The 72,089-nt window shown below is 35.2% G+C and overlaps 1 protein-coding gene across 1 annotated transcript; it reads right to left on the bottom strand.

The window, feature by feature from the left end:
* Positions 1-27,691: 27,691 nt before the first annotated feature.
* Positions 27,692-58,091, bottom strand: LOC136375178 (inositol 1,4,5-trisphosphate receptor-interacting protein-like 1). Its single transcript, XM_066340546.1, is given in 2 exon segments — positions 27,692-28,745; positions 58,001-58,091. Coding segments are annotated over 2 exon segments (1,125 nt in total). The 3' UTR covers positions 27,692-27,711.
* Positions 58,092-72,089: the final 13,998 nt, after the last annotated feature.

The raw sequence follows: 72,089 nt of genomic DNA, 5'->3' as shown, positions 1-72,089 counted from the left end.
ACAAGATGACAGTAAGAAGAATTATTTTATTTTCAGTTTAAAAAATTCAATTAATATATTTTCAGTAGCTTCCTGAGAGAGATCATAGCAATCTAGTTATTCTAATTTTTTTTTTCTACACAGTTGTTTTCTCTATCTGAAACGTTTTAATTGGATATACATTTAACAGCTACTGTATTCCAATATGAAGTGTCGACAACTACTGCAGAAGCAGGATCATATCTTGGGGTAAAAATTCCTGAATGTTACACGACTAAATAAAATATGATATCCTATAGCTACATCATTACAAGATCCAGACTTGTATCCTTTTTTTAACCATGGTGAGTTTCAATTTTTTTGTTTTCCATGAGTTGTTACTGCTGCCTTTCTCTTAAAGCTTAATAAAGAGACATAAATTACTTGAGATTATTATTTTCTTTACAAGTCCACAATAGAATAATCTATGAGAAGAAAAAAAAAAAAAAAATCTAATAAAATCACACAATTCTACTTTGAGAGGATGATATTTTCAAAATGTTAAAAAAAATACAGAAGCTTTTTAGTTTTTTAAAAGCTAATCTTTTCCAAGCTCTGAAACATTTGTTCTGTTAAATAGTCAAACACTGAAGGAAAGTTAGCTCTTAGTCAAATAATCTTATGGCATTTTGGAGCCAACAAGGTAGACTTGCTTGGAAGTCATGGGTTAGAGAGTCAGTTTGATTGATCTGGCAGGGTTTCTGGATATATTTTTAAATTAATAAAAATTAAATGTCTCTGACTTACTGCATACTTGCAATGAAGTTTTCCTGTAGCAGCAGCTGCCCTTGTGTATGCCACTTACTCTGCTTTAATAGGCCTTTTTTATGTAGCTGACAGGTTGAGAAATGGGGGGTTTATTTCTGCTGTTTTATGTTTCTGTTTTCATTTGTGGTTTATATAATTCTGGAAGAAACAGCACAGTGCTTGAATTGCTTCTATAATATTAAGAAGCCATTCATTCTTACTTTCCAAGTTTCGGAAGGATGCCCATTAAAGAAAAATCAAAGTCAGTGGAAAAGGTCAGTCTTTCAAAATGTAAATGCAGGTGCAAACCTCATGCTGTTAGCCATCAGTCATATTGATTTCAAAAATTCAGTTCAGTTGCAGGGTTGTGCTTTAATAAATTTGACTTTGACAGACAGCTGAGATTGATTTAATGTAGTTATTCACCACATATAAGGCAGACTACAAGCATGTTTATTTCCACTTGATATAGCAGTTTTTTGATATGAGCTGATGTAATCATGTTGCCAACTCCAAGTCTTCTGCTTGTTGCCTTGGCAGCCAAAAAAAAAAAAAAAAGAAATTGATAAGACACCTAGGGTTTCTTCTTTCAATTATGAAATTTTACCAGCATAATCTCTAAGCTGGTAAGATGGAAAAACTAATTAATTTCACACTGTATTCTTAATAAATAAAGCTTACTGAGGGAGTGCAAGCTTGTGAAAAGGGAAACTTGCTATAAAACTCTTGACTAAAAAACACTAGGACGGAAAACCACCTGCCACATTTTAGACTGCAATAAAATAGGCTGAAATATATAATTAATATCTCAAAATTTCACCTATAACCTTGATATTTCTCAACTTTGTCCTTGCATCAAGTCATGATTCAGAAGATATACAAAGCATACAAAAGTTTCTTTAGGATAGACCACTTATATCCTCTTTGGCTTTGATAAAATTGGTTTGGTTGCAGAAACACCACATAACTGATAATTGTTAATTTTCCTTATTTTCTGCAGCACTTCTTTGAAATCCAAAATAACAAATTCACCCTGAAAAATGCACTACTATCAACATTAGAAAAAAAAAATAAGAATATGGTTATTAGAATTTAATAATTTAAAGTGTATTTATTTTCTACACATTTTTTCAGTTTGGACTTCTATACAATTACCTCAAGAGGATTTTCCCATTGTGTGTTATGGGAATTTAAATAACTTAACTTTAGTCTTTGAAGATTTGTTTCAACTAAATTTAGGGATCTTTTGTGTAGACACTTGGGTTTCAGTCAGTCGCTCGGAGGTTCCTTTTGTGGTAAGGACAGAAGAACGAACTCTGACAGCAGACTTAATCTGATTTATGCTAAACACTAACCATAAGATAAGATGACTCTCGGGTACTGTCAAAATATAAGGCAGCCCATTTTCACCCAGAGTTATCTTTCAGGTTGGCTTCATTCCCTGGTCTGATGAGAGTCCCTGAAGAGTTATCTCAGGTAAGTGTATATTAAGTGATGTCCCTTCCTTTTCTAGGTCTTCATAGCATCATAGAACCACAAAATCATAGAATGACCTGGGTTGGAAGTGACCTTAGAGATCACCTAGCTCCAATCTTGCTTCCCTGGGCAGTAATATTCAGCAGACCAGATTGCTCAAAGTCCAACCAATCTTGCCTTGAACACTTTTAGAGATGGCACACCAACAACTTACCCATTATAAAGAATTTAACTATTCTTTAGACAGTTCTAAATATCTTCATATGCTTCTTTGTGTTGGCAATTCTTAAATTCAGCCAGATTGTTCTAGTTGGCCATCAGACCAGAACCCTAGAAGGTTCTTCAAAAAGACAAATTATCTGCACCTTAGGATGCATGTTTGTAATGCTCAATACCAATACTTTTTCCTAGAAAACTCTAGAGCCATGCTCTTCTTCTCATCCAGTAGCAATTGGGGAAACACTAATCGAAAAATTTGATTGCAACTGATATCTAGATTATAATCCTAAAATTCCCTCTAACACTCTTCATAAAGCCAACTTTGTAACTAGAGCATATAATTCATAAACTCAATCAGCAGAAACCGAAGTATGTGTTAATTTTGGTTCATCAACTTTTCTCAGCTCTTAAACATAAACATACAACTCTTAACTGAATCCTACTATTATTAATGCTACTATATTTTTATAAGGTATAAATAGAATACAGAAAGATTTTATTTTAATGTAGATTTTTATAGGTTTAATAAAAACAAAAATACATTCAATTTCTCATCATTGGAATTGAATTCTCATAAGTGAAAAAACTTTATTTTCCTGGTTTTGATACATTATCCTTCAGACCTTTCATCTGTTTTCTCTTAACTGTCCATTATTCTGAACTATGCTACCTTCAGGATTCTTATCAGGAGAGATCTCTTAACATCTTGGTATCTTCTGCCAATGAAGAGTAACAATCTGTTCAGTGTCTGTAGTGGAAAGATATTCCAGCTAATAAACAGATAAGATTGCAAGAGAAATATACAACAGGAGGAAGCACTTAGAAAGTTTACATGGCAAGAATGCTCAAGAGAGAAGTAGAATCTTGTCCTTCTTTCTCCATCCTAATTTTGGGTAAATTTCTGGTGGCAAAACACATTCTCAAGTATTGCCTTTGCTTCCAAAGTGAAATAAAGATGACAATTTCAAGCTAATTTAAATTCATATTGTGTATTTTTTTACTTGTCATGGTTTAGCCCTGGCAGATGGCCCACTCACTTGCTTTTGGTGAAATGGGGAAGAAAATCAGAAGGGTTAAAACAAAAACCCTTGGGGATTAAGATAAAGGCAGGTTAATAGGTAAACTGAAAACCTGCCCAAACAATGCAAAACAAGGAACTCATTCACTGCTTCTCATCCACAGAGATGTTTGGCCATCTCCAGGAAAGTTGGGCTCTATCATACACAGCAGTTGCTTAGGAAGACAAATGCCATGAAGTGTGAACTCCATTTTCTTATTATTTCTCCATTTGCAATGATGAGCACAATGTTGTATGGTATGGAAAATCCTATTGGTCAGTTGAATAAATGGCTCCTGCTGTGTGTGTCCCCAGTCTACTCACTGACAGGGTATCATGAGAGGCAAGAATGAATCACAGAATCATAGAATGTTTTGGGTTGGAAGTAAACTTAAAGGTCATCTAGCTCCAACTTCCCTACCAAGGGCAGGGTCACCTTCTATCAGACCTGGCTGCTTGGAGCTCCATCCAAGCTGGCTTTGAACTCTGCTAGGCGTGGGGTATCCAGGTAATCTGGCAACCCAGTTCCAGCACCTCACCATGCTCACATGCAGAATTTCTTTTTGATCTCTAATCTAAACCTGCCTTCTTTCAATTTAAAGCTGTCATACTTTGTTCTGTCACTGTGCACCCTTATAAGAAGTTGCTCTTCAACTGCCTAGTAGGCCTCCCTTAGGTATTGAAATAAGATCTTTAGGTATTTTTAAAAGGTCTCCCTGGACCTTTCTCCAGGCTGAAATATCTTAACACTATGCAAGAACTTTCCAGCAGTAGCTAAATCATCCCAATATTATTAAAGTTTTCATCACGAATTTGCAACACACAACTTCTCTGTGGAGAAGTTGAACTCACTGCCAGACATCAGTAGATTAGGTGTTGAGATTTTTTTTAAATAAATTGGGCCTTCTGGTAAAACAGCACATGTAAAGTTGTCTTAAATCAGACAGCACTGTGTTAAGGAGTAGGAGATATATTTCTAGTAGTCAGGCTATTCCATTAAAAAACCCAAGAAAAGAAAACACAGCAAAACAACCAAACCAAAACCAAAACCAAAGAAACCCTAAGTGTCTCAAAAAAACCCACAAACAAACACAAACAAAGCAGCAAAAAACAAACAGAAGAAATACAAAGAAAAGGGAGAAAACCCCATTATTTTCATTTCCAATCATAGAGACCTACTTCAGGCTTTTATGAATTTCTGGTATTTTGTTGATTTCAACAGACTTTGCATAGCTTATCTGCAGATAATTCTTGAAACAGTCTTCTAAAATCAAACATTAGTCTTTTGCAAACCTATTCACAGAACTATCCTCTGAAAGGTAAAAAAGAAAATGCCATCACAGAAGTCCTGAAAACAGAGGAGGGTTAAACTCTGACACTTTCATTAGAAGAAGATTAATCTTTTTCACTCCTATTTCGATATCTATATAGTTTTCAAAGCAAATAATGGTGGAATGAACATAAAGATGGAACAGAAATTTCACAGAAATAAACTGTTCCTGTCACGCTAACTCAACTGAAAAATATTTCTAGAAAAACAAAGTCCATAGTTTTATCTATGACATAATGAGATGTATCTATTTAGATATCCTCTAAAGGAAAAAAAAAACCAAATGAACCAGAGAACAAGAGAACAAAAAAACCTCACCAAAAGCAAAAATCATTTATCTAGCATATTACACAAACTGCTCTCACAGACACTCAAAGGCCCTCAGACACATAGTTTGGTTTTGTTATCCTTTTGCAAGACAGTCAAGTGCAATTTTTTCCTTTTTTCTTTGTTTTTGAACTTGTGTTCAACTTCCATCAGAAAATCAAAAAGCTTTGTGAAGTATTGTTATGATTCAGGTACAACTGGTGGATTTGACCCTTTTTCTTCACCCTCACACTTTAGCTGGAGGACAGGTTTGGTTGGCTCTAGTAAGAAACTATATTGATTAAAAAAAAGACTGTAAGATTAAATTGTGTAGTACAAAGGAGAACCCCTTAAAGTGTCTGAATGAAATCTAGTGAAATTGTTCTGGCACTAACTACAGTAATATGAAAGCAGAAGTATTTTTTAACAATGACCCTCTCTCTTTCTCTCTGTCTCTCCATATGTATATATATAGCTACAGATCATATGGAATTGCTTTAGTAATAATTTGATGCAGTGAAATACACATTTACATGTCCATTGTACATTATGAATCCTAACTGCCTTGTCCCAACAAAAGTGTCTATGATGAGAATACTTTTTACTTTCTTGAAGGGTGTATTATGAAAACAATTTTAGATGATCTGCTTAAGATGCCAGCTAACGAAGAGAAAAAATTCAGCTTTGGAAATTAATTTATCTTCTCCTTATCAAGGGAATTTAATTAATGAGATATCTGCAAGTTAATGGTCAGATAACTCTATTTGTTTTATCTAATTCAGATAAATCATACAGTCTTCTTGAATATTAGTGTTTTAGGAGAGCACGTTCCACATAGGATCATATGGAAATTTCTATCAAAAAGTGCACTTTGAAAACCGCACTTGCTTTAAAAAAGTTACAGTTTCTGATTTAGAGTGAATAATACAAAATCTGACCTTTAAACTTGGGGGGAGAATACTTAGGTATGTTTTGGATTAACTGGGATGAAAATCACATGTTCATGGTAGAGTTACTTCCCCTTAAATTAAGCAAGTCATAGAATTAAACAGATCTGTAGCTAACCAGAGAGATGCAGATAGAGAGAGACAGAGGAACAAGCTACAAAACTGCTTGTGTTTTTGGTGACATGGAGTAGGAAATTTTATTCCAGAGTAAACATACTACAACATAGAGTTAAAATACAGTAGTATTAATTATATATACAAGGCAATAGTGAAACCAAATCTGAAAATCTGTGTCTTGTCTTATTCCCACACATTCCAGAAAGTCTGAAATGCCTACAGAGAAATCCAGTAAAAGTAGTCAGTGGAAAAAAAATAGAAAAAAAATCTAAAAGGACATAAATTTTGACATTAAAGAATGATAGAGAAAAAGCAATATATTTCTCATTTGAAATACCAAGAATGGGCAAACATAAATTACATTAAATTAAAATTGGAGTAGATGTGCAGGACTTATTCAGGATCCTGGAACAGCTGGAAAAGTATTTAGTTTGACAAATTTAAGTTTGCAACTAGTCTTCTAATCTTTAGTGTGTTTAATACCACTCCTGCAGTCAAAGTGAAGCCATAAATGTGGAGTGTAAAATAGGCTTACGACAGGAATTTAACATTTTTTTTTCTCTTTTGTAATACAAAATATTGCATCAGAATTACTTATTGGTTAAGTTTAAAAAATAAATGTTCCATAGAATCTCTGAGATTTTCTTATGAAATCTCAGTTATTTTCTGTCAGCTTGCACTGGTGGTTGCAACATATTTTTTCTTTCTTTTCCAAATTACTCTAAAGATAAAACTATATTGGGGCACTAGAAGTCATGCAGAAGGTAGGAAAACATGCATATTAACCATCATAAAGCACAGGGAAGCAAAGGCAGTGCTTTGAATGAATGCATAGCAGTTTTACAAATCTAATTCGAATATGTATATTGATACAGTATTCTAGAGACTCAAAGCAGCTCCTAGACAGAGCACAATTACTTTAGGTTCAGTGGTAAAATGGAGTTTTATTTCATTAAATTTTAGTTTTATTAGCTTTTCAGGTCCTTCAGTTATCTAGTGAATTTCAACTCTTCTTTCATCTGATAAAAACTTATCTTTCAATGTCTAAAACATGTCCAATTGCAATCATATAAACACAAGTTCAAATAATCATTTTCACATTAACAGTTTGCCCATATTCTATAAACTTAAAATGATTTTTCAGAATTTTAAAAAAGCTTTCAGCTAAGAATACAGGTAAGTAATATTTTTCCAGTTAACGCCATAAAAATTTGGCAACATTCTAGAGCTATTAAGATCCTCAATTTTCTTTTATACTCCATGTAAAAATTCGTGAGTCATCTATTCTAATATTTTCAACAGACTTCTTGGTTGAGCCATTCCACTGAGATCACAAGAACTGCTTACAAAATAAGACCATTCAGTGTACCTCATGATGGCAAAATCCTTAAGTGCATGGGAACTGAATTTTATGAAATAAGTTACATATTGCTCAGCTTTCATTTGTTTTGAAGTATGTGGTAGTACAGCAGGAGAAATACGTAAAGGTTTTTCTTCAGTCATTATTGTAGTGATTTCAAATGAATTGATGTAAAGAACTGAACTCACTTATAAAAAATGAAGCTGTGCATTGCAAGTAATGTACATATTATTTTGCTATTGCTGAATTATTTCATTTCATAAACTAGAAGTTGATAACAGTTCATAAAAGAAATGTGTTTATTGTCTTAGCTCATGCCCACAGTGCTCTATGCTGCACTTGGGAAAGCTCTGTCACTGAAGAGTGGAAAGTGAAGAATGGTGGGTATGTAGATATTTTACATGCAAAGTGAGTAGCTAAAGGTAAGCCAGGCAGCTAATCAAACATCTTTAAAGCCTGCATTTTATCTGATTGAGTCAACATTCATAGAAAAGAGTTTGGCAGGTGAAAATTAGGGAGAATAGCTAGCTGTCCAAAGAAAATTGCTTTTTCAATTCCCTGTAAATTGTTGTGCTCTAGAACAGTATTAGAAGCAGACATTCAGGCTGAATATAAAAGAGGTTTGAGTCTTTAAAAAAGGGCAAGAAAGTGAGTGGGAAAAGAAGAGTCTTCATACACTATTATTGTATACCTTACTGATTCTCAAGAAAAACACTACAGAAATAAGACATATAATATATACTATTACACAAATTGTACAAGTTTGAGTAGTATAACATGTAGATCTTTTCTTTAGAATAAATTTCTCTTGTTGCATATTACTTCTATGCCTACTTGTATCCTTATTTGCACAATCCAGGTGGTCAAATTCACTGACAAACTTTACTCCACAAATGCATTTCTATGAGGTTTGTTGGATGATACATACCTGTCTATACTTTCTCTCTAGGTGCAGAAATCACCAAAGGTTCAGTAAGTAAATTGGGCTGTAAAGGTTTGTATTGACTGACTATCTAACTTCATCATATACCTAGACTGACAATACTCTGAAGAAAGGGCTTGAGAGACCTTTTGTGTTTTCTTTTTCTTTTCTTAGTTCTGGAACACCAGGTAAAGGTCAAAGACAAAATAAGAAATTGAACATAGAAACTGCTGTGCTCTAACTGTAATGAGTCAGTAGTTCAGAAGTCACTGATGTAGATAACTGAGTATTTGACAGCCTTCTGAATTTTTAGCTGAAATGACCATGTACCTATTTACAGCTTGGCAGTTCTGGGAGAATTTCTGTCAGAAAAGAAAGCTGTTACAATTGCTCTTCCGTCTACCAATATAATCATACCTCTGGAAACAGTTAAAAAGGTCTGGCTATACATTTTGTTTCATCAAAATTGAAATGACGGACAGGAAATATTATAAAATTTTAAGTAATTGTCTCCCATCTATAAAATATATATCAACTCTGTGCACTGACATAAATAAATTTGGACCTATCTCAATGAAGATGGTCATCGGATTAATAGAACTGAAGAAAAAATGGGGGCATTCAATGCTTTGGGTTTTTTTTGCCTTAGTCTTTAACTATACTGATAGACGAGAGTGGTTCCACTGTGAGCAAACAGCAGCTTTCCTTTTGTGGGTGCTGCAATTGAAAGGGAGAAGCTTTATGAGCTGAATTTTCACAATACCATAGGGCCCAGTGGGATTCATCCCACAGTGCTGGAGGGTGTGGAGCTAGTAGGTGTTATAGCTAAACACCTCCCAGTCATCTATCAAAGTTCCTGGGACTCTAGGTAAGTCCCTGCAAACTGGACAGTCATTGTTATTCCAATACACAAAAGAAGCATGAGGGAAGACCCAAGTAACTATAGACCTGTTATTTTAACTTTATTTTCTGGAAAAATTACGGAACGTATTGTACTGGGTGCTACTGGAAGTCATTTAAAGAATAATGCAATCATCAGACACAGTCAATGTGAGTTCCAAAGGGAAAGTCCTTTTTAAATAATTTGACACGCTTTTATGATAAAATCACACACCTATTAGATGGAAGGAAGACAGTGGATGTAGTTTCTCTGGATTTCAGACTTTTGATTCAGTTCCTTTCAGTATCCTTCTGGAGAAGTTATCCAACAGTGGGATGGGGAGGTTCACCAGGCACTGGGTGAAGACTGGAGGAAGGTCAGGGCTCAAGGCATTGTAGTAAATGGAGTCACACCTGGCTGATGTAGTGGAAGGTGTCCCTGCTCCTTGTGACAGGGGAGTTGGAATTAGATGATCTTTAAGAGTCCCTTTCTACACAAGACATTTTATGATCTCAATCTAAATTTTAAAATTAATTTTATTTTAGCTATTTTTATCTTATGCTCATTTAATGAGCATAGGTTTGGTTTGATTAGTTTGGGTTTGATTTTTTTTTCTATTTGTTTCATTTATTGCAATATTTTGATGTTTGCTTTGTCTCCTTTACATCTGATGTATTACCACACATTAGCTTTCTGCAGTCTTTTTTGTCTGCATTGTAATTCTTTCTTTTTGCAGTATGTCGGGGGTTGGGGTTCCCTTACTCTGCTTTCAGCAAAGAGGAAACAAATGCAATTTTTCCTTGTTTTTCTCTAACTGTCTCCTACCTATTTCAGGATCTTCTAGTTAATATAAAAGAAAGATGTGTCAGAACATATGCAAACTATATGATCAAATAAGATCAAATATCTTACTGTAGCACTTGGTTGAATATCATCTAATTGGAAGAGTTGCTCCACTGGAGTACAGTGTGAGAAAAATAAATAATAGATGCATCCATTTTGTCTTTTCAGGAAAACTCAGTGCAGTTCAGTAAGCATACAAGAGTCCCTGAACCTTTTGTACCTCAAAGACTGTCAAAGGATTTTACTCTACATCTAATACCAGAAATTCACTGTCATCCTGTTAATTCTGTACACTGAAGGGTGGTGAATGCAGTAAGATCTCTTCACAGATATCTCTGTCAAAGAATGCAAAATTAACCTCCATCTGCTCACAAAGCAGCATTCTGCTCAAGATAAAGGATATGGCAGCATATATAATAAGGTGAATGACACCTTGCACCGGTTGTGGAAGGGTGAATTCACCCTAGCTGAAAACAGCAAATAGGAAGAAAAAAAAAACAGTAAAAAAAAGCATTTAACCTTAAAAACAGATGAGAGCTTTATTTTCTTATTATATTTTAAAAGCACTACTGTTATAATACATTATAAGAGTATCAAGGCTGTTAGATCATCACTTACTACTAATTATTAAACATGGAATTTCAGAATTTTTGATTGATTTATGGTTTTCTAGAAATTCAAGAAACTAATTTCAGATGTAGTAAGATGTTTAGTTGATTAAACTATCAAATTAAAGCAGGAGTGAACTGAATTCAAGAAAGTTTTGATAGATTATTCTGACAAGCATGAGGGTAGCTAGAGCTAACACAGATAGCACACTGTATATATGTAAGTACATGTATAACATGTACACTCAGTTCAAGCTCCCAAACACCTCCCATCTTGTATCCTAAGGGTATTCAGATCAAAATTAGTAATAAAGTTAAGGCACCATGCAGAGGTCAAATAATTCTATATAATTTTGTGGAGAAAATACCCAGTAATTTTATGCTAATTTTAAGGTCAAATACCAGTAGATTTTTGAGGCTAGGTTTACTGTTATAATTAGATGATCATACATCAAAATATTTTAATGTCTTACATCATATTTCAAAATTTCTATGCACTCCAGAATGACTAGATATATTGTATCAATTAGGACACAGGATTTGAACTATGTTGTATTATTATTACATTTATGAATCCAAGATAAGTAACTGTTGATACATTTAAAGTTTAGAAAGATGTTGTAGACATTCTCAAGACTCATTTTATCTTGAATTTTCCACGTTTTCTCTTCCTACACTGAAAGAATTGTCCCTACCACAGGACAATAATACTTGTTCCTCCAGGCTTATTTTGAAGGGAAAAAAAATCCTGCAAAACAAAGCATAGCAAATAACTTTGTATTTTACTGAACTGTTGTGCATTTGTAGATACTTAGATTCAGGCCAATAAACTCCATTTCATTCATCTATCTGGACATTTATATCTTCACTTGCCTTATTTATAACTTTTTCATATTTTGTGTATTTTCTAACACCTGCAGACTGTTTTGACCTCCCCTCCACCATGCGATTAAATAGGAAAAATGATACATTTAGAAGAGTTTATAAAATAAATTTAGTCTTCTGAAAAGCATGAGATGCCAATTAATGAGCTAAGAATAACAATAATATATCCATGGTACAACCTGCTTCCTTTTTGCATATAGTACTTACCTATCTTTACAAGGAAAATAGGTTCTTTTTTCCTCCTAAAATCAACATTTTACTGTTAAAGAGAATAAAAACAAGGAAAAGTCATTTTTATTAGATTTGTACAGAACTTTGAAATCTACTAGCAGAAATAATGCCATTTTAATTAAGTCCAATGTCCTGTTTGCCTAGATTAGATGGCTTTTGAGAACTTTAGAGTGTACAAAGTATTAGATTGAGCAGTTTTTCCTGGGACTCTGAAAGAGCAGTTATTTTTGTGTTGGTTGAAACTCACTTTGGAGTTCACTACCACTTCATGGTAGTGGCCAAACTATTTGTGCTACATTTTAGATTCGAACTTTTCCTAACACAGAGTGAATTAAATAATATGGGCTTCCGTAACAGTTTTTATTTTGAGACTCTTATCCTGCATCTTTGTACATCTAGACAAGACATCAAGGAAAAAGAAAGGAAGAAAAGCAAAAGAAAAAAAAAATATACATGGGAAAGGGAAAAGAAGAAGAAAGGAGGGGAAAGGGAAATAAAGGGCTTGTAGAAGAGCAGCTGTGTTTAATAACTTGCAAAAGAGTAGTTGATTTAAATACACCCTGCAAAAATCCACTCTTGGAAAACAGAAAAATTTCATTGCAATTTTAATTTAGTCAAAACTTTGGCACACAAAATATTTTGGGATGTAAGACCGAGCTCTCAAGGAACACTGGGTTTAGTCCTGAGGTAGCATGATAGTTATACTTCTGTGTTCATAGTGTGAAATGAGAAAGGCATAAGGAAGAAGGCTTTGGTGAAGACCTGCTCACAAACAATTTGAATTATCTAGTAGCAGCATGAAATTTGACAGTAGCATTATACCTCAAAGATAACCCTGTCCACTGAATAAATGTTATTTTCTCAAACAATATAATGCATCATGCATAAAAAAGAAGTAGGGATGCAGAGAAGAAAAGTTTGTTAATTTGTACACAATTCTCTTAGGCATTTTCCTCCAATAGATGCAATTCTTTCCAAATCTGTACTATAGTGTACTTCAAGAGACAAAACCCTCAGGATATCTCAAATTAATTACTCCAGTTCATAAAAAGAGCTTCAGTTCCCAACTAAATATATGCCTCAAACCCATTAAAGAATAATAAATTTGCCTAGAGATCAACTTTGAGAGCAATAAAATATGATTAATATGGTTATTTGTTAATTTTGAAACAAACTAGTTCCTGACTAAAAAAGCAATAAATAAGTCTGTGTCTAAATCCATAACTGGGAATATGTTACACAGAAATAGATCACCAGATCATTTATATTAAGAGAAAGCCAGATTTATTTCAAGCTTAAGGGCTGTAGAGGAACAAAGCACATTAAAAATGTTGTGGTTACAGCTTTTCAAGTAATTTGCTAACAGGATTTCCCCATAAGGATTATATCCTGTTTTTTTTCTGCCTAGGGACACATCAGAGCTGTTCCTAACAGCATGTAGCCAACACGTAGAAGATGAGCTCATTAACTGCATCTCTGGAACATCTTGCATTGGCAAATCTCCTGCATTCTCCTCCTTGTCAAAGCCTTGCATTTTACTCAATTATGGGAATTCAGGAATATTTTTTTGTATCATTAGAAGGTACATAAAACAGGATGCCTCTGTTGATAAATGTGACTAAAAGATTGGAAAGTTAGTTTCTTATAAATTTGTATTATCTTGATCCTAGTTCTTCTATTATGGACTTTGTGGATGCCTGTAGTGGTTTTGCCTTTGACAGAGCTAATTTTCTTCTTAGTAGCTGATACAGTGCTGTATTTTTGGATTTAAGCTAAGAATAATTTTGATAGCATGTGGATAATGTTGAGGTCTTGGCTATTACTGAGCAGCGCTTACCCTAAAACAAAGACTTTTCAATTTCCTGTGTTCTGCCGGTGCAGAACTGTTGACAAACCCAGAGGACAGATGGCCTGAACTGACCAAATTGCTGTGAGAAGCAGAAGTATATTAAAAATGAAACTTTTCAAATATAGAATGAATTTTAGAACATAAAATAGATTAAAATATTTTTTCTGTAATGTAGCTTTCAAGTAATTAGCTGAAATGTAAGTTTCGTAGTTCAAATACATTATAATTCTTTAAAAGGTTTGTGTTTTTTGGTTGTTTGGTTGGTATTTTGTGACATAGATTATATATCAATATTTTGCTGCACGATCATCTTACTTGAGCTTTTCTTTGTTTTTCATTTAGTATCTTAAAAGTCTTCACACAGACAAGCCACAGTTATTTTAGTGAGTTCTACCTAGAATCATCAGCAGAAATATGGCATTTGGGTTTTTGTAGTTTTGTTTGGGTGTTTTAATTTTGTTTTTATACCTGGGCATTGAATTCCTGGTACAGGCAAGTTCTTTCCAATGTATAACTACACAATCACACCAATTGCATTGACCCATTGGATTAATTCAATTCTAAGCAATCAGGAGATAAATACTTCTTAAGTGAGATAACAGTGCAAGAAGGAGACATTTTCTTGGCACTTCTTTTTGATTAAATTAACCTGCTGTAAAGGAACACTCTTCAATCAAATGAAAAAGACACAGACTTAAATCCACACAGTTTATAACAAGTAGACTAATTGCGGGGTTTTCATATGGCCAGGAATGACAGGAAGAGAGTATTGAGCAAGAAAAAAGAATTTATGACCACAATTATGCATAGTTTAGAAGTCTTAGAAAGAGAAATCTTACAATGAACCAATACTCTGACATTATGCATTCATTTTAATTTTTAAAGCAATTACATTCATTTAATCTAAACTCAGTGACAGAAGTAGACTTTATATTTTAGCATAATTGAATACCAGATGGAAAATCACACAAATAAAACAAGGGAACAGTAAAAGAGAGAACTTCAGTCTGCTGGAACTGGCACTTCTTTCTTAAGAGATAAAGATTGTGTTCAGAAAAAAGCCCAAATCTATATTTTCTTTTTTGTTTGTTTTATTTTAAATATTTATCTGTTGTTCAGAAAGAGATTAATTGATCTCCTTATCTAATGAGAAACAATTTTTCATCTTTTTTTGTTTGCTTCTTCTCAAAGCAAGTAGTTTGCAGAGATGAACATCATATAAACCAATTAAAAGACACTATTTTTCGTAATTGTTGTGGTTTTCAGCCACAACAGAGTTCCTTTTTCTCAGTAGCCAGGGAGGTGTGGAGCCCGGAGCCCTTTGGGCATGCCTGGGTTTTTCTTCTATACCATCTGCTGGGGGAAGAAATAAGGCATTCTCACTTACAGGAATGAGGGGGCCATGGCTTTCGAAAGAAAAGTGTCGCCAAGTGTCAAGAGTTCATTCACCATTTTGTTCATTGTCTTATGGTTGTCCCATGTCAGTACAGGCTTGGTGATCAGTTCTTATATGTAAATCATCTTAATTTTGTATACTTCTGTTATTGATATAGTTGCTGTTACTGTTTGTTTTCTTATCTCATTGTTACCAGTAAATTGTTGGTATCTCAACCCATAATTTCTACCTTTTGATTCTCTCATGAGGGGATGGGACCAGAGGAGAGAGTGTTGTTCCTAAACTACAGCAATAATAGGTTTTTTTGTGGGTTTTCCCCATGGCTGTATCTGTGATATTTTTATCAGTTTTCTGGAGCACTCCTGAGGGCTGTCTCCCCAAATTCTTTTCCTCTCAGTGTTTAGTTACCACAGAGAATTTGGCTGTAGAATCAAGGGAGAGCCACGACTTCCTGCAATACTTGAGAGTAAAAGAAGAAAACTGACAAGATCCTCCACGTTCAGGAAGTGTAATATCGAGTTTTGGATCTAAAATGCTAGAAACTCTGAGCAGCAATCTGTTTGTTTTTTTCCAAAATGGATATTTGACAACATTAAAAAATTCTCTCAAAAATTCCAACTTAGTGTAGCACAAGTTAAGAAATTCTGCAGAACATATAATTCTGTCAGACCTTCGTTTGCATCAAGTCCTGCTCTCCTGTTACTGTATCAACTTCATTCCTTTGGTGATTGAAGCGTGTTTTATTATGCCCAAAAATATACTAATAGTAGTGCTGCATGGGTGGATTTATCTTTAAGAAATTCTTACTTGAATTAGTCAGTGGGCAAAATACAAATTTTTAAGACTTTACTCTCTAAAATTAATATGTAGTTGTACACAGAGTAGACACATCTCAGTAGTCTGATTTCAGAGGAAACTGTTGAGATTGTTACAAGGTTAAGTGCAACTTTCAGAAAACAGTCATCAAAGAAAACTAATAAAAACATTGCCGGGGTAAAGAAAGGGGAATCTTTATAAAATAAATATGCAAATTACTTTCAGAATGAATTTTCAGAATGTTATTGAATCTACCCCTGGGATTTTCTTAGAAATAAATGCCTCAGGTTCTCATATATACTGACTTGCTGGAATGTGCTGTAGGTAATTAGATATTGATTTTCGCTGTCAATGGATATACCACCTATTATCCATTTCCGTGCAATGTGAAATGCATAAAGTCTGAATTAATCTTGGAACTACATTTAAATGGTTACACTTTAATTACATATTCTGTGCCACAAAGAAAACTAATCCCATTAGAAATTGAAGAGTATAAGAAAATTTTAATAGCTAAGTGACTCAAACATTAAAAGCAGTTACTAAAATTTGCTCACTGCTGTTTTTCATATGTACATGTATCTGTATTTTTTTTTGATCTCATGTTTGGTCTCATTTGTTAGCAATCATCTGTGGAAAAGATGTCAATAGAAATAACTAAAATCAATCTGAGATTAGTTTTTACTTGAAAAGTTATTATGAGATCAATCTCCAGTTCCATCTACAGTAACTATTATTTTTAGAGTAGTTAATCATAGAATCACAGAATATGGTGAGTTGGAAGAGACCCAGGAGAATCATTGAGTCCCAGCACTGTACAGGAACATTCCCAAGAATCATACTATGTGCTTGACAGTATTGTCTAAACACTTGTTGAAGTTTGAAAGGCTAGTGCAATGACCACTTTCCTGGGGATCTTGTTCCAGTGTTTAAACACCCTCTGGGTTAAGACCCTTTTTTTAATACCCAACCTAAATCCACTCTGATACAATTTCAGACCATTCCCTAGGGTTAATGCAACCTTAAAAAACCTAAAATTATCTTCCTCTGTGCTTTACTTGAGGCTACTATGTTTCTTTGTCTTAGATAAAAAGAGAGAAAATATTTTTAAGTAAGTGAAAAAAGTAAAAGGGCAGAGCCAAACAGAGTTGTTAGAAGAAACAAAAAGCCCTCGACTGAGTTTCTATCTGCATGTTCCTGTGCAGAGGAAGAGCTGGGTATAGAGAGAAGGCTACAGCTTAAATGTTGTTTTTTTCTTCTTAAGATATATATCGTATGGAACATAAAACAAGAGATAATCAGCTTCCCTTTGAAGAAACAGAAGGTTTTATAATTATATGGTCTAAGAGGACCAGTATGTTCTAAAGTTCTTTCCTTGTGATTCCAGGTGTTTCCCTGCCTTGATGAATTAAGGATATTAATTTTTCTTTCTTAGCAAGTTAGAACTCTTCTACATATTTAAAACTCTATAGGCATAAGGTTTTTATATGGATGAACTCCTGTGTCAATGAATCTAGTACCTAATTTACATTACAAAAAGAAAAAAGTTATGTATCATAAAACCATTCTCTTTTTCTTATTTTTTGGTTGTATTTCAGGGTTTAAAGATTCTGCTTATATGAATTTAGAATATTAACATAACTGTGCTATTCCCTGAAAATTTTGTGGGTTAAGTTTTGCTAAAGTAGTTAATTGAGAAGTCATAATAGGGAGTAAATCTTCCTAATTATTTTAATGTCTCACCTAAATGTATGTTGATTAAATTATTTGAGCCATGAGTAACTCCTGAAAACAGGTACTTTCTCTATTATTCCCACAGGGCCTGTAGTGTCTCTGAGTTTTCTTCCTATCTTTCTGGAAGCAACAGCATCAAAAGTCCAGAGCTTCCAGGCAAGAAAACGGTGTGCAATGCCTTACTGTGCCAAAAGTAGGATCTCAATGAAAACAAGAAACCACCCCCAAAAAACAAACAAACAAACAAACAAAAACCCAAAAACAAACTAAAACCAAACCAAACTAAACCAAAACCAAAACAAACAAAAAAACCCCACCAAAACAAAACCAAACAAACAACAAAACAAAACACAAAAAAACTAAGAACCCACCTTTCCTAGCAAAAGGAAAACTAAAGAATAGAAAAAAACATAAATTTTGTGAAGTTTTAAATGTTAGTTTTTTGCACAGTTTTGGATTAAGTAATTTGCCTCTTGCTGTTTCCACCCATAGAAAAAAAGATATTGCAGTCTTCTAAGAACAATTTAGTTTTCTCCTCCTGACAGCTGATAAAGCCAAATTAAGGGGGTCTAAAGTTTATACAACTTGGCAGTATTCTTTAGACATTAACAGCAGATGGTGATATTTTCTCATTTCAAAAATTTCTCTTTTAGTGATGGTCATATTAAAATAACTATTCAGGCTTTAACAAGAATTATTTTGCCATCGAAATATTTTGTTTCTTCCTTCAAAGAAGATTAGAAAGATTAGAATCTCAATAGTTACTAAAATCAGTAACTTAAATAATTCCATTAGCCCTATCTCTGGAGGAAGTACATAAGATTGGATGTATCAAACAATGAGATCCTACTTGGTAGCAATCTTCCTACCACTAAAGCACAGCAGGAAAGACCTATTTTATTGTATGTGATGAAGATGGCAGACTCCCAGATGTCAAGCAAGTATTTTGTTACCAGCTCAATAGTAGCACAGCAAGTCCTGGTGACAAATTCACAATATTATGTTCACCCTTTCATTTTTCCTTAAGACTTGTCAGAACACTGCCAATAACTGAGAAAAGGAGAATTGGGTTGAGCTATTGAGACAAGAATATAATAGGATGTTGCCACAGTGTTTGCAACATTAAATATTTAAGTAAACACCTCACCCTAAGGTTAGGTGGGAAAAAAACAAAATCTAAGACAATCAATTATCAGCTGCTTGTCATCAGAAATTCACACACAGATTATCCATTGCTTCCTAAAAACTTGCATGGTTGTCACAGAGGTGCTCATGCATACAGTGAAAGTGTGTTACAGAATTGCACAGAATAAATGGTCAGCAGTGAATATAATGATAAATTGCAACTCCTGTATGAATTTTCATTCAACTGATGCATCTGGCAAGTGACAAGAATTATATCAAGCTGGCATGTGTATTTTAGGAATAAAAAATCAACAAAAGAGTAAAGCAAAAGAAAAAACTCTGTGCAAAATCCAAAAAGGCCATTGAAAACTATTAGGTAAATAAACACTACTAATGAACCTGATATTCTTCTATGACAATGAGATCATTCTTAGTGGATGGAGGGAAAATCTGTGCATGTTGTGTATCTGGACTCTGATGGTGCATGTTTTTGATTTTACATTGCTTGTTCCTGTTATATGTCTTTATTTCTAGAAAGTTTAATGTAAAATGGTTTGTTCTTTCTACCTCCCTCCTGTTCATCTCCCTTTGTTCATCCCCAAGTTGTTTGTCAGATATTTGTTAAGTGTCAGTCATTAGTTACATAGCCCTCTGGTCCTGTCAGTCACTCTGGGGCCTCTCCCTGCATCCAGAAAATTCCAAGTTAGGTGTCGAGTGATTGGGCAGGATCAAGGGGGTCCCCTCCCATTTGGTTATGATTTGATGTTGTACCTGTATGTTTTAGTTAAGAGCTTAAAAAAGCTCTGCAGGAGAATCTGGACAATCTGGATCAGCGGACTGAAGCCAATTGCAAGAGGTTCAATAAGGTGCAGTGCCAGGTCCTGCACTTGGGACACAACAACCCATGAAGAACTTACAGGCCGGGGGCAGAATGCCTAGAAAGCTGCTCATAGGAAAAGGATTTTTGGTGCTTGTTGGCAACTGGCTGAACATGATCCAGCGTACGTCCAGGTGGCCAAGAAGGCTAGCGGACTCCTGGCTTGTATTAGAAATCAGGCTTGTTTATCAGGCTTGTATCAGAAACAGTGTGGCCAGCAGGACCAAGGCAGTGATTGTCCTCTTGTATTCAGCACTGGTAAAACCATGTCTTGAGTGCTGTGTTCACTTCTGAACCATTATCTACAAAGAAGATATTTATGGGCTGAAGTGTATCCAAATAAGGACAACAGGTTTGTGCATCCACAGAGAAACTAAACAAGCTATTAAAAAGTATCAGAATTGAAGAAAGTGTCGTGGAGCAAATTTTCTTGGATATTTTAGAGATGTCAAGATGACTACATATGCATTTGGTCCAACTGTGTAATATATCATGTACTTAAAATCACTATGGTTGTAAAACCATTCATTTGAAGATTTTTTTATCAGATAATTTGTGTCTTTGAAGCAGAGTTTCCTGACTCAGTGGTATAAATAAATTAATTAATTAAAAATAAAAAAGGTCTTGAAAACTTAATACATTGCTAACTAGTATGTATAGTAGACTATATTTTTTTCTTTCTCATTTACATTGCAGATACTGTGATCTAAATGTTGATTTGCCTTCAGCATATTATTTTGCAGGAGATGGTATGTAATTGGCATTCAAATCATTCTCTTTATACTGCTAGTAGTAGGTTACTTCCAGAAGGGAAAATTGTCTTAAGATTCATTTTAAAAATCTAATATGTTTTCTTATATGTCACTGGCTCTTTTCTGACATAATTTAAATTTAAAAGGGTATAATAAATTCCACATCTAATCAATAACAAGATTGTGTTTAGAAAATAAATGATATTGTGTTAAAGTAAAAACAACATACTCCATCACAACAATTCGCATGTATTATCGATCATTTGAGTACACTTCATTTGGTATTCTATGAGATAGCTTTGAACAGAACAGAACAGAATGTCCTCTACACTCACATGATTTCTTTCTTCCTTTTTTAACCATTTAGTGTTATAGATATCTTCAATTTTGAAATCAGAACCATTTTTTCTTCTGTCATAATCAGATTATTAAATATATAAAAGCTTAAAATGCTGTTTAACATTATCTTGAACTGCAGTGCATAAATTATGAAATTTGAAAATGTGTGTTAAATGCATTTTCAAAGAACTGCAAGCCAACTACTTTGTTGGGTAGGTTTTGGAATAAAATTTAGACAACTGAAGAAGATGTTGAAAAAGCTGAGAACAGAAAAAATGCTGATCATATTTGTGCTGAATGACAAAGTGATGAAAGTTGCAGGTAGCACCATCAGGGAGGGTTTGGATCTCACAAGTCTGAAGACAGGTTAATAGTAACAGCCAGACCGCATACAGAAATGGAGAGGAGCACAGGAGAATCTTTTCAACGTTCTTTCAAGAAAGGCAGTGTCCAGGCAATTATATCAGTACCATTGTGCAAAGCTGAGACTGTCTGCACAGTAGTGTAAAATAGGTTATACCACCATTTGGAGGCACCTTTTCAGCTTGGAGAAATGGGCAAGGAGGCAGAAATCTCAGAAAGAGATTTCATCAAGAGGGATGTGTCAAGTCCTGCAGCTGAGAAGAAATAACTCTATGTGCCAATACATGTTGGGGTTTTATTAGCTGTAAAACCCCAACATGTATTGGGGCTTTACTAGCTGGGGTATTACTAGCTGTTGGGGCTTTACTAGCTGCTGCAAACAGCTCTACAGACCAGGACCTGCCAGTCTTGCTGCATACCAAGCTGAACATGAGCCAGGAGTGCATACTTGCAGATAAAAACAAACAAATAAACAAAAACCCAAAACCCAAACAAAACACAAAAACCAAACCAAACAACAACCCAAAAAAACCCCAAAACAAACAAACAAACAAACAAAATAAACCGCCACAAAGAAACCCACCAGGAGCAACAAACCAGCCTCCTGGATGACTTGAGGAAGCAACCACCAGACTTCCCCTCTACTCTACTCACATGAGAATTATCTGGAGTGCTGGGGAGCTGGGTCCAGGGCTAGAATCCCCATTACAAGATGAATGTGGAGACACAAAGATGGTCAGTAGATTGGGGCACCTCTTGTAGGAAGAGAGACTAAGAAAGCTAGGGCTGTTCCACTTGAAGAGGAGAGGCTATGTTGAAATGCCTTACATGAGGGCCTAAAGAAGATGATGTCAGACTCTGTTTAGTGGTGCTCAGTAACATGACAAGTCAGTGGACGTAAATGAAAACAGAAAATTACATTTAAACGTAAGAAAACAATTCTGCTGTGACGAGACTCAAACACTGGAACAAGCTGCATAAAGAGTGCAAGGTTCTCCATCCTTGGAGATGCTCACAACATGGTTGGATCAGCCCTGAGCAACTTGTTCTAGCTGACTAGGTGGGATTACAGGACCTCCAGAGGGGCCTTCTAAACATAACTATTCCATGGTCCTGTAAGTATATGAAATGACAAATTTCCATACAGATGTAACAAAACATGTGACAAATGGAGGAAATCAATACAGATTGGATGTTTATCTGGAAGATAGTAGAACAGAGAAAAGGAGGTTGGAGGGACAAGAGGTGCAGGTAGAGTGGTTTGTGCTCCTAGGCTGCCTGGAGTCACCATAAAAGCCTTGCCTGAGTCACCCTGGCTGGGTCTAGACAATAAACCTAACCCATCACCGGTGGTACCTCATAGGAGAGGGACTGGCTGAAAAAGAAGTGAAAGACTTTTATGAAAAAGAGACAAGGAGAAGATTTTTTTCTAACATGGAAGAACTGAGATATCCCAGCTGGTGGATGGGGTTCGCCGCTTGGGACCCAGAGAGCCACAGCCACCCCAAAGGATGTCTCGCTAGAAACAGCTCCTTGGGGAAGCAGGGTGCTCCTCAGCTGGACAGAGGGGCTTCTCAGCATCGGGCAGAGCAGTGATTTTTCAGCTCAGTGATTTCAGCTTTCAGTGATTTCAGCTCAGTGCTCTTAGCTCATGCCCTTGTGAGTTAGCCCCTCTTTTAGCCAGCCGTGGTGAGAGAGAGAGAGGTCTTGTATGGAATTTCCGCAAGTGGTACTTTATTGAGAGGGTACCAGTGAAAGGCTCCAGGGACGAGGAACCTCTCCCGACCAGAGGAAACCCAGGGGTTTTTATGGGACACCAGGGTGGGAGGAAAAGGGTACAGAACCAATCAATTGTAACAGATCTACATAAAATCCTGAGAGGGCTTGTGGGTCTCCAGACAGCAGACAGGTCGTCGTAGCTAGGAGGTTTGCCTTTGTCTTAGGGGCTCTGGGTGAAGTTGCGAAATTCTTCCTTGACTCCTCAGCTTGGCTCCCTCCAGGGCAAAGCAGCCGGGTCTCCGCCCACCTCCACACTGAGACACTTTTTTATTTCAAAGCCATGCAGGGTTGTATTTTAAGAAAGCTTTATTTTTGGCTTTTAACATTACCTGCAAAAGCTTATCCAAAAAAGAAAAATAGATCAGAGCAGTAGAAGAATCAATAGGTTGTGTGCCATCTCCCACTCTTTTTCTTGTGAGAGAAAATCTGCCTGTATCAAAAGTATGGTATGGAAGAGTGGTGGTAGCAGGAACTGGATATGAATAAAACACCCTACTGTGCTACCACAGGAAGGAAAGAATCTGTGTTGTTCTGTTTTGGTTTGTGGTTTTATGTTGGGGTTTTTGTGGGTTTTTTTGGTTTTGGGTTGTTTTGGGTTTTTTTGGTTAGTTTTTTGGGGGTTTTTGTGTGTGTGTGTGTGTGTGGTTTTGGTTTTGGTTTTCGGTTTTTTTTTGGTTTGAGGTTTTTGTTGTTGTTGCTTTTGGGGTTTGTTGTTTTTGTTTTGTTGTTTTTGTTTTTTTTTCTTTAATTTTTGTCTGTCTAAGAAACATCAAAGCTCAGATGAGTAGTTAATCCTTCCTGAAAATGTGTTAATTAGGACTTTACGCTTTTTCTGTTTCTTTAACAGTGCTCCAGTCACCACTGAGAATGTTGCACAGAACCCGTTAAAGAGCTTTTAGAAAAGAAAATTGATTCATACATGAAATCTGGACAGTCAGTAAGCCTTGCAGGGTCAGATTACCTAATTAAGAGTTGAAGAGCTTTTTGATCTCACTATGCTTTTATAAAGTGACAAAATCAAAAAACATCAATGTTTCCCAAGTGTTTGTGACTTTATGAACCTTGTAAAACTCCGTTACTTCAAGGACAGCCGGGCTTTGATGAATTGGTAGCTTAAGATTTAGCAAGATTCTGTTTATTGTGCTCATCCTTGAACTGTAATTATTGAGTCATGGGGTATATTAGGATGAACTCTTGGATTCTCTGGGTTGGTCGCACATTGTTTTGGTTTTTGAAACTTTCTATAAGCCTGAAGTCACAAAAAATTATTCAGCTAAACAGAAGACTATTGCTAAGAGACTGAATTATGTCCTCATTTATTCAGATTCAGTTTAGGTGACTGGAAGCTTTATTTAGAATATTCATTTGTGGAGCTGAGGTGCCTGTATTTGAAACAGCCTTTTGTGTCTGCCTGTGTCTACCTACACATTTTATTGAAGATAAATGAAAGGAATTAAAAGAGTGGCTCAAAGTGCTTATTGGTGTTGTCAGAAGTGGATTTTAAGCAAGCAGAAATGCTCTTGAAAATTAAGACACTAAAATAGATCAAAATGGGGAAAAGGCCACAGGAAAGCTAAGAAAATTCTATGCAAATTGACAGACCTAATTAAAACCATCATACTTCATTATAATTGTGCGAACGCAGATTACAGCTTCACTATCTATATAGGGATATTAGCTATGTAACTCAACTCTTTGCTATGTAGATAGAAACAACAGTTCTCTGGAAGAAACCTATCCATTCTGGAAAATATTAGCATTCAGGGATATCTTGGCAAAAAAGTTTTGAGTAACAAAAGTTTAATATATGCCAGTTGTACATATATATAGATATACACTCTTTATACATGCACTTACATGAAATAGTAAATTTACACATAATAATATAAGTAGTAATGAAACTTTTTATTTATTAGATAGTTTGAATGGGAAATTTTTATACTAGAAAGAATTTTTTTAGCTAAAGAGCAGAGAAAGAAATGAATTACAAGTTGCCTGCACTGTGATTTTCTTAGAAAACGGCCTTTTCTAGAAAGATACTTGTAGTTTCAAACTTTCAAAATCAGTAGTCACCTGGTCTCAGTAGTAGACCACCAATTCAGAAAGAGGATAAGCTTTAAATCTGCTTTTGGACATTGTCAAATTTCAATTTTATGAGAGAAAAGACTGTTTCTTGCTAAGTCGCTCGATATCAATGCCTTTGCTCTTTGCTTAGGTAAGTCACAATGTTGCTAGAGGACACGAAATCAAGGGCACGCATGCAGTCAATGGTCAGAGCAGGAAAAGAGAGCTTTATTATTTCAACCTCGATTTCTATAGATTTTGGACAATGACCAGGGACTGGACAAACAAGGTTGCCACCTCTCTGACCCCACTGGTCAAACTAGAAGTTAATCAATTGTCCCTCCTCTAGAGAGGAAAGAGAAAACAAGAAGGACAGTTGCCATAACAAGAAGGACAGTTGCCATAACATCACTTTTGTTTACATTAAGGACTGTGAGAACTCCACTACAAAAACACAAATATCAGAAGGCTGAAAAAGATCAGGGTGCCAGCACACTGACCTGGGGGCCTCCACTGAGCTGTGTACATGTTCAGCTATCAGTCAGAACCTGGGACTGGACGACGTGTTTTTAAGGGACATTGGAGTTGACATTTACTTTAGTAATTTAATTTAGGTCTTGTGTGTGGCTGATATGACCAGATCCCAGAGATCAATGAAGACCTGAATAATTTCTACTTTATAATCATTCTCCTGGAAAAGATCAAACTATTCATCTATCTGAGATTGTATATATCTAGGGCTTGTGAAAAATTCCAGTATGCTACAGCCACATATATTATAACAAGTACTTAGTAGATGCCAGTCACAGCAAAACTCAGTTTTACATAATTAGTCATATCAAGCTATTTTTTAACTTCTTTAGTACTTGGCAGAATTTTTCTCCTAGTAGTGCTTCATGTTCCTTAAATCCATCCACTAATTCTTATGACAGTCAAACGCCTCAGTGAGGGTTTGTAGAGCAACATGGAAAGTTTTGCACTTTATTAGCTTCAAAGAAAGAGTCACTATATAGAGCACCAGTGGATGCTTTTCCTCTTCGTTGCAGTATAAAGAATTTGGCTGTACCTGTTTGCTTTAATGGATACATCTGTTCCTTTTTGGCTTATAAATTTCAATGTCACCCTAATGTCGAATTCAAATGCAAGCCGGGTTTTAAAGTGATAGTGTATGACAAGTTTATGCAATTTAACAGCAGATTTCATTCTTTATAACTGCTTTTGAGAAAATTGTTTTTGTCATGGTGACATGCCATATACCTTTTAGCTCTTCTGTTTTTAACCCTGTTAAAACTTTACAATTTAAAAAAATGGTTTAATCTTTCAGTTCTGTAAAAATACTCCACTCAAGAGATCATTCTCCCATCATTTAGTACGACCCTTTGAAGATATTTGTGAGGACCACTATCCCCAGCAAGGATTACATTTTACTTTACTTATAAGTGCTAAGTAAAAGTTGATTACTTTGTGTCACATTCATCTAACTTACTTTGTCCCACATATTTAAGTTCTGCTAATTACCAACAAACATACCTAAAGCCTCTCACTTTGTCCCCACTCTGGCTCAGCCACTCAGAGTGACCCTGGTGTAGTGCTTAAGGCTGCCTTTGAGTGAACCTTCCAGATTCAAAAGAACTCCCATTGTTCTTTCTTTTGGATCTCTTTTCATCTGCCCTCTATTGGCAGTCTCCTAGATATCCATGTTGGAAGGTAGCCTTGATGATCATTGAGTCTGAGCTTTGATTCCTCACTGGTTGTCCTGCACTTGAACCTCTGAGTCAGTAAGGTTGAAAAAGACCCTGAAGATCACACAGTTCAACCGCAAACTTAACGCTGCCTGCTGCACCCATCAGCCAGGTCCCCAAATGCCACATCCATATGACATCATTACGTAAACAACTGTTTAGAATTACTTTTAATCATTGCATAATTATTACATACTTAGTCTCTTGATATTTTTATATTAGTATTTTTATTGTATTTTACTATTCAATATATTAATCGAAAAACTTTATCATTTAGAATTTGTATATACAAAACATATATAAAAAAGTAAAAAATATATATGTCTCTCCATGAAACAAAAAATCAACATTCTTACATAAACAAAATTTCAGGTCAGCTCCAACATGCTTGGTCCAATGCTGACCTAAAGGTCTCCCTTCTGGAGACAAGGAGAAAGTCCATCCGTGGAATGATCCCAGGCAAGCAGCCCTGGGTTTTCCTCTTGGGTTTTTTGCCGTCTTTCTTCTTTCCTTTTCTGTCTCACATTGCTCCTTCTTTCGTGCTCCAATTTTCAGCTCTTCTCAAAGGCCAGGAACAACTGCATGTTGCAGGTGGGGTTTGATGACTTTGCTCTTGCATGTATGGCATGCGCTCTCTTCATGTGCGCTTTCAGGAGTGGAAGAGTTCATACATAATTGGGGCTTTATGCAGATCTGGGTGCCTTCTTTTGGCAAATGATCTGACACGAGGAGGTAGAATAAATCCTCCCATGGCTCTCCACCTGCTGAGGCGGCAGGAGAGGCTGTGGGGGCCTTCACCAGAGCCTTTTCCCGTATCCTCTTCTCCTTAAAGCACCAAATTGGTCCTAGGAGGTGGGTCTCCACTGCCGGGTGCGAGCAGCCCGAGCACAGCTCTGTGCTCATAGCCATGGCTGCTCCCCTTCCTTCATTCAGTGTTGCCCGAGAAGGATTCTTTTGAACCACTTTCTCAGCACCTGGTACTCACTGATCGCCTGCCTGTGGGCAGCCGATTGCTGTGCCAGGTGATGGAAGAGGTTGTTTCTCTTATCCATTTGAACATCTCGGGGCAAACTGATGTCCCCAGGAAGCCTCCAGTTGCCTACGATGAAGTGGTTGAGGCGCTTTGCTTGCACACACAGGCGCAGGCTCTCGCTGATATCCACCAGTCGCAGCAGCAAATCTCTCCTGCGCCATGATGACACGGGCTCGATGTTGAGCAGGTGCATGACGATGGTCTTGGTGGCGTAGGTGGAAAAGCCAAAGCCCAGCTGCAGGTGGGTGAAGAACTGCAGGCACTTGAGGTGCAAACTGTCAGGGGGGGCCTGCCTGGCAATGTGCTCGAAGAACTCAGTCTCTGCCACAGCATAAGTCTCAGGCCAGGTTGTGCTTGGGGTGTAGGCCTCTCTAAGCTGGCTGCTCACAAAGATGTGTGAGTCATCTCTCTGCACCCCAAACAGCATCTCGATCCTGAAGCTTTCTGTGCCGTTGGTCACCTTGTTCTGGCAGGAGCATCTGGAGGGCAACAGCTTTAAATGCCAGCTGTGTGACTGAGTCAAAGCTGGCCAGACTGCTCTCACCAGTTGGTAGAACCAGCAGGCAGTTTTGTGCACGTCAAGGTAGGAGTCGGTGCACAGGGTGTCCAGGAGGCTGGGATCCTGATTGCTTCTTAGCTCCTCCTCGGGGTGGTGCAGGAAGCACAGCATCTTCTCCGCCTGCTGCTCCCTGGAGCAGGTGCACTCCAGCTGCACACGGACACAGAAGTTGCTCACGTGCCTCTCCCCTGCAGAGTCCAGCTCCAGGTGGAAGCTGTGGCCTCAGGGAGGAATCATGGGGATGAGCACAGAAGGAAGGAGGGAAAATAAAACCAAACAGGAGCAGCGGTGGGAAAAAATAACCAGCGGCAGGGGCAGCCGGAGAACAAAGCAAAGCAAAGTGAAGCGAAGCCAAGGCAAAGGCAGCCTAGCTAGCAAAAGAAGGAGCCGAAACAGGCAAGAAAGAGAAAAAAAAAAAACTGCAGGCACCCGCCCAAGAGGGAGGGGGCAGCTGTGAGACATAACAATGTATCCAAGATATGGGATGGATATATGGGATAGGAGGCAGGTCAACCCAGAACAGCTAATTTTTCTTGGCTTCACAAAATCCAAATTTTCATTTCAGTATTGCTGAGATTATAGAAACACTTGAAGAACACTTTTGTAAACTAAGATTGTACACCAAAAAGTTCTTATACATCAAAAAGTAACCTTCCCCTGCCCTCAAATTCTTACATTTAAGTTAAATTAGAAATAGCTAAAATGCCTTTTAGAAATGGACAACTATCATCTGAAAATGTTGAAATGGATTTCTTTTTTTTAATATTTTACTTTTTTTCCATTTGTTTTCAGGAAAAATAGTTTATTTAAATTGAATCTTATTATAATGACATTTGGAAGAATGAAACATTCAACTGAAATTTTTTACTGTTGTCTATATTAACATTGTAAAATACAAAGGTGTCAGGGGAAATCAGCATTTTTTATTTAAAAAAGGTTTAAGTGGGCAATAGTGAATACTACTTTCAGTAACATTCTGAAACTCAGAATAGCATAATAAAATATCAATGACCTTACTTTTTTGGACTTGGTCAGATATTTTACTCTGGTAAAGAAACTTGACACCTGTTCTAATCTTCCTTAATAAGGATCTCCAGCACAGGGATGGTCCTGTGCAGGGCAAGGAGGTGGACTTTGATGATTCTTGTGGTCCCTTCAAAGTCAGGATATTCTGTATTTTTTTTTATACTTCTGATATGGGATATAAGTGTGTTTATATCCCATATAAACACATTTATCAGCTATCCATAAGAAAGGATTAAGTGACAAAAAAAAATTTAAAGATGCTCATCTAAGTCACTCATTAAATGATACTAAACTGTGTTTTATACCTCTTGTATGTTTTTTAATTCTTCTAGTCCCTAGTTTAGATTTAACAAATTTTACTAAGGCCGTGTATTTCTTTTATGAATTTTTTACCTTTGAATTTACAATAAGCCCATTTGCATTTAAAGAAAACCTTTTTGGGGTTTTCTGTTGTTGTTTTTGTTTTGTTTTGTTCTGTTCTGTTCTCTTCTGTTCTTGTTGTTTATAAAACATTTTTTATTGACCAGTTTCTGGAATTTCAGTAATTTTTCTTCATACATGCAAATTTGAATAGAAACAGGGATAATAAATGGTTTAAGAAATTAAATGAAGTGCTTTTACATATAAATGCTAAAGCAGTTTGCAAAGCACAAAATGCTTATGGTATTCTATAGGGTACTATAGCTTTTATGCATAGGTTTGTGATCGTGTTTTAGAATTGTCTACCCAGATATTTCATGTTTATAGGGATAATACAAAACTGTGAAAGTTTTCTAAGAAGAGTAGGAGTGTTTTGGGTTTGTTTTGTTTTGTTTATTTGGGTTTTTTAAAATAACCAAATCATTCATTTGATATGTTAATTTTCAGAAGAGGTATTTTCCTTGTAAATCTGAAATTGCAAGGTGAGGATTTTTAAATTTTTTTCTTCTGCCCTGTGCCTGATAGGGATAAATAAAAACCGAAGCAATTAATATATTGCACTGTCATATAAAACTAGGGTAACTTGATATGGAGCTCATTATGCTAGGATGAGGGGATTCTATTTAGTTACTTTCCTAGTAAATTCAATGAGCTTCTTGCAGGTGTTTATTTTTAAGCTAACTGGGTCCAAGGTTTTCTGTAAATTAAAAATAGTTCTCTGTGGGGTAGGCTTTAGATTTTCAGCTTCTTCATCCGGTTCTGTTGCCTTTGTTTGTGCTGAAAGACACAATTAGAATTCCTGTGCAGTAGAATTCTTTTCAGTATTCCTGATAAAGGAAGATCCATCTATTTCAGTCACAAAAACATAAATAAATAACTAGACCCTCTATTTGCATGTGTTTGTAGAGATTCAATTTGACTTTTAGATACCTTGGTTGAGATGTTCAATATTAATAGGTACTCAATTCAAAGATTAAGCTCTGAGCTCTAGGGAACAGTGGGGGATGGGGGTGGGAGTGGGTGACTGGATAGCACTTAGTTGCCACCTGGGGTTGTACCAGACATTATGGAAAGTAATTTCTTGAAGCATTTTTCAAATGAAGTGTCAGATAAACTTACAGACCACCTAATATCCTGAATTTACTTGCTTTCCAATCCTGAAAAATACATTTATACCTATTCAAAAAAATGGTCTGTAGTTCATTACACTAGGATGGGTGCTTACAAATGCAGTAAAATGAAGAGGATCACAGTTTCAACTCTCAATAAACATTTCTCCCCTGCCACCACCAAACTGTTCATAAAAAAAGAAAGTCAACTTTCCTACTCATTCCCTGACTTTCACTGGAAATTGATGGCTAGCTAGTGCAAACCCAGTAAGCTTCTTTTCTCTGTTTCAGAAAGAAATTCCCTTCTGGGACTTATGATATTGAAAACGGCAACATGGGAGACTGCTTTCTACTTCTCACTGTAGAATCTCTAGTGACAATTAAAGCCACACAACAAACTGGCAATGTTCATTCTTTTGCAATCTTCAAATGGAGATATTTCAGCATATTTTTTGGTTTGCTTCCTTGTGAAAATATGTAGCTGTACCTACAGAGAAGAAATATAGTCTTTTGTTATTGAGGCCACATGCCTTATAGTTACTCAGTCATTGCATGGGCAGTCAATAGAGTTATTTCCTAATTCAGAGAGTGACTTAATAGTTTGCTGCTTTTTTTTTTTCTTCAAGGTGTGTATTGTACTGCAGGACATATTATAGCTTTTTGTAAGCCTTTCTATCATGAAAAGCAGTGTTAGATAACTTTATTATCTAACAATATTGTTAGATAAGATGTGGTTAAGGTTGTAATGAGAAATGATGCCACACTTGATTGAGAGACTCCTGATATTAAAAAAAAGGAGTGACTTTCTTTCTCCTTTCTCATCCCTAAAACAAACATTAAAAAATTCAGGAAAAATAATACATACTTTTTAGTAAGAAACATCATAGGATTTGAATGTTACTAGCTCAATTTCATGGGCTTGAATACCTTCGAAAATTAATTGATGAGTATACTTAAATGCAAAACTCATCACTAAGCCTGTCATTCCTGAAAGAAGCATCTACAGTGTATAAACTGGTACGAGGAGAGAGATTTTCCAATTCACCTTGGATATGTCCTCTTATGCTGATACTTACATGAATAGCCAACAGCACTTTTATGTGGATGATATATGACTTACATATAAAACTGTGCCAGCTATGTGTCTTCTACCTACTATAAATGAAATATTAGGCAAGTCTTCAAGATGTTGCATTTTTTTCATTTAAACTTTCATAAAACTATTTTACTGACAACTGAAAGTGCAGCCACTCTATAAATGCAAACTTGCATTTATCACAGATACAGAGGTTTTATCTGCTCAAGGTCATATTAAAAGATTACTCATCTTCTTTTATCATATTTCAGAGTGTATGAAAGCTTTATGATAAAATGGTAATGAAGAATTATATTTGTAACCAAAACAGCAGCGGTCATTATATAACAAAATTTTTATCCAGAATGGTACTGTTTTTTAGATGTGGTTATATATGTGAAGATGAGATACTGAAATTTCTCCCTACCTCCAAAATTTGATTTATTGCCAGAACTCAGCTTCTTTTCAACATGTTCTTAGTGTGAATAAAATACAGTTCAATACATCCCTACCATATCTCTCAAATAAAATACTAATTAATCTAAAATTTTGCAAAACTTATGTGTGTAAATTAAATTCTAACATTTCCTGAAACCTCTTCATAACTTTAGTTATCATTCATCTCCATGAGTTTAGGAAGTCATCTCAAAAATCCATTTTAGACCAATTTCTAAAACCATGGAAATCCACATCATCATGTGAGATTTTTGTATGCTAAAACCCCGAAACCTCTTTTGCAGTGTTAAGCTTGTCTCATTTGAAGCTCCATGGGGCAGACTAAAGTTATTTAAGTACAGAACGACAATATTAAGAAAACATTTTGGTCAAGTCATTAATGAGAAGAAGCATTATGCTTCTATGTATAGACTTTTGAGATATGAATAATGATTGGGGCACCATATGCTTCAGAACATGTTCACTTTCTGGTCAGTTGAATAATGTTGTCTATATCAGCAAAAATCAGTGAATGAAAAGATAAACTCATAACAAAAGGACTTCGCTAAGGGGAATTCTCTCAAGAAGTAAAAATGCTAGATATTTCACAAAGTGATGCACTGCATCAACTATTCTAACTGTAAATTGTTTTATGTGTAAGGACTGAGTAGCAGAAGGAAAACTTGAGACACGCAAACAAATTGGAAATAAAACTCTTGCTGCTGCTCACCTGGTTAAGATCATCATCTTAAGTAGAGAATAATATAGTTTACAGTTTTAGAGATACAACATATCTTCAGATTGCTCTGACATAATGTTGTTGAAATATTACTTCTAGTTGCCTCTAATGAAGTGAAGGTGTAAGATAGTTTCTTTGGATAAAAATAAGCAAACAAAGAATCAGTAATATTCATCTTGTTCATCTGATAATGCATTCTCCAAATACTCAGGAATTGCTTAGCCTCGGGCCATAATAATTTCATAGTAGAAATGAATATTTTCTAAGCAGAAAGGACAATTTCCTGCTTAAAAATAAGTCTGGGGTTCAGTTAAGGATCCTACTCTTTTCAAGTCATACTCTTAGGCTGGACTTTGGTTGTTTGGGGTTTTTTTTAATAGGTGTCTTTTTCATCCAGTCCTGATGAAGTGAGTTTTTCTTTTCCTCGTCTACTGTTTTGATTTCAGGAAAATAATAAATTAAGAAATGAAGCTTTTAATTCAAAATACATACATCGAAAAAAAGGTTATCTTGATTATTTTTACATCTACCTCACAGTGATTTTCCTTTCTTTTTACCTTTTAGTCTTAAACTTTAGGACTTTATGTTACCTGAACTTTTTCTACTTAATATCTTTTCAACATATATTAAAAGAGACCAGGAAGTAAATAGCAAGCCAGAAAATATGTTCCTGTCACAAATAGAGAAACTCATTGTGATTTAAAGGCTACCTAAATTTCAATTGGCAATTACAGAAAAAGGCTAACGTATCTGAACAATATGAAAGTAATCCCAGCAGCACAACAACATAAACAAGCATTTGATTTTTGCCTGATACGTGTTCTGGAAGTCAGGTAGCAATTAAAAAAATCTGAATTTTGAAAGGAAGTTACTACCACCAAAAAAATTCTGTTAAACTCTCTAGAACAGTGTCAGGTGCTGGAGGTGTGTGAGAAGGTCATTGATGCAGCTCTTTGTAACTTGAAAGGACAGGCACTCCCAGTGGGACAAATTCTCCAGCTTGACTAACATGGACTTTGTAAAAATCACATACAAACACAATTTTGAGCTGTTAGTGATAGTAACTGATAATATCTCAGGTGATTAAGCTGGAAAGCTCTAGTTATGTCCCTGATGGGGTTTCTTTTACATATTTTTGACTATATTCAAATGATTTCTAGTATTGAAACTTCTACTTGTTTTGATACAAGGCCAAAAATTGTAAACTTCACATTGTTCTTTCTTTTTTCGTTTTTAATTAAAAAATCAGCATTAATTTATATTTGAAAATATTTTTTTTTCCATTTAGATTTATTTCTTTTGCTAGAAGTGTTTAATAATTACTCTTTTATTATCCAAGGCATGACATCTTTTGACATGTGTAAGATTTTGCAATGAATAGTAGTGTACCTCTTCCTGAGAACATGCAGATCTCTTGTGGTCATCTGTATCCCTGTAATGGAGACTTTGAGAGAGAACTTTTTTTCCACTTTATCTTCCCCAAAATTTTAGCAAGGACATCACCAGTTTCATCTTCCAAGTCCTTTAACATCAGATGTTTATCTTGAGATAGCCTTTGACTGTTCTCAAGCTCAGTCACATCTAATCATCAACTTTTATCATCAGGGGTTCAACACATCTGACACAGACTTTGATTTCCCAGGTGATGCTCAAGACACTACAAGATTTCAAATAAATAGAAAACAAGCTGCAACAGCATGTGAATGAGAAAGCTAGCTCCCTTGACAAAGACTCATGAATACCTCAGAGGACAGAAAGTGCAGGGTGTTATTACGTTTTTCTTAGAGAGTCTTAAGCATAATTTTTTTAATATAATGACAGTTTGGAAAAGAGTTTTTTCTCATTCTGCAATGGCATAGGGAAATATAAACTGAATTCTGCAGGGGTGCATAAGCCACTTGAAATGCACTGGGTTATAATGAAGAAGCTTCATTTTTAATTCATCAGATACCTTCATCCAACGAAATCTTTTAGCAAATTCAGTAAACATGCTGATTCATATTCAGTGCAGTAGTAATTCATATTTTAATATTAATTCACACTGTTTATAATTATCAATAATATTGGAATACATTTACCACAGATGCCCCTGAAAAGATAAGCTTGTTGTACTACTTTGCAGTAGTACTTGCAGAGTGCAGGTTTACCTTTGCAGGTTACCTTTGCAGGTTACCTTTCTGCAGAGTGCATCCTCCCACTTGGTTATATGTTTTCTGAGAGAAAAGGGAAAGGTGGATATGTTCCCAGAGTTTTGCTTTATGTAAAGATTGTTTTGAATGTTGTTCAGGGATTAGCATCTAAATTTTCCTTTGTAAGGTTTATTTGGCTTCATAATCTATCCTGTGTAAGTAAGGGCTGCATTCCCCATAAGAATTAACCATGTCTGCACTTGCAAACACATGCAAGTAGACAACTTGCATAGCAAAGTACAATAGGCACTTGTATCATTAATATCTCAGTGCAGAAATCCACACCAGAGCAATCTACTTTAAGTGGAAAATGAGTGACAGAAGTGTATTCTGAGCTTGAAACACTAGTGAAGAATTTTAATCCTTCAGGTTCTTAGGTAACCTAAATACACTAGGTTTTTCTAATGGCTCTTAATCCCACTTCCCCGCACAGTTATTAAAAACTTGTTTTACAAAACGTAAGAAAAATGCATTGAGCTAAAATTTAAACTCCATTTAAAGGTTTAAAAAAAAAAAAAAAAAAGGAACCATTAAGAAAATAAAATTGTTAACAAAATTCCCCAAACTGCTTAAATCTGTTTTTAAATTCCAAGACATAATGTTATTGATTAGATTCACAGAATAAGTTCAGACAAGGAATATTCCCTTATTCTTTGTGCTCCACTTAATCCTTAGTTTTTACCTGCAAAAGTCTTACTTGGACAAAGACTCTCATGCAGAAAACTTATATGGCTTTTTTATCTATGAAATCCTTTTAAACAGATATTCATATTATTTTCTTACCCACACAGTTAGATGATAATTTTTTGAGTTGAAGTGTGGATCTAAGCAGACTGTGAAGGAATGAAGAGTCCTAGAATATGGAAAAACTGATAAATTAAATGTTGATGGAATTAAGCAGAAAAATAATGTAAAAATAATTTACATAGGATATAATGTTCTTATTTGTATGCATCTGATAATGTTTTTAACCAGACAATTACTATTCATGAATTATATCCTGAAGTTATCAAAGAGCATTCTATGAAAATACATCAACTTGTCAAATAATGGTCAAGAAAAGACATACAGGGAATAAATTGGCAAAAATGTTAAAAACTAGCAGAACTATTTAAACAAGATATAGAAACTGTACTATGTGGCCTTAATTTGAATATGTTAATCATAGGCTCATCTGGGTCAGGTACAGAGAGGAGGAGTTCAACAATTAAAGACAGACCCACTGTAAGGGAATAGCTAAATTAAAAACATTCTCCAGTGCTCAGAGTGATAGAAGATATGATAAGCATAAGATCATGTATGTCATTAAGAAACAGAGCACTTACAATTGATCACTTTCTAAATGCGGAATACTTCAAAGACATTGACAGGTCGCAGATTCAAAATAGGAAGCCCCTCACAGAACATGGAGCTAAACCGTGAGTAGCATGAGGAAGTCATAACATGGTTCCAGAATCCGTATTCTTGGTGTTGAAAACTCTGCTAACTACACAATATAAAATATCAATCCAGCCAGGGATATTGCATGGAAATAACAAAAAAATATTGTTGGCTCAGGAGGCTCAAAGCAGGACCTTTCTGTGAACTTTTTAATATCCTCATTAAAAAAATAAAAATAAATTTGCTTTCTTCCCCCAGTATTCTTTCTTAGTCCTTAAATATTGGGCAATATTGTTAGAATGATATTGTTGAGCTGGGTTAATCTTGTTTTTCAACCCAGTGCATTCATTTCTACATCTCATGGAAACTAAAATCAAGATTACTTAATTTTATGTTTTGCATTTGACAGAAAAATATGAGCTGCACTTCTCCATCCTGCTTAACTTTATAAAAAGGTTTTCTTCAGAGGTTGCTTAAAAGAGAAATGTGAATAAAAGATAAATTATATATTTTTTTCTAATAGGACTTTCCTTCAAATTTTCTTCTATAAAATGTAGAAAGCAGTCTATGAAATGTGCTAGATATATAGGTTAAGCTTTGGTTTTGCCTGTCTGCATAGAGTACCTGGACAACTGCAGGTTGTCTGGGAAGTACAGAAGTGAGAAAAGTAACCTGGTCCGCAAAGTTTAGGGATTTCTTAGTCATGGAAGTATTGAGCTGTAGGAGGACAGAAGAGCTGTATACATTTCTTCCCTGTCCTGCAATTATTCTCTCTGTTCTATTGGAAAATGAGGGCATTTCCCTAGGTTTTTAAAATTTGACTATTTTTCACAGAAAAATGAAGAAATCTAAGTATTCATATCTGCTATAATCTATCAACATATTCGGTAGAGATTTCCTTAAATTAAAAGTAAACCTAGAGCTTTGAAAAATTTCAACCTGTTTTTCTAAGATTCATAAGCAATCAATTTAAAATTATTTTAGTTATATTTTAAAGTATTTGTTATACATTTAATTAAGACAATATTCTAAATATATGGTAGCATAAGTGGTATTTCTATGCAAGCCAAAGTTATGCATATCTTGAAATACTGAACTTTAGTTTGCTTTTTTTTTTTCTTTATTATCACATCTATTGTTCTAGTAACATATAGAGAAAGGTAATGTTTTTTTCAAGACTTTTCTCAAATACATTCATCAATAACTTAATCCACTTGATAACACAGAAAAGTTCATAAATTATGTACTTAATTTAGTCTTCCTAAGTAGCTAATGCTCTTGTAGGTCCAAAATAACCCCAAAGAGCCCAGGGCTCTGAGGGAACACTTGGGCCTTACTGTCCCTGTCCAGCACACCCAGAGCTTCTCCTGACCCCTGCTCATGGCCCGGGGCTCCATTTCAGGCCAGCCACCATCCCTTCCCTCAGCAATATTTCAAGAAATTTGGGCTCGCTCTCCAGTCCCATCTCCTCAGGCCCTGGATCATCAGTTGCTGTGCCTGGGACATCAATGCCCCTGTTACCAGGAGCCAGCTCTGCCTGCTGTTGGTTTCATTTTAAGGTATGGCATTAACAACTAAAATTAGCTCAGTGGATGAGAGTGTGGTCCTAGTAGTGCCGTGGTTGCTGGTTGGACTTTTTTTCCAATGACTAATTAGCCTGGTTTTATACAAGACTAAAATAAAGCGAGTATTTTCCTATGGTATTCTTTTAACTATGTCAGGAAAGGGAAAAGCTCAAAGTAATAAATTCTTTCAGAATTTTGGGTAATTTTCTGAATCAATGATTGAAATATCTTTTTTTTTTTTTTTTTAATATTGGTTTTTCAACTATGAAAGTCTCAGAGAATCAACATGATCACTTACAGTGAATCATTGCACACTTACTCATTCCCATTTTAAACAAATATAAGGTATTTTTCAACATTGTCCTATATCTAACTTGTCATATATACAATTTTTTTTAATTTACCTTAATTAATATTTACATATGTAGAGAGTAGAGGAACTAATCCAAGATTCATCAGAATTGTTTAGATGAGGACTAGCAGTAGTTTTGAAGGTATTTTTTCCAAAATTAGAATGCCCTTATGGGAAACTGTTTCTCAGTTTCCATAAGACTTTATCTAGGGGACTAAAATGGTTTAGAAAAAATGAGGTGGCATAAAGGTATCTGAAATCTGGTCTCTAATAGTCATAAACTAACAAAGTTTATTAGCTGACCAAAATGAATTTTACTTTTATGGGTTTTTTAGACTAACAAAAGTCTTTTAAGATACAATATCACCTTAACTAGAAGCCTAGTGACTGATTTTCTTAATGTTTTATTTTATTAGCTTGAAGTATTACTGATTGAATTGAAAATGATTTGGCCAAAATCTATTTAGAAACACGTAAATGTAGGGCTTAAATGGCACTTTATAATACCAAGAGAAATGCAAGCATTTATCAATCTGAAAGATAATGCTGAGTGTTACTGATTGCTGCTGTCAGAAGACAATCAACCTAATGGAACATTCTTGTTGAAATAACAAATTGCTCTATGCCTGAAATATTTACAAAGAATGGTTAAATTCTTACAGCTGAATCATAGTGTAGATATCACTGCTAAACCATGAAAATCTGCCGGTAAAAACTGTCATTCAGGTCCATCAAGTAAATAGAATGAATGTTACTTCTGAAAATTACTTCTTTCAAGCCTTTTGAAACCATATTTTAGGGGAGGATTTCTTACTCCTAATTAGTGCATAGAAAACAAAAATCATTATGCACGGCATCTATCAACTCATTCAGTGCCTGATGAATTATCAGCTCATTAACATTACAATAGCAAACAATTATGCTTCCATTTTCTGTGGGGAGTACCCGCAGTGTTCAGTCCCCAACATCCCGTTTCCACAGTGGCTATCCCTAGATCCCAACCTCCCCAGGTGGCGGCACCAGGGTCACATGGACCCCTGAGACTGCAGCTCCACTCCAGCTGTTCTATCACACACATTTACAAACAGAAACAACTGTCTCCAGGAGCTGTTCCAGACCTACAGTCTCTCCAGAAGCTGCGATTCAGGCTCACATTTCAGTAGCAGCTCCGCCCTACTGTTTCTGCTGTATCTGACTTGTGGAGCCTTTGTCTTCACACCATTTTTCTCCAGACTTCTAGTCTCCCCTATAGCTGGAATTCAGAGCTCTTGTGCCAGCTGCTACTGCTTGAAATTTGTTTATGAATGACACATGTACACACGCACACACGGAAAACTAAGGTAACCCAAGATAAAATACATACACTCCAGAGTCTCCTGGTATCAGTACCCAGCTCCTGGCTTATGCACTCAGCAAAGTGGCAGAGTGGATGCTCATCCCTCTCACACTGGCATGGCAAATGAGAAGCTCTTGTTCATATACCCTCCTGATGGACTTTGTTTAGAAGAGCAAGCAGAGGTTGCACTGGCTGGTGCAGACATGGCTGGGCACAAGGACTCACTGCCCCCTGCTCACATCTCTCGTATCTCACCAACCTCTTTATCCTCTTTTCCCTGTTTTCCCTTATCCCTCCTTTTACTGCATTTCTGTCTAGAATATCTCTAGGAACATGCCATTAGTTTAGCACAGTCCCCAGATACTTTTCCCCAACCTCACCTAATGTGCTCTGTACTTTGTTAGACAATAATCTAAAGCCTGAAAGAGACTTTGAGGAGAATTTTCTGGACTCCTCCAAGTAGATTTCACAGTTGGGCACAGGGCTGGTTGATCCCCCTTTGACAACTGCAGGAGTGGCTGTCGGGGTGATTGGTTTGTGCAAATCATATTATTGCAGCTCCTCTTCTGTCTTGTCTTTTCCATATCTTTGTGGTTATGGTGAACAGGCTTTAAGTATATAACACATGAGCAGCCTAAGAGAATACAGTTTTTAATCATAGCTTTAGTCCTGAGCGCCTCAAAATTACTTAAATCAATTTTTCTTATTTCAGCACCTGCCTGGGTTTCTGGGCCTCACCATGGGGCATGGGGTGCTTTCCCAGTCTGGCTGAGGAGTGTCTAGATGGATAGACCCTGGAGTTGCTGTAAAACACCAATTTCAGTCCTGACTGTGCCAGCATCTGCCTACCACTTCCCTAGCAAAGACCACAGACCAGTCTACCAGAACAGACTCTTATCCGCCTATTCTAAGCATATCATGTCAGCTAAATTTTCAGTGCTGTAGAAAACAGAGCTTTGCAGTAAGTGCCCAGGTTTCCTGTTGGATGGAATGGGACAAGGAGACACCTTTGATAGCATCAAGGGCAGGCTTTTCTGCCTGAGGTAGTTTCTAGTCGCTGAATGTAGTATTCTGCTGCACAAAAAAGAAGGTAATAAGAGGTTGTAGACTACTTCCTCATTGAAATATTTTTTTATGAATAAATACTGGTAGATGAAAAACTATTCTTTTCCTACATTTTAAAGACCTTGATCATAACTCTTTCCTTTGTGCATGGATTTGCTTGTTGCTTTTTTTTTTTTTAATATGGTGAGATTTTTTTGTTAAGTATTTAGTTTATTTTATATAAACGCTTTTCTGTTGTACATAATTTACAATGTTCTTAAAGCTTGGAAAAACATGACTTCTCTGAATAAATATATTTCCTAAAATTACATAATTGTCTCAAGCACTGTAGTGGGCCTAGCGGTCATTAAATCAGAAAAAAATGAAATAATATAATAAAAGAAATCCTGGGTATTAAATTTTAAATGTAAAGAACCAGCAATGAGTGTTTGCAGAAAGGCATGGAAAGTATGTTAGAAAGTAATTTTAGGTCCTAAATTGCACAGCATAGGTAATGATGAAAAAGAGCTTGAATCTGTAGAAACACTTCTACCATCTAATGATAAAAAAGTATTTTTGGTATTTACACCATGCCATTTCTGACAGGAAAATAAATTCTGTGTGATGATATTTCAAAATATCTGCTGGGGTTTTGCTCAGTCAAGAAATTTGATGTGATATTGTATAATTGGATTGTAAACATGGGTCTTGGCCCAGAGTGGGATATCAGTATCCTATTGTGTGATTATACTTCTAGGAAACATAAAGAAAAAGCAGCAAATAATATTTTCTGTAATATGATAGAAAAATATTTCAAGTGTAACATACAACAAATAAAATAACCAAAAGAAATTAGAGAAAAGCATCCTCTTCTGCTTTCCTTATTCAAATGTGCAGATTACCTCTGACATGCAAAATACTCTAATTCTTTGAAATGAGTGGAAGAAGAAGGAAGAAATAGAAAAGAAATATGAAAACACAAATTCTATGGGCAATAGCAGAAGTGTAAATGTGCTAACCTTCACTGAAATAAAAGCTGCAATAGAAGATATGTATAAATGGGATAAGGACAAAATGGACATGAGAGCTTTGCAAAATCAGTAAGTTTTACTTTCAGACATAAACAGGTTTCCATGAGGTTTAAACCTCATGGAAAATTGAACAGTTGATGCATTAAGGTCAATCTATGAGTTGGAAAATAGTAATTTTCATTTTCAAAATACTAAAACCCCAACATATATCATAAAAAAACCCCCAAAACCCCAACCCCCCAAAACAAACAAACAAACAACACTCCAAAAAACCAACCAAACAAAAAACCCCAGACAACAACAACAAAAAACCCCACCCTTTTCTGTCTTTTTCCTTCTCCCCAATTTTCCGCACATTTCCCCCCTTCTTTTAGATATTCTAAATGCAATATGAACCTATTTTAATAAAATACCAAATCTTCCTGATTTGATGTACTATTTAAGTCACAGCCTGCCCAGTCAAACTGTGTTAAAGAACACAGACAAGAGATTCACATCAGATTTCAACCACAGAATGAAGATAAATAACTCTGTGAATTTGAGAAGGAAAGTCCTTTGGGATGTGAAAAAGAAATGCACTGGTGATGAGCATAGCTATGGCTTGTGGTCAATATAAAAAAATGATGAAAAATCAATCTTCATGCTGGCTTTCTTAAAGACACATGATATAGGCTGTGCAATATCATACCAATTGAAAATTAAGAATTCTCTGGGAAGTGAGCTGTCTAAAGTTATTCTTTTCAGGCAAGACCAAAAATCATGATGCTATACTATGCCATAAGTGAATAATAAATCAAGCATAATTATATAATCAATATAACTATGGAAAAATCTATTATTATTTTTGCATGAGATGCTGATCTAGCAAATTCTGCCACAGATGTCATGTGCTGACACACAGGTTTTTTATTACAATCAGAGAATGTTCTTGTTTGGTACTATTTTCATACCTGTGTCTGTTGTGAATTGCTGACTGAAAATAGGAAAATTAAGTCCAAATTTGCCTTTCTAATAGAATATCCACAGAGTTGTTTTTTTTGTTGTGGTGGTCTGTTGTGCAGTTTTTTAAGAATATGTGTTGGAATTAAAGATCCTGGAAGGAAATGCTACACAACAAAAATTATGATTGTGTGTATAAATCTACACCATGCAGAATAAATTTCAAGGTGTCAAAGAACTTGGAAGTATTTTTTAGAAATTAATACTCCTACTTTCTATGCATGAATTATGGACAGCCTCTGGCAATTCTTAAATTATGCCTCTTTAATTAATAGAACTGGTTTTAGTTTACATTAGTCTAACTGAGGATGGACTACAAGCAGCACTGCTCAGTAAGATTTTGTACTTATATAACCATGAATTTACTGTTAAAATAGAGGATTTCAAATAATTACTCTGTTAAAAAAATGAAAGGTTGAATAAATAGAGGAATAACCTCTCTTTCCTATACAGGACCAAATAACTTGAATGCAGATTTCTGAAAAAATAAATTTAATTATGGTTTTCCTTTAAGTCAATTTTTAATTAAGTGCATACAACTATGTATCTACAGTATATCTTCCACAGTGCCACAGAAAATATTTCATACGATGAGTAAATTCATATATGTTCTAGGCTTTTACCTCCATACTGTCTTTAAAGTCTTGTTTTTCTATTCTGTCAATTGTTTTTTCATTCTTTGATTATTCATTTTTAAAACATATTTGTTCAGATTAAACTGTGTCACCTGGAAAGACCTGTCAGATATAGCAGCAGCTACTTCTTTCCTTGATACATCCAAGATTCTGCAAATGGAAAGTGTTGGCATGGCTTCCAGCACAGTTATTGTGAGTCATGGTTCACAAAGTGTGTTCCTCTGCAATATTTGCCCTTTTTGACTTTTGGTCATGAGGCTTCTCTCTGCGACTTTAAGTTTTCCTAGATAAAGAATAATGCCTTAAAATCATAACTCTAATTTGTGTTTGCTTAATCTAGTCTAAGCTAGAATCATCCTTCCAGAGCTATATTTTGAACACTTGATATGCCCCACATAAATAACATTTCCACATCCCAGTTCTGGCAATGCAGAGACTGACATCTGAAATTTCAGGTTTTCCACGCTATCAGCTCCATACTCTGACTTTCATCTTAAGCCACTATTCATTTACATCATGTTTGTCTAAAATTTGGCAGTAAACTGGTGTGCCAGGTTCAACAACTTATCGAATATTTGCAGTTTGTTGATATTCAAATTACTGTCTCTGGGAGCTTAATAACTGCAGTTAAGCATGACAGTATTACTTCTGTAATCTGCAACCGATATATGGTATAAAAACATGATATTTTCTTTAATCATTGGAACTGTCCAGACAATAGGTCTATTAATTCGCTTTTCAAATATGCATTCTTTTGTATCTTATCCAATCCAATGACACAGTTTAAAATATAAAACTTACTTTTTTTTTTTTCTTTTCTTTTCTATAACATAGCCTGAGAAACATTTAAACATTGTCTTGGGTTGCAATATGTAATAAAAAATGTGTATTCTATTTGCCATCTGTTGAAACTGGTTGGGGAGGTGTTTATCTCTTGTATAATCCATTCCTCATAACTCTAAGGGGGAGGAGGCAGGTGCCTTCTGTTAATGGGCCAGTTGTTAAAACCAGGTAGGGCAGTATTCTTATCTCTTCCATGGCCCATTATACCTCCAGGGAGATATCTGCTCACATATGGAGATATCTCACCACATGACTTATATAATTACATCATTCCATTGTGAGATGTTCCACCCAGCTGGAGGAGCAAAGCATTCCTACCTTCCTGCCTACATTGCAGGATAAAAACCTGCAATTCAGAACTACAGAACAGCCTGTTTTTCCACTGGCTTTCCCATAGGAAGGCCGGACCCATCTCGCTGACACCACTGGACTCTTCTACAGAATCATCTCTACTCCAACAGAACCACATCTATTACTCCAGAAGGATTTATTTAGACTGCTTCCAAAACCCTGACCAACAGGGTGTCAGGTCATATTCTGTCAGGGTTTCTAGGATTTTTGTTTGTTTGTTTGCTTGTTTTGTTGTACTATTACATTTGTATTTTTAATATTCCTAGTAAAGAACTGTTATTTCTATACCTATATCTTTAATGGAAAGCCCCTAATTGCAAAATTACAATATTTTGGAGGGAGGCGGTTTGCATTCTCCATTCCAAGGGAAGCTCCAGCTTTTTCAGACAGATATCTGTCTTTCTGAACTAAGACAAACATGTAAGTACTTAAAAACATGAGGCAATGAAATAATAGACTTAATTCTCTTACCTAGGAGAATTGATTTACCTTCTAAATCAAATGAAGACATGTTTTTATAGCATCTAAATCACTGCAAAAGAGTTTGGAAAACTTGTTTTGAATGTGCCAGTCAGAATATGTTGAAATCCTTACACTTTGTTTTCCTGATCCTTTTCCAGTTGAAATACACTTCTGTGTTTACAAGGAACTGCACAGTAGTACTGCTTGTATCATCTTTGAGATTTTCCTGAGGGAATGGTATTGCAAAACACTTACTTTAACTGGACTACAAAATTCCATTCTCATTTCTTCCTAGGGTCCAAGCTGTCCCTGTTTTACAAAGTTGACTTTTCACTCTGGGGAAATTTTGGAGGGATGACAATGCAAACCGTCGAGACACAGGCTAATATTGCTGCTAAAGCGTGAGCAATGGACACAACCCACATCCCAAAATATTGGCATCTATAAAGAGTGATGAAAGAATGAGCTATTCCAGCTATAGATCTTTCACCAGAGACCCAAGTGGCACATAAGCATGTCACTTCCTTATTTTCTTCTGCAGAGTAATGACAGACCATGTCCTAAGAAGGACAATGGTATCTAGTAGTCCAATTGTATAGGAATACTGTCTTTTTAATAATTTTCTTGATATATTTTGGGACACAGATAAAGAGATAGCTTATTGGAGGCTGAGAGTTCAAATTTTGACAGTGTAATGGAGGGGACCCTCCAATGACTCTTCAGCTCAGGAAAAAAGAAGAACTATCAAACTTAAAGCACAAGAGAAATGTGTTTTTTTCTGAAATTTTATTTCAGAAATTATTTAATTTTTTTTTATTATTAATTATTATTATTTCAATTATTTAGGATCACAATTCAGAGTAAAGAAAAGAAAAAATATTTTTATGTGAATAATTTAATATTTTGTGTTAAAAAACACAAAATACCGTGCACCTTTTCAAAAAGAACCTAGACTTGTTCAGCATAAAACATCCAACAAGCAAACAAAATTAAAGTTAGGTGGGGAAATTAAATTCTCTACTTTGCTTGTTTGTGTACATGTTTTTCCTCTATGAAAAGAATTTTTATATAGAACTACTGGAGAGTTTTTGTTTTGGGGTCATATCAAGGGAAATTTTCTTCCCATTGTTATGATATGATACTGCAATGTATAATCTCCTTGATACAATTTCATCATAGGAAAGAAGAATAGCCATTATATGTTTAAGAAAGTACATAAACTATCCCAATTATTATTCTATTATTTGGTATTGGTAGCAATTGAAATCGTTATTAGTCACATACAATTTAAAAATTGTTCTTCAAAGCAAAAGTTGTAAGATAAATGCGACTTCATTGAAAAGGTTTGTTAAGTACTTCAGTGACGAATTTTAATCATCCAAGTGAACAAATCTTTGGCTTAAAATTGCTGAGAAGTCAACTCATTTTATTAGAAAAGGATAGGTAAGAGAAATGTGACTCCTTAACTGTTTTAGGAAAATTAACTACTAAGTTTAAATTCTCATAGAGATTCATGTATTTAAAAATATAGTTGAAATTAATGAAAAAAAAATTAAAAATTAGGTTAGAAAAATAAGAGTTTTTAGATAACATTTTTTCTGTCCTAATTTTGAATTGTTATGGGAAAATATTCAGTAAGTTATTTTAAGTCACTAGCTGAATTTATAGTATTCCTATAATACATTAGGCTGAGATCAGTTGGGAAGAAGATGTTGCTGGAGTCAAGAAAGAAACTGACTCTGCAAGCTGTCATCCTCTATATCACACTACACCCATAAAGCTGCATAACATGATCTACCTTGTTCTGCAGGGTCTTTAAAGGCTGGTGGATGAAATTTCTATAGCACACTTATTAGATACTGCAATCATTTCTGCTAATGTTCTTATCCAAAGGTGTTAGGTGAAAATGAGATCTGATTTGTAAAGTGTGCAGCTGAAATTACATGCTACTAATAACATATTGCAACTAACCACAATCTATAATACAGTTTATATTTTCATTTGATATCTGACAATTTTATATATATATATATATATATTCATATATATCTTTATATATTTATATTCCCATATATGCATTTTATATATACACTTATAATTTTTATTTTCCCAGTATGACCAGAGTTCTAACATGGATAAAGGAAGGGAAGAAACATTCCTTTACAAAGACCTTTACAATTTCTATTTCTCTAATTTTTCCCTTAATTAAAACCAAGCTTTTATCTCAATCCGTGGATATAGCATATTTTTTGTTGGTTTTGTTTGTTTGTTTTTATTCTCCTCCCAATTTTTTTGTGGTGTGGAGTGGAATAAGTGAGTATTTGGTAGTACTTAGTTGCCAGCTGGGGTTAAACCATAAGAAATTTTTATATTTTGAAGACTCAGCCTTCTGCAGAGAATCCCTATAATCAAATATTTCTCAACATTCTCTCTTGTATTGAAAGCTATTCTCAGAAATAGGATAAGCACTTCAGGGAAACAGTAGAGGCTGCCTTGACTAAATGAAGTTTGAAGTGGAAGCAGGTGTAAAAGGAAGTAATTTTAGTGAAAGCTTCAGCTTGGATAGATTTTTAAACCACTGAGTGTTGTTCATCTTGAAGACCTATGGAGTACTTAACCTCTAAACCAGGCCTGCTCTATTATCAGGACTTTCCTTGTATCTACCCTGTTGACTTTGGAAATAATCACTTGACATACTTGTAGCTATGAAGGATGCTGTACCCCTTAAACTCACCTTTTCAGCTGGAGGCAAAGTGCTTTTTTCACAGAGTATTTTGTACTTACCATGTTTGGGCATACAGTAAACAAAAATCAAAACTGATGGTCTCATCATCTTTATTCAATTCCCACTCTTCAGGGGGGGAAAAAAAGTTTAGACAGTATCAAGATATCTCAAAAATTCAAATAAATAGGTTATATTCCACTAATTTTGAAATTTTTGAATTCTCAAGTCCCCTGTAGTTTTTATAGCTACTTTTAAGCTCATAAACTGGAACTTATTGTTGGTCCTGCTAGTGTAAATTATTTTAATAGTCTTTAGTTTAGATTCCATTGTACAGCACAGCTTTTTCTTCCAAGAATCTGAAGACCATTTTTGCTGCTATTGAGGTCTTCTAAGTGAAACAGAGATATGTACCAGCAGGCTGGTTTCTCCACGTCTCGATTTACCTATCATATCTTATAATTCTTTCCATGTGCTTTTCCTTCATCAAAAGATTTACACTTTTTACCTACAGTATTTCTTTTTGCAGTAATAGATCTACTTATTCTGTCTTCCTCCAGAAACAGCTCATAGATTAGGGATTAAAATCTCTCTTTAAAGAAGAGAAAGGGAAAAGTGTGATTTTTAAGTCCCTTCAGTCTGAGAACACCCTGGTTACAAAACCCTGAGGAATTTTGTATTTGGTGTACTGTTAATAATCACTTTTTAAAAGAAAGCATCTGATATTTCTTATGTCTATATTTAAGGATCTGATCATGGATTTTATGCCACATTCTTTCATAATGTATGTGTTCTTTAGATATAAAGGCTCAAAAGAAGATAATTCTGAAAAGATAGTACTTAGTTTACTCTAAGTAAACTACTTTGCTATAATTTGCAAATATAATCAGAACACTTTTAAGCAAGAGCAAAATGTATATAAAAGTATTTTTTTGTGTTTTTTCCAATGTTAAAAGGCATATAGATCAAGAAAAAAAATGTTTTTCAAGTAGTGATCATAACTAATTCATATATGATACATTAAAAATGTTATCATTCTGTGTTCTATTTAATAGGATTCATTTTATAGCACTTATTAAGGAGTCTTTACTATGATGGATGGAGATAACAAAGAGCATGAGATAACATGAGAAGCATTTTCATTTATAAAGGTATTTGCCAAAATTTTAAAGGAATCTAATGTAAACCATTGCATTTTGACTGGAAATTAGTTTCTATTTCCAGAATGACTTTTTCTTATTTTTATTTTTGAAATGAAGAATTTTATATGCCTATATTAAAGACTTATAGAGTTTTTACTATTAGCACTATCAGTATCTTGTTAATAGTTGCATATTAAAAGTTAAATTATAAGGATACATACTTACAAACCTAGAGATTGGTAGCAGATTAGCTTTTGCACAATTTGCAAGCCTGAAAATAGAGTCTAGTTCAATTTGTACTGGATCAAATTTTGTTAAGTGGGCTTGTGTCTTCAGGAACAAGCAATATTAGTATAGTTAAAAAATACACAAATTTGTCTCTTGTTTTTAAATATACTTCTTATTTACTTGAGAGTAAGGTTCTTTCGAAGGGAGGAACTATCATTGACTAAAGATGAATCATTTCGCCTGACAGAGGTTATAGAAAGATACAGATATTGAGTTCTAGCTTCCATTTAACTGTCTTTATATAAGCATTTTAAAATATTATTATAAAGTATTTTAAAAACTTAATTAAGGTAATCATTAGTTAGTGTTTGGGTTTTACTGGTGCATTCCTTGTTATCAGAGCTGCATGACTGCTGGAGATAAATGCATATAGTATTTTCAGTAGTGTTATAAGACATGTAGGTCAGATCTATATCTTAAAAATAGATAATTCTTATCTGTCCCTGCTTCTAAAAATGGGGAATGTTTTCTCCATCTAATAGTTCAAACTTAAAGAAAAATCTTATTGAACATATAAAACAAACAATCTTTTCCTTTGATACAGAGCAGCTTTAGCATACAGTTTGAAGTCACAAAATGAAACACAAGAAGATTGTAAACAACAAAATAAATTTTTGTATTTAATTATTTTTTGCCTTTTTTAACATAATGAATTATTTATTTCTATAACCCATTATCTTTTAAGTAAAGTTCAGGCTCACTAAAAGTCACTTTGTCAAAATCTTACTGGGTATTTTTTCCCTTCTTACAAATTCATACTGGTATCTTAGCAATTTTTCTTGTCATGGAGTGTGAACAGCAAATGAATACCCACAAAAAATGCTCTGGGGAGCACCAGAGTATGGAAATGGCAGGAAAATAATATATCAAGAAAAAAACTTCCCATCATAAAATTTTTCAAATGTAACTGAGCTATATGATTTTAGAGCAAGCTTAGATAGACTGGTTACTTTACATATTGAGAGTAGGACCTAAATTACATAATCATAGAATGTGTAAGGTTGAAAGGGACCACTGGTGGAGACATCTGATTTAATAAGATAATGTCCAGATTGTTCTTCAATGTCTCTAGTGAGGTCACAACCCCTCTGGGCAACCTGTTCCAGTGCATGGTCAAATGCATTTCAAGGAAGTTGGTTTTCATATTCGGATGAAACTTTCTGTGCATCAATTTCTGCCCATTGCCTCGTCCTAGTGTTTGGTACCATTACTTGGCAAAGTTCTGATTTCTTCAGTTTTTTGGTTCTAATTAGTTGCATGGACTTCTATTTAAACAGATATCACCAATTAATTTACCAAACAGCCTATAAAAGTGACTTGCCTCTAGAATTGCTCTTTGCTCTCTTCTACTGTCAACTTTCCCAACACCCCTTTTATATAAGTTTCCTTGTTGGAGTTTCTAGCCTGGAGAATCCATCTTCTTTATTCTTTCCCTTTGTGACTTACAGCTCATTTCCTTCTTCTTTTTCTTGTTTATGTATCTGCTGCTTTGTCACAAAAAGGACAATGTGAAATTTTACAAGAATTACACTTCTTATTGCATTTTCACATTATTTTGCTAAATGAGATTATTTCAAGCTTTTGAACATTTTCCTCTATATGCTCAAGAAACTGCTAGATTTAACAGCTTGTAGTCATGCAGCAGACAACATAACAAGACAACAGATGAACAAAACCCTAATTACTGCATATATCTAACTTGGCAAAATGAGCAACAACACATATCCTTCAGTTACAAGAATTTTTTTCTACTTTTAGAGTAAGCATATTTTATGAACACAAATTAGCAACTGTATAAAATATACTTATTTCCAAGACTTATAAAAGATTACCTACTGCGATCCTGAGTGATTTACTTCAATTGTGTTATAATATTTTTTTTTCTGCTACAGCTTACCTCCTTCCTTCATCCTATTAATTTGATCAAACTCCTAGAAAAGTACACTAAGGAAACAATCCTTCTTTGAGATTAAAATAATTTATGACTTAATGATGAAACACTCAAATATTTTCAGAGATCAGCTTCCTAAATCTTCCTAAATACAATCTTTCATGGTGTTCAGATATTTTTCTAAAATGAAGCATATCCTTAAAACTTGAAATTATTCTTGATCAGTTCTATTGACCATATTTATTGATGATTTTTAGTAGGTTTTCTCCCTTTAATTTATCAGTTTGCACAGAGAATTAGAATAAAAAGACTGATGATTAGGTGTGAATGTCAAGGTTAAGATGCAAACTTTTTTCCACTGCACTTGAATAAATTTGAAACTGTCTGTAATGTACCAGAGAATATAGATATCACAATGTTCTGTTTTCTTAATCATAAAGTAGAAATTTACTCTGACTTTCAAATGGGGAGGGAAGCTTTCCTAACATATCCTAATTATAAGGCTCTCATGACCATATGACATGCACTCTATGTAAGCAATCCTCTAAAAATATTTGAATTTTGAAAAATTGTTGGAAACTAAAAAAAAAAAAACAAAAACAAAACAAAACAAACAAAACCAAAACAAAACAACAAAAACACAAAAGAAAAAAACCCCAAAACAAAAACAAAAACAAAAACAAAACAAAACAAAACCCAAAAAAACCCCTAACCAACAAACCAAAAGTCAGTTTTGACACTTCTTTAATGGTATTGGATTTGAGTGATAAGGTTTTGGTAGTGGAGAACATTCAGGAGGTGGCCTCTGTGTGGCTTCTTGCCCTGTGTCTGACAGAACCAACCCCAGTCGGCTCTAAAGGGTACCCTCTACTGGCCGAGGCCAAGCTCATCGGTGATGGTGGGAGTACCTCTGGTATAATGTATTTATGAAGGTGGTAAAAATGCTGCACAACAGAAACTAAGGAAAAGGAGTGAGATTATGTGAGAGAAACAGACCAGCCTACACCAAGGCCAGAGTGTAAGACCCCATGCTGCAGCTGGCGGATGCCCAAAGGAGGCTGTGACTCCATGGGAAGCCCACATTGGCATAAGAAATACCTAAAAATCTAAAACGTGTATCACTAGAATCCTGAAGGAATTAAGATGCAACTTCATTGGATAAATTCTGGGTCCTAAAACCAAAGTTGCAATTAATTGTATATCCCCAAATTCCAAAGGTGTAAATGGCAATCCCTAAGCATCTAAATATGGTGGCAAACTGACAACTTCTGTGGCTGCTGGAAAAAGTAATAATCCTTCTTTTTTTTTTTTTTTTTTTTTTTTTTTTTTTTTTTTTTTTTTTTTTTTTTTAATTAAGCAGAGCATAGGTAATATTTTTAGGCAACAGTAACATATGTTTCACGTGACCTGGAGGAAGAGTATATGTTACACAAGAGTAGATTGCAGATCTTCCATCACTATTTACTTGCTTCATCACCCTGAAGTAACACCTTCACCTTTGTTCTTCAGCATTTGAGAGCAGTGCTCTCTCTGAACTAAAATTCAGTGCCAAAGACAGCAGAAGAGCTAATATTAGTTGAGCAGAAAGACTTTGCTTGCATATAGCATTGCAGAGTTTTTTGTATGGGGAAAGACAAATTAAATTATAATACAGTACAACTGCTAAGGGCGAATTTCCTTGCATGTTAGATTCTGAAATGCAAATTGTGGTTTTAATTGACAACAGCATAACTACTCAACTATTGTTCTTTGTTCTCCTTCTAACATAGATTCAGATTATTTTATTTTTTTTTCCTTAACATGCTTCATCCTTTGTTACATATACTGCATGAATTCCTGGCACTAAGTTAATGAGTCGTTTGTAATTTCAGTTAGAGACAAGAGGTTATGAAATCAAGCGCAATCCTGTGAATACAAATCTCTGGCAACATTTTGATGTCCTGTCTTTCTTGAATCCTTGAATAAATATTAGCCATCAAAAAGTTGTTCATGGCATTCATTTATTACAAAACCCATATGCACACACACATATACAGACTTTTAATTTGCAGTCAAAAATGTCAAATTGTGCTTTAATGTTTCAATTTGTCAATTTGTTTCTTATCAAAGTTCTATCAACTGCACAAATTTGTACTAAGATAAAGGTTGAAAATAGAAATTTTATACACAGGATTTCCCCCCTTAATTTCTATTGCTGTTTTACCTAAAAAATTTTGTAAATATAATATTGAATTTTAGTAGCAAGACAAGTTTTGCTATATTCATATGCATATGAAATTATTTTTAAAAAATGCACACAGACCACTTTTTAATCTTTGTCAAATTTACTTTGGAATTCAACATATATATCATACAAATACTTATAAAATATTGAAAGATTTAAATAAAATTAATTGTTTTCTTATACAGTTTCTGAACCAAAAAGATAATGATAAAATTTTTCTATTTTTCTAGCTGACATAGTTTCACTGTTCATATTTTCTAGCAATTTTATTCTGTTCCTATTTTATCTCAAGATCATAGTCATGGAATACTGGCAAAGTAAAAACTTGGGATTAAACAAGTTTCCAGAACAAAAAAAGCACTTTGGAAAAAAATTTGGAAAGCACTCTATCTCTAGGATTCTATCTGTAGGATTGTACTTTAAATTCACATTACTATTTTTCTTGTAAGATCTCCTTCTACAAGAAATATATTTGCAATTCTGATTATGCTTTACATTCAAGTGATAAAATTTATCTCACTTTTAGCCAGTGTATTGCCGTCTCTGAGATTTTATTGCAGCTAAGTGTAAGTAACCAGTCGGTAGTTTCTTAGCTGATATCAGGAAATATTTTACATCTGTAAAATATATACACTTTATCTATAATTAAGTTAGGACTCATAACTTTATCTTCCTCTAACAAGAAAATTCTGCAAATCTTTTAAATAAATCAAAGTCATACACCTCAAGGAAAAAAATGTACATAGGAACAGGGGAACAGGTGAAATAGATGAAGATATTAAGGTACTTTCAGCACTTCATGCTGAAATGCTAAAGAATTAGAAATCTGAACTTGAAAGTTTGAGTTCTCTATGGAGTCTTCTAGGTCTTACACTTCTAGGTCACAAAAAAATCTTCAGGAATTGGGAGAAATCTCAAGAAATGAAATTATCTCAGTAGTATCTCTACATCCTTAATTGCATTATTTCAGAAAACACCTGATAAAGAACCTCACTCAGCACAGCATACACGGTGTCAGAAAGATGCACCAGTGTTAGTGGTTCCTATTAAGAGTAAATACTACCCCCACGTTTAATTAGTTTTATTTATTACTCTCTTTATAGTAAGACTTCTCTAGTAGTGCCCAGGCAGTGGTCTGGATCCCTGTGGTTTTATCTACATATAGATGCAGAGTTATAAACAAATAACGGAAAAGATTACTGCAACAATTTAAATACAATTAACAAAAATAATAAAATAAAGTCATTCCACCAAAAGACTTTCTCATGTTGAATAACTTATGTTTAAAAAAAAAATGTGCAGTAATTAGGTTTTTTTCTGATTCACTTCCTCCTGTGCTCTGAAAGTAGGGAAAAAATTACAAGTGTTTGAATCTGATTTTTTATTTTAAAGTATTATTTGATTATAACCAGAGATAACAATCCAGATATTTCTGTATCTCTCTTCTCTTCCCACCCATACTCCTTGGCCTCTTCTTGTCTTTAAATATTTTAAATTGTTGATTATTATTTTGTTAGCAGTTCTGCAGTTTTGTCTTTTGTCAGTATGTCAATGAGTTACTTTAATCAATATGCTTTAAAAAATTCCCCTTTATTAATTTTCTCTGTCTATAGGCTATTGCTTATCAGAAAAGCTGAGAAAATTATCCTTTCTGACAGTTATTATGGATTTAGGGCTTCTCTGGGCAGCTGCCTTCAGAGCATTTCCAACTACTTCAGTCTGGAGTTGTCCATGGGTTGCAGTGTGAATCTACTCTAATGTGGCCTCTCTGTAGGTTAAAAGGGAACACCACAGTCTTCTCAACAGGCTACACAGCAATCTCTGTGCAGGTTCTGCCTGGAACACCTTCTCCCCTCTTTCTTCCCTGATGTGGGTTTCTTCAAGTCTGTTTCCCTCACATTTCTTCTCACTCCTCTCTCCAAGTTGCCACTCAGCACTATTTGTCCTTTTAAAAATAATTTTTCACAGGGGGACTATCCGCATCATTTGGCTTTGATCCAGTAGGCCTGGTCCATCTTGGACATAGCTGAAATTTGCTCTATCTGGCACATATGTTTCTGGTCTCCTCTCAATAGTCTCAATATTTTCTGGTCTTTTTTCAAAGAAGCCATTGCTGTAGACACACCACTACCAAAAGTTTGTTTTGTAAGCTTAGTGTGACCCCAAGTCAAACAGAGTTTTGGTACTGCTGTTTTACAGGTCTAGACCTTTATAATATTGTGGGATACTTTTATCTTTTTCATAGTGTCATATTTTAATTGTCTATAAATAAATTAAATAATAGCACTCCACTGCACCTTAGCCTGAAGTAGATAATTTTTTGTTGTCTTCTTTGTTATTATTGATTCTTTTTGTATTGGGGACTGGAGTTTATTATTGTGATATCTACCGAAGTTCCAAGTTCTAATTTTCTCATTAACAAGCCCCAAAGTTTGTACTGAATTTCTTGTCTTCTGCTTTCTTCCAGATTTGACCAAATGAACTACAATATCACTTGCCAACTTTGTCTCTTGGTTACAAGGTTTCAAATGCGTATTGTCATCTGGATCTTCATTTCTTCTGTCAAAGTGCTCATCACTTTTGCCTCCCTTTATTTTTGTTAAGGCCATGCACAAAGCCTTAGCAGAATACATGCACCTAGCCTGTTAGCAGAATACACACAGCACACAATATAACTCTGGATGACATGAAATTTATATGGGCTTCAGGAAGGTATGAAGCACAGCACTGAGCTGCTTTGCCTGCACAAGGCACTGCATACACACTTTTGCTGGTGTAACATCCGTCCAAGCAGAATGTTCAACTACTCTGATTGAACTCTACCCCTCAACAGTGCTGCAGAGCCGTCATCTCTATTGCCATGGATGCTGAGTGAGCTGCTTGAACAGTGCCTGAACTAAATATTTTGTTCTTCTCCTTTTAAAGACATTTTACCATTTCTTCTTCTCGCTTTTCCTCTTGAATACCTAATCTACTAATGTTCACATCTCAATGGGTTCTTTCACAGAATCATAGAATCATAAAGGTTAGAAAAGACCTTCAAGTCTAATCTTTGATCAAATACCACCATGTCCACAAAACCATAGCACTAAGTGACATGTCCAGTTATTTCATGAAAACTTCCAGGGATGGTGACTTACTTTCTAGAATCCTTAACAACTTCTTTGCCCTTCTCTAGACATGCTCCATCACCTCAATGTTTTTACCATAGTGAGGGGCCCAAAACTGGATGCAGGATTTGGGCTGTGGCCTCAGCAGTGCCAAGTACAAGGGAACAATTACTACCATGGCCCGATGGCCACACTACTTTAGATAGAGGCCAGGATTCCATTGGCCATCTTGCCCACTTAGGCACACACTGACTCATGTCCAGTCAGCTCTCAAATAGCATCCACAGTCCTTTGTCACTGAGCAGCTTTTCAGCAACTCTTCCCCAGCCTGGAAAATTGCACAGGTTTGTGATCAAAGGATGGCACCCAACATTAGTCTCCCTGAACCTCATGCCACTGGTCTTGGCCCATCTATTCAACCTATATAAACCCCTTCTCAAAGCTTTCCCACCTTTCAACAAATCGACACTCCTACCAGTGTAGTTTTATCTGCAAAATTACAGAGGGTGCAAATCAATCCCTTTGTACAGGTCATTGCTACAAAAATTAGGCAGGTCTCTCTCCAATTTTACATCTTTTAACCTTTCTGCAGGCCATCTGATGCCCATTTCTCATAACACTGCAATTTTACCAGCCATGTGAGGCAAGGTTGCAAAGACGTATATGTGAATTATTGGGCTTGGGCCCAAGCTATTCAAGCAACTGAATGCTTGTGGCAGGCAGGGAAGGCAGCCAAAATGTTTCAGACTTGTATTCACACATCTTATTCAACAACCAAGCTTCTCTGGCATGTTCTTGGGGAGATAGACAAGCCTAACCCACTCCTAGAGCTGGTAGGTTATCCCATTTTCTTCAATACTGCAATCCACTGACTCTGGCTGGATGCCAGGCATTCACCAAAGCCTCTTTTCACTCCAGTCTGCAACTGGACAGAGGAGAGAAAATACAAAGAAGAGGTCATTAGTTGGGAAAATGACACACAGAGAGAGAGAGAGAGATCACTCACCAAACACTATCACAGAAAAACAGATTTGAATTAGAGATATTAACTGAATTTATTAGTAACACAATCAGAGTATGAGAATGAGAAAAAAAAAATGAGGGCTTAAAAGTATCTTATCCCCTACCCGCCTCTCCTTGTGAGCTCTAGCTCCCCTCTCAGTAGCTCAGGGAGACAGGGAATGGGGGTTCATCATTTCAGTTCATCAGTTCATCACTCATTATTTCTGCCACTGGTCAGTGAAACACTTCCTCTCACCTTCTCCTGCTCCAAAGTGGGATCCCTTCAGCTGCAGACAGCTCTCCATGAACTCCAATGTCAGTCCATTTCCCGAGTAACAGTCCTCCATAAACTGTTGCAATGTGAGTCACTCTTTCATGGGGAATAGCCTTTCAAGGACAGGCTGCTCCAGCATGGGTGCTCAACAGGGTCACAAGTCTGGCCAGCAAACCTGTCAGAGTGTGGGCTCCTCTCTCCACAGGTCTGTAGGCCCCTGCCAGGACCCTGGTCCAGCATGGGCTTCCCACAGGCTCACAGACTCCTCTCAGGCATCCACATGCTCTGATGTGGGTCTCCTCCATGGGATCTCTGTGTTTGTCCATGGGCTTCAGGGACACAGCTGCCTCACTACTGGCTGCAGCACAGACTGCAGGGGAATCTCATCTCCAGCTCCTGCAGCACCTCCTTGCCCTCCTCCATCGGCCTTGGTACCTGCAGAGTTGTTCCTCTCACATGTTCTGACTCCCTGCTTATCTGGCTACAATTACATCTGCACAATAACTTTTTTTTCTCTCTTAATTATGCTAACGTAGGGGTATTACCATTTCTAATTGGCTGAGCCTTGGCCAGCAGCATGTCTCAATGTCCTGGAGCTGGCTGGCATTGGCTCTGCTGGACATGGAGAAAGCTTCTGGAAGCTCCTCATAGAAGCTACCTTTGCCGCTCCCTGCTGCCAAAACCTGGCCACACAAACCAAATACAAAAGCATAGCAAGTAAATAGAGAAATTGAGGCCGAATTAATATTAAAAAAGAGAAAATTCTATTTGGCTTGCAAAATTAAGCTATTTGTATCTCCATGGTAACTAATTGCTGCCCTCTATTTGATTGATGACAGGTTTACTGTTATAGATATTTTTTTAGTTTTACTTGTAACTAATTTTCTGAAACATAAGTATTGCATTCAGACCTCTAATCACTTATTATGAATTTGTAGAGATATAATTTGAAAACAAGCCTTTAAGAGTTTTCCTCTCATTTTAAATGCAGTTAATATAGCAGATCTGAAAAACTATTTTTTCTGCATTTGTACTGTTGATTGCAGTAATAATAAAACTAATTGCCTGTAATTCAGTAAAGTATAATTACACCTAGCTTGATTTAGACAAAGATGTAGATATTTCATAATTAGATCACATGAAGCATTATATGAATAATTCATAAGAAAATATGATTAATGAGATCATTTTGTAGACTTAGTTTAAACAAATATTCCAACTGAGTTATGGGCACACTGTGAGATTCACATTATCTGACTTTACCTGTCTAACAAATAGTAATCTAAGTCTAAGTTGCTGTCTTAAGTCTCCATCACTAATGAAGAGTAGTCAACAACAGATGAGGCAAGGGAAAATACTGGTCAAGTCTCTTGTTCAGCATAAAATAACATTAATTAGCATATGAAGACATCAACACTGTAAAAGCATTCAGTCAATACCTGGCACCAGCATTAAAAACATTCTTCAGAGACTTTGGAATGTTGCCAAGAAACAGAAAAGTATCACTTGACTGGTCTATAGAAATAATAAGATTTTTTAGATTCATCAATTCCATATTTGGTAAGTGCTTACTATTACAATTAGAATTAAGTAAAGAATCATCCATTAGATGCTAAATTTGAATCTAGTAACCATTATTGGTGATCATAACATAGGGTCAAAAGAAGTAGTTATTTTAAAATGGACCTTTGTTTTTAAGTAAAGATGCTTTAAATAAGATATGTAATAGAAGATACTTTGCTATTAAACTTGCAAAACTCAAATATTTAAGCATAATTTAATATGAAGTTTTCCTCTGTTTGTGTCTAAAGAAATAATGTGTTTGCTTGCTTCTATTTAAATTTTGAAGGAAAATAGTTGGAAGGCCTGAAGGTGTTTTTAATTTTGTTTTCTAAATAAAGTAGATGTCACTGACATTATTTTAAAGACAACTAATATTAAAATTTTTGATCTCTTAATTGCATATTGAATCAGTTTCTAAGTATGTTAGAAAAATGGTGGAACATATGTGAATATGCATGCTAAGTCTGTGGAAACATAATAAAGGTGCAGATAAGGTAGGAGTAGCATCTTATACAGGCAAATGAGTCAGCTGCAGTACTTTGCTTGGAAATTTTGCTTTTAAACATGTATGTTTATCATTCTTTTTCTCCATGGCTGTAACAATTAAATCCCTGTTCCACTCCCACAATACATTTCTAATTCCTTTACTCTTTTTTGAATCATTTATTTTTATGCTTTACTTCATTAAAAAAATAAATCAATAAATTCAGTTGAAAGAAAAAAAAAGGCTTTTTTAAAAAAATGTTGGTGAAAACATCTGGGGGGGTTGATTTTCATTTCTTACAGGAAAAGAATGCAAGGTTTTCATTGTTTGACATTAACTGTAGATATTAATTTTAGAATTTTTTTGTTTGTTTATTTTGCATGGATGTTCAGCTGTTTAGAAAGTCTGAACAAAAGTAGGTCTGTAATATTCAAATGCAGATAGAGTGAAGAAAATCTGTTATTACCATTACCAAGCAGGAAGGAGAGGGAAGAAGCCTGTAACCTCTTCATAAGCAGCCCTAGAGCTGAAATGGAAGAATTTGGCTTGGAAATAATTCTCATTTAAAAAAACTACCTTGCTTCTAGAGAAAATTGGTTTTGACTTTACCAAGGTATAAGCTTCTGAATATTGAATACTGACTACAGTAATAAAGTTTTAAGCCTTTCACCTTCTCTCTTCCCTTCATCAGTCCATAAAATTTTCCTTCCATATGAACATTAAAGGTGTAAAATATTTTTATAGCAAACAGTGAAATATCATATATTGCTTCAGATTGGCAGTGTCTCTTGTTTATTTCCTAGCTATTAAATTGCCAAAACCAGTTTTGATATTTCTGGTGGGTTGTTTTTTTTGTTTGTTTGTTTGTTTTGGGTTTTTTTTTTGTTTTTTGTTTTTTTGTTTTTTTGTTTTTGTTATAGCACTTACTATTTACACTCTTTTCACTGTCTTCACTGTCATCAAGGAATAACTCTCCTTTATCCAAAATGCCTCTTTATTTCCAGAATCTGTCAATTCTGTATCCCATGTGTCTAATTTTTAAGAGTGTGAACATTCACAAAATTGAAACTCATACCAGTATATATGATCTCAACTGCAAGACCTCTTTTCTCAAGAGACTTTATTTCTCTCACATAATCTTAGATTGGCTTCCAATTATTCTTCTAAATCAATATAGCCATTGCAGCAAACTCTGGCAGCCTTGGTTAACTCTCAGTCATTAAGAGTAAAGCACTCCTATCAGGTGATTTCATAAATGATAACACTCCTGCTATACAACAGAGAGATAGGTTAGATTCAAATTACAGTTTCAGAGGGCTGAAAAAAAGTCACCTTTCCTGTTCATTCTTTATTCTATCAGGACTCCTCTGTGTGAATCAGTTAGGACAAGACAGGATTTAGTAAGCTTCCCTTGCATGAGAAACTTTTAGCTGAAAGTGTGAATGTCTTTCCAATTTGAGGACCCAAGATTACCTCATATTGACTGGACTTATCGTTTTCCTCCTAATCAGATTTACCATTTCTCAAGAACTTTGAGAACTTTTACTTTCATTGATTACTTCATTTGAAGTTGTCTAGCATAACTTTTTGGGAATGCAGTATTTTAGGTGCTACAGCCACTAAGTTATCCATTTTTGCACATTTTGTAGAATATTTGCTCTTTTTCTTCTAAAAGTGCATTTTACTGTGAATAGACACAAATTTAGTTGCATTTAAGTAATTTAGCATGCTATGCATAAAAATTCAAGTGAAGACTTTCAAATAGAAAATAAATTAGATGTGCAAAATCAGAGTACAGAAGTTATACTCAGAATCCCTCTCAATATATGCAATTTTTAAAATTAAATAAAAAATATATAGTCAAACTGACTTTTTTTAAAAACTATTAAAATTGTAAATAAATTTGATATCAGGTTATTTTTTCAAAGGATTAAATGCCAATAAAGTCTGAGGCTGAACTTCTAGAGTCTTCCAGACAAGTAGATGACTGTGGATCATTTAATTTTTTTCCGTTTCCTTTCTGTGGTGCTTGTTCAAGATGTGTTCATTCAACTGCAAGACATTTAGTGTAACTAATAACTTGTTAGCTTTTCTCTAAAAGTCATATGTTAAGAATAAACTATTTTCAGTTAAGAATGAGCTATAGTCAGACATCCCTCACATCATTAATTTATGACAGTAGACTAAAGATTTGGTTCCCTCAGTTTAGTATATAGTACTGAGGCACAGAAAAGTCCTTTCCTTGTCTCAGTCATCAGGGTAAACAGGTCATGTGACTCTTGGAAGCACAGGCCCTTGCCATTCCAAAAAGAATTCAAGGAACAACACAGAGAAACTAACAAATATTTGTCTACTTATAGTTTGAATAATCAAGATTCACACAAGTTTTGGCAATAATATGGATTGCTTTTTTTAAACTAGACTTATTTGATGTAAGAGTCTAGTGAATATTCTCTGGGCAAATAGAATTGCCACTGCAACTTGCATCCCTACTTCCCTGGAAACATATGCTTTTTGTTATTCTACTGAACTACAACAATCTGTTATTAATCAGATCTTCAAAAGCAAGTAGGTGCTTAAATGACTTTGTTGGGTAAGAAAGACAGTTAAATGTGCCTGAGAGATCTGATCCAGTGTTTGCTTCTTTTCCCTTATTCCTACACTCTATTGCATGCTGTTATTCCAAAACCTTATCCTTGTGGTGAAATTATAGACATAACTGATACAAAAAATATCAGTTAGATTTTTACATTTAAATTCCCAGAATGGCTTCTATTCTGATATAAATAAATATAGCTTAATGATTTAAATAATTTGCTGGAAAAAGGCAATACCTTTTATAACTCTCATAGTTAAAAGAAACAAACTGACTGTTAAAATTAATGGGCCTATTTTGGCTCAGAAAACTGAACTTGTTTAAATTTTAATGGTGCTGAGAACTCTAATTAGTCATTACCTCCACAATATGTCCTACTTAAATACCACATCTTTCATAATCATCAAAGATCTGAATTTGACTTGCTCACAGACTTCTGAAAAAAACTCTGCAACTATTTTTATAAAATTTCCTCTTTGCTAAGAATGTAGTCTGTAAAGTACAGACAGGAAGGCTGTGAAAATAATTGATAGATTTGTGCTGCTAATGCATTAACTAATAGCTAAGTACAGCAGAAAGTCATTTTGAATAAGGATTCATATATTTTTAAGGCATTTCAAGTCTTCTTTGCAACACCTTGTAATAAGAAGTTATTCCTTTGTCTCAGTGCACTACCAACTGGTGTGCTTAAAATAGCCGTCTAAATCTAGCTTTCATTCTACTTGAAGGCAAACCACATATAAAAGTGTATACCTTCTAGTCACTCATTTTAGCAGATATGAAGTATAGGGCATTATCGCTAGATTTTTTGACAAGGACAGATTTTTTTTATTTAATTATTATTTCTATCATGATATCTCCCCCTCCTTGTTCTCAGTTACTTCTATTTTGTAAGAAATGTCATACTTACAAAGCATTTATTCTCCTTCAATTCATTTGTCTGGGATTATATACTTTCACTTTTTGATGATGAATTTCATGTTGCTTTAAAGTGCTCACTAAAATAAAAATAAAATAAATTATAAAAAAAATAGAAATAAAAATAGAATAGCCAAGGAGGAAAATCTCCTACTTTTTATGCAATTATCCTAGAAAGCGCCACTTTCTTTCTAAATGACAATCCAAATATTTCAGATAAAGAGGGATAGCTGAGTCTAGTAAAATTCAAACTTATCTCTTCCATATATGAACATCTGTTTCCCAATATAAGCACCAAAGATGGTGTTCAGGTGTTGTGATGTGACACTGGCACAATACCAGGCACCCACCAGAGTCATTTACTCATCCTTCCCTGCCACAGCTGGGCAGCGGAGAGAAGAAAAAGAAATTAATAAAGGTTTCATGACTGTGGTAAGGACTGGGAGAAACACTTCAAGGGTAAAACAGGCTCAACTCTAAGGTTGCAAAGTGGATGTATTACTGACAGAATCAGAGCAGGATAATGAGAAGTAAAATAAGCCCTTAAAGCACCTTTTCCCACTCCAGCCCCTCTCTCCTTCCCACTGACAGTGTAGGAACATGTGTCCTGGGGTGATCTGAAAACCAGGACAACAGGGCAAGGGGGTTTTGGTCAGTTCATCACTGAGATTTTCTTCCCTTGCTCCGAGAGAGGAGTCCTTCCCGTGTGAAGGCTGTGGGGTTCCTCCCACAGGAGACAGCTCTCTGAACTTCTCTGGCGTGGGTCCACTCTCACGAGCAGCAGCCAAACTGCACCTGCTGCAATGTGAGTCCCTCCCATGGGCACACAGCCCTCCCAAACCTGCTGTGGTGTGGGTCACTCTTCCACGGGGTGAAGACTTCTAAGGACAGGCTGCTCCAGCCTGGAAGCAGGGCCCCACTCTCTCCACAGGGTCTCTCATTAGATCACAGCCTCCTCCAGGCTTCCACCTTTTCCATTGTGGGTGGATCTCTGCATCTCCCGTGGATCCCCAGGAGCTGTGGGTGGATCTCTGCATCCTCCATGGATCCCTGTGGCCTGTGGGTGGATCTCTGCATCCCCTGTGGATCCCGATGGGCTGCAGGGGCCCAGCTGCCTCACCGTGGTCTCACCACGGCCTGCAGAGGAATCTTGGCTCTGGCGCCAGGAGCACCTCCTGCCCTCCTTCTCCACCGATGTTGGTCTCTCCATATTGTTTCCCTGACATGTTCTCACCTCCTCCTCTTCCTTGGCTAGAAGCCAAAACCTTTTGACTATTTTGATATTCTTCTTAGCTAGGTTATCACAGAGTCATTACCAACTTCTCTCAATGGCCCAGTTTTGGCCAGCAGCATGCCCATCTTCAGAGCCATCAGGAATTAGCACTGCTGGACATGGTGGAAGCTTCCAGCAGCTTCTCACAAGCAGGCACCTCTGTGGCACCCCTGCTACCAAAAAACAGGCCATGCAAAACCGATACATCAGGACAAGCAAAAGTTTTAAATCTCTTGTGGACAACAGAGTATAGATGGGTTTTGCTCCCTCGACAAAAAGTTGTGAAGTCTGCCTCTTGCTGTGCATAGAGTTATTTTGTTTTGTGTAATTGTATCAGCTGTATTTTCCATAATATCTTCTGTAATAAATAAGGAAAAGTGGACCAAGATTTTCTGAAAGAAATATAAAAAAGGAAACATAGAGAAAAGCAAAGTTATGATGCCTAAAAGAGGGGAAAAGCCTTGAAGGATGAGTGGGAGCTATCCTTTGAAGTATAAAGTTGTGGCATGATCAAAAGCTCACTGTAGGTAATGGAAAGATTTCTATTGACTTCACTGGTCTTTGAATTCAGTAAAGTGTAGAGGAAAACAACGAAGTTTTCTCCTTTTTCCCATCAGCTCCTTAACTGTACTGGTTTCAGTCATACTAAGCAAATAGTATAGCCAGGAATGGAGTTAGAAATAATCGACTTCACTTGAAAAAATGGGCAAAAGTAATTAATTTATTTTAAAACCACAAAGCATATTTTTTAAAAGGAATTCAATGAATTTAAATATTCTATTTCAAATAACCAGATATTAATAATTTAGTATAATTTTTTTCTGGGAGAAAAATATTTTTTAAAAATTCTGTAACTTTCTCTAAGAGTTTGTACAGATTTTTAATACATACTTTTTTTTTTTTTTCTTTTAAGATATATTGGCTCTTTCTTCCTTCTAAAACTTTTCTAGTAAGGTACAGAGTGTACTCATTGATTCTAATGTCCTAATGAAAATAAATACTGTGTCTTCATTTTCATGACAGAGTCTGGGTCCTGGATGACTCCTCCCATTTATTTCTCAGACCACTTTTTCACTTCATTTAGAGGCACATTCTGGATGAGGCCTTTTAAATAATAATAGTTTAGACAATTTAGAGCAATAATATAATTGTACTTTTCAGAAATATTAAAAGTTTTAAAGAAAGGTTTTGTTCAAAGAGTTTTTAATAGAAATACCTGTTCCAGAACCCACAGTTGCAGCTGGAACTGCATGGACTTACATGGTCTGTCCCCTTGGTTTTGCTATTATGAAAGTGTTTGAACAAGGCCCTAGATTTGGTCAGTGTTTAAGGTTCATAATTATTGCCAGCACAAATAGCTAGACAAGAATGATCTTGAGATAATTATTTTTGTAATCTTCCATTTTAGATAGTAGCACCTGATATTCCCCCAGAATTACTTTGTTGCAAGCAAGAGGATATGTGTACATCTGCACAATCTACTGAATATGACCATTGTTCTCAGGTGTGACTTTTTCCTGAATTTTTTTTCATGGAAATAATGGTATTGTGAAGTCAATATTTTTAGTCCAGAAAATGCAGCAACTCTGTCTTTGTTCTTTTAAAAAAGATTATAGAGATATGAAAAAAAATCTGAGATGAAACAAATTATTCAACCTGCAAGTTATGAAAAATGAACAAGCACCATATTTGGGACCAACTCATCAAAAATTAGTCTGTGGTTTAGGTTTAGAAGCATTAATCCAAGAGTATGTAATTCCACCAAACAATCCTTTCACTCTATCCATACTTGAATGATGGGCTGGCGATAATATGTCCTAGCTATAAAGGATTTTGTGGCTTCTTTATGGGACTGGATTCTTTGCTCTTTTATTTATAATGCTTTAATTTTATTTATATTCCAACACTTTAATAAATACCTCCAATTCTGAAGTCATTATACAGTTGCAAGAAGAATAAATACAAATTTTTTCAGTCTGTAAACTTCCTAAAGCCTCAAGTTTGAAACATTTGCTTTTTTATACAATATTTTTTCATAACGAAATGCAATGTAACAAACCATCTCCTCCTCTCCCCCCTTTTATCTTGTATTCCATGGAAATATGACTCCCTTGTCAAGTTGCTTTTAACTGATAAATTTCTTCTGATGCTTTCAGTACTTCATTAGCTCATTGAATATTTAAATAAGACAGCTGGTAGAGGTTTCTTTGTGTTTGCTTCACGAGGTATTTTGTATAAAAGCTACGTAGTCAGAGGAGAGAGAACAAAAACTGATTGGACAAAATTCTAATCCTAGTCCTGAATTTTTACCATGGTAGACACTAGTTAATTTGAAGGAAATAAAAATGTTTTAGATGTCTCAATCACAAGGAAAAAGGCTTCATTCAGAGATCATATTTATTCTAAAGCAGAGAATACAAGGGAAAGTAAAATAAAAACGTGTGGCAAGAATCATTTGGGGTTTCTGAAGCATGAAGCATCAGCAAGGCAGCTGTCAGTCCATGTCAGGTCCAGGCAATTGAGCTGCTGTTAGCTGCCTGACAAGAGTCAGTCAGGAGACAAAGAACGAGCCTGTTAGCCTGACTGGTTGTTTATTCTTTGTATATAAAATCCATCACTTGTTGACTTGGTAGCAGTTTTTCTTTTTCTGTGTGCCACTCAGTGGCAGTTGCACTTCTAAGGGTTTCACTCCTAATCTTATCTTAGCTGTTTTGATTTTGGGTTTTGGGAGTTTGGTTTTTTTGGTTGTTTTACTTCATCCTTGCAAGTAAGGATCCATACTTTCTGACTCTTGTCTTTCCTTTTCTGTACTTTTCCTACTCCTCCTTGCTCCTCATCTTCAATGGTATTTTCTTATTCCTTGTTCCAGGAATGGGGACAGTCACTCCAACAATGTTGCCTTGTCCTTCAGTTCAGTAAGCTTTTGTTTGCAGAATCTCACAATATAAATGTTAAGCATAACTAATAATAAGCCAATACTGTTGAACTGACTAAATAGTTTGATAATCCCTTGCTTAACTTTCCATACCTCTTATATTGTTTCGGAGGGGGTTTGGGTTTTTTTTATATATTTATGTTTTGTTGGTTTTTGGGGGGGTGGTTGATTCTTTGTTTATTGCATTGTTGATTTTTTGATATTTTTAGTGGTTTTATTTTCCCTTTAGGATTTTATATATTTTCATGTTGGAGTTTTTTGGAGTCTCTGCTTTTGATGCTCTGAATTATTAAAGATCCCATGTCAACAGTTTTCCTAGTGCCTGTAATATTACTTTCTTGTTCTTTGACAGGTTTTCTTACAGTTCTTTTTTAGCAATCTCAGGCAAAATGACACACTTTTACCATAGTGTGTACTGTGATATGCACCTTGGCTCTTTTGTACTAAGTTGGTCAAGTGTTGTGGAATCAGGAGTTTGCAGTGAGTTTATGGAGAGAAAGAGGTTTATGCTTCTCCTGCATCTTAAAGTCAGCACTATCAGTGTTCAAAGTAGAGATTGATTGTCTCAGAGAGTCTTAAGCATCTTGAGTTTGCAGGAAGCAGTTTTGATGCTCATAGTGATAGTCTTTTCCTACTTGTTCTTGGGCCTTATAATTTCCATATGTTTCTTGATAAAGAGTTGCACACTAGGACACACAAAATCAGATAACTGTTCTTTATTATGCAACAAATGCTTAGGTTTATCAGACTCTATAAGGTTTTTCTGAACATAAAGTGGAATAGGCTGGGTAACAGTCTCTTGGCTACTAGACCATTGCCAGACAAAACTGTTTCAGATCGATGTAAATCCACAGAAATTCCAATATCTTGCACTTTCGGATTGGTATAAGAGGCCTATAGCCTTTTTAAAATAATGGCAAAAAAGCTCTTGGACTGGATTAAAATGTTTCTTACCAAGAGATTTAGCATGTTGGTTATTTCCTCCTCTTATGTTTCTATTCATTTTTTGGCATCAGAATCTAACAACTCTTTATCTTTTATCCTCTCTTCTAGTTTTCTAAAATTTTTATAGCAGTAGAAAAAACATAATAAAAATATGAGGGAAAATGAATTAGTTTAAAAAATTTAAAAACAAGTTAAATTATATTAATAAACTTTATTCAAACTATATTCTTACTATACACAACAAGAATGAAAAAATGCATGTGGTGTTAGGAGAAGTTATCTATGGTAAGCAAAAATATTTTAATGGAAAATTAATTTATTGTATATACTTGTATTTACAACAAGTATACTTTAAAAACATGAATTTAAATAAATTATTTTAGTTTGAATTCATATGTAACTCATAGTATTTGTATACACAAAAAATTCTAAAGCACATGGATATGATATAGACATCTCAGAGATGGAAAATTTTGCTCTGTGCAGTAGAATATGAACTTGTTTGATTCAAACATGGTGTGATAACATGATAATCAATCACACCCAGGCAAAGACCAAGTACCCTCTTAACATTTAGCCTTCAACGCTGATACATAAAGGTCACTGCATAATAGATATTTTCTCCTACAATTCTGAATTCCAGTCAGATATTAATAACATTATTATGATTTAATATTAAATAACAACTCTAGAGTGATCATTGTAGGGGAAGACAGAGCTAATAGCACAAATGGAACTAAACAAGATTTCAAAGCCTGCTGTGGACCATTTAAAACCTGAAATAGTAATCTCAAATGATTGATGTTTGTAAGTTATTACACGTTTCCTTTTAAGGTTAAACATTTCATGGCTTAGGGAAAATATATATTTCTAAGTGAGTTAATTTATGGAGTGGAATGGTGAAATTAATGGTATTCATTCCAACATATAAATAACTATCATTAGAATAAATACAGAGCTGTTCCACAGATTGTGATGCATAATAAATACAGTATTTCTCATGGTTTCAACATCTTTATTATTTATCTCATATATGTACTATGCAATTACAGGATATCCACATTAAACAAAATTTGAGTATGGTGCAAATAAGTCTGTTTTGATTTATATGATGAAGAGCCATTGAGGACTTTGGGCTTGTCTAGTTACCAGGCTGAAGGGCCACCTCAGTGCTCTCTGCAGCTTCCTAAGGAAGGGAAGTGAAGAGGGAGATGCTGAGCTCTTCTCACTGGGCTCCAGTGAGAGGACACATGGGAATGACTCAAAGCTGCACCAGGGGAGGTTTAGACTAAATGTTAGGAAGCATTTCTTTACAGAGAGGATGATCATGCCTTGGAACAGGTTTCCTAATGAGCTGGTGATGTCCCAAGCCCATCAGTGTTTCAGAAGCGTTTGGACAACATGTTTCATTTTTTGGCCAGCCCTGAATTGGTCAGGCAGCTAGACTGGATGATCACTGGATGATCATTCTATTCTATTCTATTCTATTCTATTCTATTCTATTCTATTCTATTCTATTCTATTCTATTCTATTCTATTCTATTCTATTCTATTCTATTCTATTCTATTCCATTCCATTCCATTCCATTCCATTCCATTCCATTCTATTCTATTCTATTCTGTCCTGTCCTGTCCTGTCCTGTCCTGTCCTCTATGTCCAAAGACAATCTATTTTATCCATATTAATAATTTCTTTTTCATTCCACCCATCTATTTGTTTTTCATTTCCCAGCAGGAATAGATTAGTTATTTAAAAAAAAAAATTAAGGAATTTTTAATATTGATTATTCTCTGATATTGAATAATTATTATAAATGCGTGAATAAGAAAGTAACATTTTCAAAATTGAGGAAAATTTATATTCAGTGTTCTGTCAGAGTTCTTGACATACTTCAGTGTCTATAATCTACTTAGTCAGAACGGAGAATTCCATCAGAAAATTATTGCCAGACTATTTCTAGTATTTATTTATTTATGTATTTATTCACTTTTTTAATCTTAGTCTTTATCTGAAAGAGCATGCTAAAAACATTCCTACCCTTCACTTTCTGATAGACCAGAATCTTGAATGGAATTTGCCCAGATAAATATTCTCCAGGAAAAAGAAACATTAAACATGTTTCTTCCTTCATATTTTCTTGCTCCCATTGGTTTCTTTACTTTTATTCTGGTGCATTTTTTCTCTCTTAGCTAAAATATCTGGTAGGAACAAATGCAGTGTCATGATCCTGGCATACTTGAGGAAACATGCCTATAACCAAATAAAATTGGTCCAGTAATAAATCTTCCAGGGAGATTGACACTCTCACTCTAAGGGTTTCAGAAGACAATCCCCTAGAAAGACTGATCAACTACAGTTAAGACTAAGAAACAGAAAGAAAGCAGTTTCTATGGTCATCTTTTGAAAAGACCACCTTAAGAGACCACCTTAATACTTAATATTGAACAATATATTTAATTTTGGTCCTCTCAAAAATATGGCTTAATTCATTACTTGACCACCTTTGATTTATTTTCCCCTAGGAAAGGACATTTTATAGAAGATTTTATTTCCCTCTGTAAAGCAGCAATCTCATGTAATCAGTTTTTACAGTCCTGCATTTAGCTAAAATTATCTGGGTAAAGATTAATTCCTTTCATTGCATTGTCGTAGCACCATTTAGTCTCAGAAATGATGTATTTATATGTATTTAGTAGGATGGCCTTTCTACAATACACCAATGGCAGACACATGCTGCTAAGAATGTAAGTTCTGCAAATACAGCATTGGCAGTGCAAGTGACAGAGCCACACATAGAACAAAAGCCCCTGTGGTTGGTAGTGCCACAGCTAATTTCCTTTCCCATTTTAATTCACTTTCCCCAGCAGCTTCCCTTTCTATCCTTTTTATTGCTTTCACTAATTTCTCCCAAAATTTAATTTACGTGCTTGTTTTAGACATTGAGCTAATAAATGCTGTTTTTCTAATGAAGATAGAGAATTTTAAGTATTTCTTAAAATGTTGTCCTATCAGGTGACTCATACAACTCATTTTTTTTTATACCTGATAATTTTGTGAATGAAATTTTTTACAGTTAGAAAAACAAACTTGAATATGCATTGTCAAAACCAAAAAACCACATGACATATTTATTTTTTGCAATAATTGACAGCTTCAGTGATAAATGTTGAAATTTGAATATGGTGGCAAACTTTTTCTTACACAAAAATTTGTTTTACTTGCTTCCTTTAGAGGAATAGTGAAATAATTTCAGCTGGACTGATGCTTGATTCTTTTTATTCAGCCACACTTTGGCTTTTAACTCAGCTTAGTTCTGGCTCTTGTTGACATAACTATGAATCTACCTATGGTCACTA

The sequence above is a fragment of the Sylvia atricapilla genome, chromosome 2 (genome assembly GCF_009819655.1).
Source record: "Sylvia atricapilla isolate bSylAtr1 chromosome 2, bSylAtr1.pri, whole genome shotgun sequence".
In the NCBI taxonomy this organism is placed as follows: domain Eukaryota; kingdom Metazoa; phylum Chordata; class Aves; order Passeriformes; family Sylviidae; genus Sylvia; species Sylvia atricapilla.
This window is presented reverse-complemented; position numbering and strand designations above follow the sequence as displayed.